We start from the raw sequence: 72,089 nt of genomic DNA, 5'->3' as shown, positions 1-72,089 counted from the left end.
TGCATACACAGATATATATTCATATATATTTGATATAATACACATGACATTGCTTCAGTACACTATGCTTTTGCCTTTGCCCTAAGAAGCCATTTCAACTGTCACAGAATTACATACTAATGTACTACGACAGAGGCAAGGGACTCCCTTGCCATCCTGTGATTTAGAGGGCCTCATGGATCACAAACCCACAGAAAATAAATGTATTAAAGACTATAGATTCCCTTTTTACTCAAGATCAAGCGGCCAGCACTGACATATAGCACAGCCTGGGATCTACATACCCCCTTAGGTGAGTAACAGTTTTCAAATTTTGAGGATACACTGCTCCACCTCTCTCCCCTATTTCCTCCACACAAAAGGTAACCATGTTTGCCTATAGTAAAGGGCTGTGGTTTATGTCCCTGCCCGATTTAGAGATGGACAATATTTCAGATGGCAGGAGAATTGAACTGCAGAGATGCTTAGGTAAGAAAAATTCAAATTAATTAACTTGTCAAATCCTTCTCTCAGGTATGATTGCAAGAGATTCTTGCATGACAAAGTATTGTTTCCCGGTAGTGCTGAGTATCCATTTTCTTGCTTCTGTTCACATTCCAATTCATGGTTCCAGAACACTAAAAACTTAGCGCATCATGCACATGGCAGCTGAAAACCTTTTGCAATGTTAAACAATTCTTATTCCTCCTGAATTTGTATGTATGTTGGTCTCAATTTAGCATGCATGAAATATGACACTAACTCCTGACAATGCCAACTAGAGAGACATGCGGGACTATGAATGGTTTTATTCGTGTAAACGTATTATATGCAACTTAGTTGATTTTATAAAAATTACAGTTCTACATGTGTTTGTGCAATTGTTATTTAATAATCATACATTATATTTGCATAGATTTGAATACTTAAGGGAAAGTTTACTTCTGAAAATGGGAAAAATCATTTTTGATTTCTTACATTTAATTTACATTCTCTTTCATTTACAATCTCAGAAGATTAAGAAGAAAATTTAATTGTATTCACAATGACACTATCATATTACTATCAATAGAATAAATATTCAGCAAAGTCTTTATTTTACCAAGAAGATTATTTTCCCAAAATAAGGGCAAGAAGGATACATTTTATGGGATAATATATAATAATTTATGAGATTATCCACATCTTTAACCATTCCCTATCTGAATGCTACCAACCCATTAATGGTACTTAGTCATGAACAATAACTCAGTTCAACTGTCTTTGTATTTGCTGCCATTCTATTATATAAATAACATAGCTGAATCAATTTTGTTCTGATATTATCATTAGGAAGGTGTATCATTCAAGGCAGAAGGATAAAACACTCTATTGTGATTCATAATTTTAAAATATTTAGACATAGGATGTGTATTCCTCTAATTGTTCTCTTCCCAAACTAATATTCTACATACAGTATGATACTTAAAAATGTTTTTAGAGCCATTTTGAAAACAAAGGCTCAACTTTATTTGAAAATTCTGACTTATTAGATGACATAAAACTATTCACCATACTTCTGGCAAGCTGCCATTTGGAGAGGCACGAAACAGTTCTATGACATCTGATGAGTGTTCCCAGTTAACCCACCCCAAACTCCTAAGCCTTTAGATTCTTTCAAAACACATAGATGAAACTGTAATTGATTTGAAGAAATCCTGAATTGCGGAAATCATCAAACTTCGATTCATTTCCAAGTGTCCGGAAACACTAGGCTGTGGAATCTGGTAGAGAATAGAGGGTGGAGTGGTTGGGAACATGTGGGCAGGTAAGGAAGAAGAAAGCAAGGACGCCGGCTGTCCTTTACTCCAAACTGGTAGGGTTGTTTTTGCGATCGTCTGCCAAGAGTAATTTCCTATTTCATCTGATTCTTTTATTTGTTTAATTTTGTGCTTTTGGCTGCTTTTATTGGTCTGTCTGCTGTCATATTGTTGGCAGACCTCCACAGGGTGGGAAGATCATGGGCCAGCAGGTGACTTGTTAGTACTGAAAGAAGAAAGACTCCTTGGAACTTTTGTCTAAATGTTGTGAGACAGAGACCCTGTAGACTATTGTTTTATTCCATTTTACCAAATGTTCAAGAGGCTATACTAAATGTCTTGAGGAATAGGCCTATTCAGTTAAATTTATGGTTATTTTTTATTGACATAGTTAGTTTGAAAAAATTCTTTCTAATCTTTATTTATTGTTGAGAGAGAGAGACAGCGTGTTAGCAGGGGAGGAGCAGAGAGAGAGACACAGAATCTGAGGCAGGCTCCAGGCTCTGAGCTGTCAGCGCAAAGCCTGATGCAGGGCTCGAACTCACGAACTGTGAGATCATGACCTGAGCTGAAGCCAGACGCTCAACCGACTGAGCCACCCAGGCTCCCCTGGCATAGTTAGTTTGCTTTTGAGGTATTTCACATATTCATCAGTTCAACATCAAATCATGTTAGGTTGAAACATCTAATAATGATCAGGTAATGAGAATAGTCAAATACACTATGATTCGTGTTTATTTAATGGAATAAATAACCTGGGGCCTTGCAATTTGCTTAGATTTTATTTTTTTGTCTTTAACGTGGAGAGCCATGTTTGAATAACAGTAACAGTATCTATGTAAGAAATCAACTACACTTCTGTATTACCTACAAGGTTTACTTTGTTTTTAAAAAGATGTGTTTAAATCTCAGATTTGGGTAACATTCTACGAAATCCTGAATATTTTTAGTACATAAATAAGAATGAATAAACTTGCATATTATTTTCCCGCAGAAAAACCTTAAAATTAAAGATATATTAAGGCATTGATCTTTATCTGATTGTATGCAATTAATTAGAGTCATAGACAAAAATTCAAGAGCTCTCAATAGTTATCAATATTTTGACTTTTTTCCTTTCCTGTCACTACAGTCATCTCTTTCTCTAAGAATAAGAGAACCTTATTCTCTTGGTGAAGCAAATATTGTGGTGCTTTACAAGGTTATTCTCAGAAGTGCAGTTTTCATTTAATATGATGTAAATTTATCTTCAAATTTATTTCTTCAAATAAAAAAAGGAATTACATTATCTTCAAGGTTAAGGAACTTAATTAGCAAGATGGGTGTGGCACAGTGAGCAGCAGAAAAAAAAAATAGGCAGATTAGGCAGAACTGTGAATTATATGATTCAGTGTTACCTAATCTATACCCTCCATAAAGATATTGTTAGGGGTCATATTGAGTAAGGCATACAGAAATAGGTTTCTGACTTTTCCATCCCTGGATGAATTTCAGCAATTTTCAAAACAAAAACAAAAACAAAAACAACCAGCAACAACAACAACAACAACCCCCTGTATTCTTTTATTATGAAGTCTTTCTTCCTGTAGGTCAACATTTATACTCTCAGACTAATATATATATATATATATATATATATATATATATATATCCATTTCAAATATTTAAATTCTTTTCTTCTTTATAAAGAAAACAATGTCTTGAAATAGGCTGAAATACCCACCTCATTATGGACATATTATTTAAATAATCCTGCTGTTGATTCTACTAAGTACGATTTTTTACTGGGCTACATCTTATTTTAAAGTATCATTATGTATTTGGTCTTGTTACAGCTAGTTGTGCATTGTTTCCATAATCAATGTTGGATTCTTCTACTGATACTTTAGCATTCCTTATAAATCCAAGAGTTGAAAGAAAGGAAGGAGGGAAGAAAGGAATACAGAAGGAAGGGAGGAAGGAAGGAAGGAAGGAAGGAAAGAAAGAAGAGAGGGAAGGAGAGAGAGAGAGGAAGAAAAAGAGAGGAAGGAAGACAGGAAGAAAGGCAAGAAGGGAAGAATGGAGAAAACCTGTAGATACTGTTATGTAAATGGATGTGAACCAGGAGGACCACAGTAGTATTTACAGTTGAGATTCTGATACTCAGAGTAGCAGATGTCGAAAATAATGTTGTACACAAAACACTTCCTGAACTGTGTTCACTTCACTGTCCTATTTCCACATGACATATATATATATATGTCTGTTTGACTATTTGACATTGGTCTAATTAGCACAACCACATAGGGTGGTATCTTGCTCAGCTTAAAATCTATCATAGTCCTTGTTCTTGAAAGCCAAAACATTACCTATTTTTCCAATTACCCTTACTTAGAAACAAGAAAACAAAAGCATCTCAGTTTAAAAACTGCACTTCCTGTTCTACTGTACTTTATTACTGTTATGCCAAAGGATAAAATAACCCTGTTATTGAATACAACTTTAGTGTTTGCAAAGTAATCTTCTTAAATGTTTGGAGCATCACTTGAAATTTTTAAAATAAATACATTGCAGTTTCTAAAGTGTATAAAAACCAAATTAAATGGGAATTCACATATCAGTTTTTCTAGTTATGATTCTTTTCTTTTTAAAATTTTTTAACATTTATTCATTTTTGAGGGACAGAGAGAAACAGCACGAGCAGGTGAGGGGCAGAAAGAGAGGGAGACACAGGATCTGAAGTAGGCTCCAGGCTCTGAGCTGTCAGCACAGAGCCCTACGTGGGGCTCAAACCCATGAACCACAAAATCATGACCTGAGCCGAAGTTGGACGCTTAACCGACTGAGCCACTCAGGTGCCCCCATCATGATTCTTTTCGGTCAAGTACATTACATTGTTTTTTGGTAGTTCATTCAACAATCCCAAGAATACTCAAGTGATCCAGGTTGGTATTATTAGAAATTATTAGTTTCTTAATAAAGAAAAGCATCCTGTCCAAGGTGATGCCATCAGTTTGTCAGTATTGGCATTAGAAACGGAGGGAAATCTGTTACTATAACTATAGCAATAGAAGAATTTGCACAATTATTCTAATCATAACTTTGGATCAAATATAACAATATAATTCCAGCCTCTGTCAATCTTTCAGATTGGTGGGTGTAGACAGATGGAGGATATTGGATTTATTGAAAAGTTGAGAATCAAAAGGCATGGGATGGTTTCTAACAATACATATAGATGTAATTTATATTTGTTAAACCACCATGCTGCTGAAATTGAAATTCACTATGATAATAGCATTTTTCACATATCTGACAATATAAATTACATCTGAAATTCAGTAACGATGTGTACTAACATGTTTTTATTTGCATTCGCACAATACTCTAAAATATGTCTAACTGTAACTTCTGAACATGCAGGAGTAATAGTTTGTAGTTGTTTCTTAGAAGTCTATCTTTCTGCTTAGCATAACATACTTTCTTAAGATCAGTTAGAAGTGTCTCACAAAACATGAACCACTTCTAGAGGAACAGTATCATTTCAGCAAATTTAACAACCACTTCAAATGTCATTTAAATCACAGTGGAAATATACTGTAATGACAATCCTTAGCATTTTATATGGTTTACAAACCAGTGTTAAGATCTTTGCAAAATCTTTAGTAAAGGAAATGAGGCAAGGCTTCTCAAAAATTAAAAGAAGATGCATTTCTCTAAGCAATTCAAAGTGAATTTGTATTTAATATTTGTCAACCCACAAAGTTTCAGAATATATTGAGTCTGATATCTAGTATGTTTAATAACTGAACTTTTTCTATCATTCTATTTTTCAAAAAACATCTTTAGTGGAACTATATTACCATATACTATTAGAGTTACTGTGGTCCAAACATGTAGGAGCCACTGTATTAAACCGTGGAAACTTTGAGACATTAATGAGAATTGAAGCCTCCCAAAGGTATTATGTTATGCAGCATATTCCAAACATTTTGATCTTGAAATGCTTTTTTCCATAAAAGCCATTTAGAAACACTTTTTCCACAGAATATTCTTAAGAGGATATGTAGAAATCAATCTCAAGGAATAATTATTGTTCAATTATTTATACACTCCCGTAAGTTACATTGTTGGTATTATTACATTTTAAAGTCATAGATTTTTCATCTTGATTTTATAACATCCACTGAGTAGCTTTATATTTTCAATAGAATATTAATATTTTTGACATTTCAATTTCCACAACAAAATTACTCTTAAAAAAGGTCGCTCAAATAGTAAATATACAAATAATAAAATAAAATCATGATTCAAATATAAGACTACATAACCTTGCCCAAATTAATCTGATTGATTTCCTGGGTTATTATTTATTTATTTATTTATTTATTTGTGTTGATTTATTTTTAGAGAGAGAACTCTTTCTCATGCACATGCACACATGAGCAGGGGAAAAGAGAGAGGGAGGGAGAGAATCGCAAGCAGGCTCCACGTGCTGTCCGCACAGAGCCCGGTGTGGTGCTCCCCACAAACCGTGAGATCATGACTTAGGCTGAAATCAAGAGTAAGACTTGTAACTGACTGAGCCACCCAGGTGCTCCTCCTGGGTTATTTAAAATCTACCAGATCAGTATGTATTTTCCAAGGCAGATTGATCGATAAGAAATACATCTGATGTGTTCTTAAACATGAGAACATTTAATATAAAATAATTAGTTGATATGCATATATGATACTATTTGTAATAAATGTACTTTAATGTTAACATTTTTTAAACATTTTTTAGCACTCGCATTTTTTTTCTTTGGAAAACATTTGTTGATTACCTATTATATGTCAGGAAATGATGACAATATAGCAAACCTGAAAGAACAGCTATTTTCATAGCTTTTTGGCATCTAGTAGTCAAGACAATTAAAACAATAAATTCTGAATTAGAATAATGCAGAGTTAGAAGAATTGTACATAAGAAAACAACTTTTATATAAATTTGTCTTCTACCTTTTTTCAACTTTACCAAGCAAACCAATTAATTATCATAAGTGTTAACGTTAATTGTTTTTCATGTAAACATTAAAGTTTAATTATCTAATTGAGTTAAATATATACTTTTTTAGTGATTTTTTTTTCTACTCTGTTGAAGATGCCATTTCTGTCTAGATTAGGAGAAAATGCTTCAGGGACAAGTTTAAGGGAAATTTTTAGGGGATGTTTTCTTAAAGGGTAGCAAAATTTTTGATAAGCATAGAGAAAGTCAGGTGAAATGGCATCCAACTATTTCATTAAGCTGTTTAATATCTTTAACAGTATTTCACTTATTACATGAGTTTTTATGGAAATTTACGTGAGACATTTTGCAAAACAAAGATTATTATGAAAGTAGCAGCTATTTTTAATTTTAGAGTTTCAACATATAAACATCTTGTTTGCAGGGCACCTGGGTGGCTCAGTCAGTTGAGCATCTGGCTTTGACTCAGGTCATGATCTCACGGTCCGTGAGTTCGAGCCCCGCGTCGGGCTCTGTGCTGACGGCTCAGAGCCTGGAGCCTGTGTCAGATTCTGTGTCCCCCTCTCTCTGCCCCACCCCTGCTTGTGCTCTGTCTCTCTCTGTCTTTCAAAAATGAATAAATATAAAAAAAAAATTTAAACATCTTGTTTGCAGGAATAAAGATGATGAAAAGGGCATGGTAAGAAGTTAGATATTAAGAATCTAATTTATAAATATTCATATGGAGAACCTTTAAATTCCCACACTCTCTTAGGTATACGGTAGGCTGCCAAATGACGCAATTCTTTGTAATTTCCTCTTATCAAGAGATAGAGCCGAATCTCCCCTCCTTGGATCTGAGGCAGACTTACTGTATATCATTTTGGTGAGAATGAGGTACAGGTTCTGAACCTGGTCACCAAGAGGCTAGTATTCTATTTCGACCTAACCCCGCCATGAGGACAAGCCCGAATTAGGCTGCTGGATGAAGGGAGACCACCTGGAGGAGGACTGAGGCATCCCAGCCCGTTCAGCCAGATCTCTGCTAATAGGGCAGCTACCCCAATACACTGAGGTATATGCTTATCAAGATCACCAGAACCACCCAGTTGAGTACAGCTCAGATTGCTAATGTATACAACCATGAACTAAAAATTGTTGTTTTTAAGTCACTAAGTATCAGTGTGGTAGTTGCCATTCAGCAAGTGTCAGCTGATACAGACATGTGTGTGCGTGCGCACGCGCACACACACACACACACACACACACACACACAATGTATTCATTTTACAAAACCTAGATGTTTCTACCCATAGCTCACTAGGAACCATCCCACTGGGAAAAAAAAAAGGCCTATGTCTTTTTTCCTGCAAGATTTATGAAAGTAAATCATGTGTAATTGGAAAGTTTTTAAGAGTGTTTATAAATAACTTAGACACTAATGAAGCATGGAACATAATATGTGCTTTTAAGTTTCTGACTGGTTGGAAACATCATCGTTAACACTCCGTCCCTTGCCTTATGGCCTAATAATGTCAGCATCCGCAGTATAAAGGAGACATAGGTGGCATAAAGTGTATCAACAAGGGAGTGCAGAGAGAAGGCTTTAAGTGATGAAAGCTTATGCTCCGTAAGCTAGTCTAAGGGAAATGTAAATAATAAACTACCCGATACTTTTATTCTACTCGCTGGTCATCTGTTTGCTAAACAACCTTACAAATTGCCTTAGACACCATTCGAGATTTGATTATTTAACTTCATTGCCAAATCTCAAATATTTTTTTTTCTTCCAACTCCCCGCGTTTATCAAAAGACACAAAAAGAGATTAACAGCAAATGTAATTGGTAGTTAATTAACCTGTATTTCCTCTACGTCAGAGGTGAAGTTTCAGCCTCAGTAAAGTCCGTTGACTTGGAGCTAAATGTATTAGCATGTCTGGGCTGAAGCCTCAGAAAATTGCATGGAAATAACTGGGTGAAGCAATAAGTATTTATGGTCACAAAGGTCATAATAGCTAAAACAACAAGGAATGTTTTGAAGAGTAGCTGTCATGCCTACGGATAAAATATATCAAGCAAGAGCTCCTTATTACAATTGAAGAAATATATTCATGTCTTGCCAACCCTTATTCAAGTGTCAGGACAGCTCTAAAAAGCTACGTGTAGACAAAAGTGTGGAGAGTGACTTCCCACCCATATTTTCTTACTTTACACATCATAAAATGTTCACCTTCAGGACGACAGACATAGGTGATAAAAAATTAATGCAAAGGCTGAATGGTGAGATCAGGAAGTCAAAAGATGCAGGTTTTTGTGGATAAGATGCTTTCATCCTCAAATCAAGTCTCCCAGGCATGTCAAGAATTTCTGATATCAGCATCAAAATTTTGCATTTTTGAGTAAACTGACTTTGTAGCTATAATGCCCCTCACACATTTTCCGAAGAAGAAAACGAAGACCCTTCAAATGGCGCGATACTTCTTAAAAAGGCAAAATCCTATGATTACAACTGAGTGTTGAATAGCTATAGGTAATAAATGCTTGAGTACTTATTTACTTGTTCAGTAGTTTTCTATAGAAACGCACATGTCGACTGTATTATGGGGAAACCTCACAGGAAGGATCCCACGGGTCTTTTGATGTTAGCGTTCTTACACAGAAATTTAGATTCATATTTTTTTCTCTTGGTTAAAACTAATTTCCCACAGAATCTAAATCATATATATTTTCCCAAGTAAAATACTGACTGGCTTTTCAATTTTTTCCCTTATAATTTATATTTCAGCAGATGGAGCAATTGGTGTGGTAACTGTTCAATGCAGTCCCCTGCTGGGGTGAGGTTCATACGGAGATTGCTGAGCAGAGCACCAAACCCTCACTTCACCCACGATACCTCGTTAGAAAAATTATAACCACAAATCAATGAAAAACCGCAAGAGCTGCTGATGTGTGTTTTTTTTTCCAAAACAAGAAAACGAATCTCAAGATGCAAGAGAGCTATTTTAAGATAAGATTATTCCACTAATATGTGAGAGAATAAAAACACAAATAACATTTTAAAACCGCTTTAAAAATAGCCTACTCACATAAAGCGTCGAATCCCTCGCCATAAATACAAAAACAAAACAAAAACAAAACACTTTTTGGTATAAGCTACAGAGTGAGAGGGGTTAATTTTTTTTTTTTTTTAAGTGAGGGCAATGAGGAAAAAAGTAGGTACTCAGAATTATTCAATAGATTTTCCCCATGAAATAATTGTTAAAAATATATTTTTATAATAGGAAAATTAGAAAATCACACCTTAGCCAAATGTTCAAACTTAGCGTAACTAATAGTAGGACAACTTGAAATTATGCAGTTCATAAAGGAATACAATATGATGTATACACAATGATGTTTAATCTGAATCTAATTAAGTCTTAGACTTAACTTCTGGTTAACAAGACACATAAAAGATGAAGAAACAAACAACATAATGAGAAAATAATCAGACAAAGTTCAAACATGGAACATTCTACAAAACCACAGGCTTAAACTCTTCAAAAGATAGTATTATGGAAACAAAAGACAGTTGGGGAGAAGAAATTAAAAAGGATTTAGGGGACATGGTAATTAAATGCAATATGTAAACTTATCCACACTCAGGAAAAAAAATGCTATAAAAATATATGGGCCAAATGGAATATTTATATATGATTTGGATGTTAGATGACATTGGGGAATCAACATTAATTTTTCTGAAAATGATAGTGGCATTTTGGTTATGCAGAAAAATGCCCTTTCTCTTAGGAGATGCAGCTGATATATACAGAAGTATCAGAATTCTACAGCATACATATGTACAGTATGGGGGGGTAGTGGGGTGATTATGCATATATATTTCCCCAAATGTTAACTATTGATATACCTAGTTGAAGAATCTATAGGTATCTGTTATGTTATTTTTTCCCATTTTGTTTTCTGTTTAAAGATTTTTTATAAGACATATTTAATGGGCACCTGGGTAGCTCAGTCAGTTAAATGTCTGACTCTTGATTTCAGCTCAAGTCATGATCTCATGGTTCGTGAATTCAAGCCCCAGGTCAGGCTCCACACTGCCAGCCCAGAGTCTGCTTGGGATTCTCTCTGTCTCTCTGAACTTCCCACCTCTCTCTCTCTCTCTCTCTCTCTATCTAACTAAATAAATAAACTTAAAAAAAAAAGACAAACTTAAAACAAGCATTTTGCATATATATATATATATATATACATGAAGTAAAAATTTATTTCAAAAACATCAGTAAATTAAACAAATAATATAGCTTCTATTTAAAAAAATAAAGAGATTGTACCACAAACTATGAGATTTTACCTTGAATATACAGCCATGTTGTTAAGTATCCGAATTCCACTGGCTCTTTCTTACCTCTGGAATCGAATTGATGTTCCTTATGCTGAGATGTTCTCACTCACTTTTGACATGACATGAGGGTAGGATAGTTAATCAATACTTCCTAGAGTGCCATGAAACAAATTATCTTTCAGAATCATTTGAGTCCATGCTTATCTCAAGAATCTTCTGATCTCTAAGTTTCTTTCTAAAAGGAAACGATGGCTTAAGGATTAAATACAGGTGCTCTATTAAATACTCTAAATAAATAGAGTTTGTTAATACTAACAAACTTTTTATAGGACTATTCATGAGTTTGAGTACCTTTAGTCCTTAGAACTCATTCAAGTCTGGATTACTTAATTTAATTGATTCTCTAGATTTTAATAATATGAATGCCTGCCTTACAACTCTGGTGGTAAACACCCTTCCTTTCCTCTTTTCTTTATGCTACAAGCATTTGTTGAGCTCCACAGGGTCCCAGGCATGGTACTAGGAGCTGGAGATAAAAACCAAAAGATTGATTGATTGATTATTTTCTCACGCTTCTCCTCCTTCTCTGCTTCATTCAACAGACCATACATACCTGGCCAGAGTAACATGTCTCTCCACATTTTAAACCTCCTTCTTCCTTTATCACTGTTTAGAAATGGAGTATTTTAAGAAAGTATAAATACTTTAAGAAAAAAATCCCTGTGTTGTATTTAACAATACAGTTATTATAAGAAAGCAGGACACTTGCTGCTCCCATGGAGAATAGCAGCCTGTGCCCTACTCCGCAGGCTATGAACGAGGCCCAAAAGGGAAGGGTCAGTAGGGCAACATGGAGTGGTGTCAAACAATAGCCATGTGTCAAATAGAGCCAGCCCTGGAGTGCATGCACCGTGCCTGTGAGGCCGGACAGTAAGCAAGCAAAGCTCTAATTTCTGCTCTGTAATATGCATGGATAACAAATGTGGCCAATGGACTTGGCAGCCTATTCAACAGACACAACTCCCCTTCCTTCTGAGTAACAAGTTTCATTCTTTATTGGACTTCTATGGGCTTTTGGAGAGGCTGGGCTCCTTCTTAGACACACCGACTAGATTATGATTGATCAAGACAATCATGGTACCATTTCCCTTACCCATATCAGACTTAGGCATGGTATAAGAAGCAATTCTAACCAATGACTCAATAATAGTAAGCTTCTGAGAGGCTGCTGGGAATGATTTTCCTTGTGAATGAAAATATAATCAATGGAATTAGCATTCATATCTTTCTGCCAGTGGTATCAGTATGATACCTAAAACTGAGACTGGCAGCTCGTAATTGTGAAAGGAACCAACTCATGAAGACATGATATAGAAAGCAGAACAGAAAGAGGGAAAGTATGTGGGTTCTTGATGACACCACTGAACTACTGAATAAAACAAACCTGGCATGACCCTACCTCCAGACTCATATTCTGTGAAATAATACATTTTCCTTACTTAAGCCAGCTGAGTCAAGGTTTATTGTTTACTGAAGAAAGCATCCTAACTGATCCAACTGTAAGTGGAAGGAGTGATAAACATTTTGCAGCTCAAAAGTCCATCGGGATTTGGGCATGGTAGCCTAAGAACAAGACACACAAATTCAGTCAAAGAGGGACTCAATGGACTGGTCAATTACTTAGCATTTCTACATGGGGAGGTAGAGCTGAGCAGCAAATCACAGTTTCAAGAAAGAACATCTCTGGACTATTCTTCTTGAAGTCTGTCAAACTTTGGCCCATGATTAGCACCAGGGATGTCAAGGTGAGATAATGAGATATCAAAAAGTAAGAAAATCACAAGAATATGCTTACGTGCAGGTAATAGTAGCAAGGGAGAGCTCAGTATCTCACCTGAGAAGTTCATCATCTGAGACCTCGCTTTGACAAGAAACAAGGTCTCAGGCAGTCCTTCCGTCCACTAGGGAAGGAAACACTAGCGTTAGAGTAACCAGGTGAGACTTCTGGGTTGGAACCAAGACCCGTATACTCAATCGGCATGGAATTGCAGAAGGATATGAATTATGATTTGGAGAAAAACAAGTTGTTATGCATCTTTAAAAAGGGGTAAGAAAGATGAGCAGAAAATCATAAGTGTAATACAATAGTCCCCCCCTCCCCGATCTGCAGTTTTACTTTCCATGGTTTCAGCTAGGGTGATCAAGCATAGTCCTCAAAAAAGATGATCCTCCTTCGGAGGAATCATCAGAAAGTCAAGGTAGCCTAAACCTATATGCCAATGCCTACGTCATTCATCTCATTACCTAGGCATTCGATCATCTCACATCATCATAAGAAGTGTGAGTAGAGTGCAATAAGATATTTTGAGATAGAGGGAGGGACCACATTCACATAATGTTTATTACAGTGTATGTTATAATTGTTCTATTTTATTATTAGTTATTGTTGCTAATCTTTTAGTGTGTTTAATTTATAAATTAAAGTTCATCAAAGTGTCTGCACAGGAAAAACATAGTATGTATAGGGTTGGGTACTATTGGCAGTTTTAGGCATCCACTTGGGCCATGGAATATACCCCACAAATGGGGGGAGGTATTATGGTATGTTAAAGATAAGTAATGCCTACTATCACACACATTTTAAAGGAGGGATTAGGATCAATACACAAGGTGAGTGAGAAGATACCATTTACCTGTGCTGTGACTGGGTGCCATGCTGTGCTGGAGATAAGAGATACAGTATCCCAAAAGTGAGACCAGAAGGGTAGTGGGGCTTAATGTGGTCTGTCCCAACACACTGGAAGGTGGATGGAGGTGGGATGTATGAAGAGACTGAACGAAAGAAACTGGCCCAGGACTTGGGAGCCCATAACTGGCTGCAAATGAGTCCACCTTTATTGCTACAACAAAGCAAAATCTTACTCGCGCCCCATCCATTATGCTCTTTCAGGTCCAGAGGCTGAGGCCAATTGCTGCTACCGGAGCCTCCACAGTGTCTCAAGCGCCCATATTCTTTACTGACAACAGTAGGTCTCACCTCTAGTTGACAAGAAAGAGGATAGAGGAAACAATGCGGGAGCCCCACAAACATCCCTGAGTCACTGAGTGACTCAATATTCAGCATCAGAGGCTGTGGGAAACATGAGGATGACGGTATGTGGAGGTAGAATAACCATCCCCCTTTATGTAAACTCGGAGCTCAGCGGGGAGGAGAGAAAAAGACCCTGTGGTTGGAGACCGGGAAGTGGCTCAGTCCCTGGAGGTAGGGGGAGGAGCTAGGAGAGACAAAGGCTGGGGGCAAGTGAGCTGGAGCCATGCCCTGTGCACTTTTCATTGTAAATTCCTGTGCAGATTGCCTGGCACACAGCAGGTGCTCAATAAATAATTGTTGGATGAATGATTCAATTAATCGAGGATGTTTGGTAGCACGTTATGATCTAAGGGTAACACTTCACAGTGAGATGTGTATGTTTATTGCTGCATTCCACAAGCTGACCTGAAGTTTCTTGGCCACTGTATCTGCAACATTTTAAACTGGCCATATTTCTTAGTTTATAAAATGAAATAAATGCTAATGTGCTAGCAAGGGAATGTAAACAAGTGTTGTTAGACAAATTCAATGTGACTAAAAAGAAACAGTAGCAGGTGGATGAAAGTGGGCCCAATTAAGATATATTTGCTTTTGTGCCACAGATTCTATGCTTTTCCAAATAGAACTGTTTGATGCTAAGGGAATGGAGACTATTTTTGACTCACAATTTTTTTTTTGTTTTTTTTTTTTAACTGTGAGAAATATATTTTCTCATCGATATTTTATGCTGTTCTCTTTTCATACTTTGCTTTTGTGATGCTTCCTCTAAAGATGTTTTGTTCCTTTTTATTTTGTGCCATTGTTTATGCTGAATTTGTTGTTATTTTTGCATTTACATTCCACAGAGAAATGATACTTAGCATAAAATCCCAGAACCGCATCAGGATAAAAGAGGTGATTTATAAACACATAATAGTCGTTTTTGATACTTTTCATCATTAGTCAAGCTGAGAGAACAAATTGGAATTTGAGCTTCTGGTGGGCTTTCTGAAGGGATCCTCAGATAAATGTAGCCAAAGATAAAAGATAATTCCAATTAAAAGATAATGGATATTATACACAATTACGGCTGTGGCCAAGTCAAAGCACTTTGAAATTAAATGTCTTTGTGTGAGAAACCACAGTGTTAAATAAAATAATCAACAGGAATTTATTTCTACTCTGTTCAAATCTACTTACACCCTCATTCCTTATGTTTGGTAGGAAGTTACAATTCTGTTTAAATAAAAAGAAGTGAAAACCTTCCAACCTGGATTAAAGGCTAGCATTTAAATTAGTATAGTATTAAGATTATTTAAAGCCTTTAAAAAAAATTTTTTTTTCAACGTTTATTTATTTTTGGGACAGAGAGAGACAGAGCATGAACGGGGGAGGGGCAGAGAGAGAGGGAGACACAGAATCGGAAACAGGCTCCAGGCTCTGAGCCATCAGCCCAGAGCCTGACGCGGGGCTCGAACCCACGGACCGCGAGATCATGACCTGGCTGAAGTCGGACGCTTAACCAACTGCACCACCCAGGCGCCCCTTTAAAGCCTTTTTAAAATATAGCATCCAGTTGTATTTATGTCCACTCAATTTTGCTTATTTAGAGCCCCAAACTGGAAAGCTTCTGGATGGCACATAATATCTCACCCTGATGCTGGCTTCTCTGTAAATTTTCCATGTGCAATTACTTTAGCAGAATATCACATTTATGAGGAACTGTGACAAAATACACAATAGAAGAAATGATGCGATCATCGCTTTAAATAATATGGTTACCACATACCACTTAGAGGCTATACCTGAGACATACAGAATTACAGCAGAGAGAGGAGAGCAAAATTAGAACGACAAAATGAACGAAACAAGTGTACCACTTAATTCTAACAAAATCACTGGACTCTAATGACACTTATATGAATGTGTCAGGTGCAGATCTTAAAAAAAGTTTTTAAACTGTCTTTCTGCCTTGATAGCATGTTGACTCACAGATGATAAATTGGGGCTCTGCCAGTGTCATGTGAAATTTTTTATTTTTGTGTATAATTCACCAGTGGGGGGAACATAGCAAAGGCAGAGGTATGTAGATGAAATACAGAGTTGCGATCATCATGATTTATCACTTCATGCCTGATTCAGTTCAAAAATCCCGCAATCTTCTCCATCCCCAAAACCGCTTCCTCCTTTGTCCCATGGATCTTCTCTATGTGCCATGTAAAAGCTCACCCCTGAAGCTCTGTGGCCTGGTAGCTGTGGTTTATCAAAGTTGTCACCACAGAAAAACAAAGCAGATCACTGGATTCATCTTATTTTGTTTTATTAGGGCTCTGATGGGTCAGAAATAATAGGAGCTGCTGCAGCTCTCCAAGAACTGGCTATGTGGAGATATGCTTATTAATTTAATTCTTTTTTCTTTTTTGGTCCAGTTCCTCAATTTCAACACATGGAATAGGAGGGAGGATTTGAAATTATAACTGGCTATCAAGACACTCCCCAAATTGGGCTTGGGGGACATTTTGGGAAAGGGTACAATAGGGCCCCTAATGTTTATTGCTCCCACTGCAAAGAATACAATTAAGGCCCCTTAATGTTTATTACTCCAGCTCTGAAAGAATACCATTAAGTCAGAAACATCACCTGATGGCATCCTCATCAAGCTACACTCCGTGAGCACAGATGGGACATTATGTAACACAAAGAGAGAGGGGCTGCTCACCCGGCTGCATTTGGCGAACCGTGTCAGAAACCTTTCTTTAAACAAATCCAATAACATGATAATGTGGCAGCCCCCCTCCCCCTCCATCACCATCCTGGAAATTCTGTGGCAACCCGAACAGAACTGCATTAATATTCATCATTCATGGTCTTAAAAAAAAAAAAAAAAAAAAAAAAACAGAAAGGGGAGAAAAATACCACCACTGTATGCTCTGCTGTATTAGTGTGTCTAATGAGAATAAATTAAAACCCAGCTGAGACATGACCCCTGAACCTTTTGCTTCCTCTTAACTGTCAATCTGACTTTCCTTAGCACTGTGATCAACTGCATTCTGAGTGGAAGTTGACACTGGCTCAACTTTCCGCGAATGCAGGTAAAATGGAATGGGAACTGCCTGAAACTCGATGCTGATGTAACCTGGTTCTGCACCATTACCCGTAATCTGTGTCTTCAGCTCTGTGTAGCTCCAATTTCATTTCTTTAATAGCATGGCTTTTGATAAGAATCTTCTCTTCTCTCCCCCTCCCATTGCCAAGTACCCTTTGTGGTGTCATTGCTAACTTCTTATACAATGCAACTTCATTTTTCTAAGAAATTCCCATCAGTGGCCTTTAATAGCAGGTTAATGGGCTGTTAAATCTCAAATTTTCCAGAATGATTTTGTTACTAGAAGTAGTCTTCCTCCTATTTCCATTGTGGTCAATAAGAGCCTTGTTTTAAGGCACTTAATGCTTTACACAGTATGGGGATTGTGCCTTGAATCAGACCAAACAAGAGATACTTTTTATTCCCTTATGATATCAACACCATTTTAGGAGAATGTCTGCCATGGGTCCTATTTGTTATACCTACTTAAATCAATAAAGGCTCTGAAAAATACAGGAAGCTTTGCCAGCTATGTGCTTACAAATATTAGATGAGAGGTTCATAGACAGCAGATCATCCATAAGCTGGTTCTCAAACCTGTGTTGTCACATGCTTCATGACTTGTTTCATTATCTGCCACTGCTACTTTATGTTGGCTATTTCTTTCTGAAGCCCTCATAAACAAAACCCTTAATGATACATAGCCCAAGATAATTCATTTACCGAAAAAAAGAAATAGAATACAAGATTATATATAAACCAGAAACCAGGTACCTTACTGCAGGATTTCTGTAAAGTAAAATAGCCTGCTAGAGTTTTCTCACAATTTCTAATTGGATCAGTGCTAGAGAGTCAGAAACCTAGCCGATGTGGGTAACAGATTCTTTCTAATGATTTTTAGAAATAGTAGGTAAGTAAGCTATTAAGGCCGTGATAATTAGAATAAGTAGCAAAGAGTAAAAAACACAATAAAACACTTTCCAGGTGTATGGTTCTTGGATCTGATACTTTCATGGATACTACCTTAGGCTAAAATAATTTATCATACACTTTTCATTTGATGTGTTAAGATTAAGATTGTCATGTGCCAGTTCTTAACAAATAATCTTAAGGGATTTTATATAATTTTTATAGAACATAATATTCTTTCTTTCTTTCTTTCTTTCTTTCTTTCTTTCTTTCTTTCTTTCCTTCTTTCTTCTTTCTTTCTTTCTTTCTTTCTTTCTTTCTTATAGAATAGTATAGATGTATCATCATTTATTAGGGGATGAAAAGGGTACAGTCCATGGAGTAAGTTTTTTTTTTTCCAACGTTTATTTGATGGAGTAAGTTTTTACCAAGAAACTTAAAATATAGTAGGAGAAAGTTTCACAAGTACACAAATTACTGAAGTATGAAATGAAAATTTTAAAAAGATTGAGACATTCTTTTATTTTTGTTGATGTGTCAGTGATAAATGCGGTATTATTTAGGGTATTGCTAGTAGTCAGAATAAAGGCAGAAAAGTATTATAAAGGTAAAAAAACAAAAGATCATTTCTCATACACATAACAATTCAAAACAGGTGACTGTCTTACATGAAGAGGTTCAGGGATGCAGTATCTTCGCATCTAATGGATCCACCATTCCTTAAGGCCTCACTGTCATTCGTATCTGTCTTCAGGAGGAGAAAGAAAATGTGTGGGGTCCATATGCATGTAGGGGAGGGAAAATAGTTTTCTCTCTACCTTTCAAGGTTCTTGGCTGGTCTGATAATTAAATTGACATAAGACAGATTAACAGGAAAGAAAAAACAGATCGAACTTTGTCCATATGAAAACTGCATAAAAATATGGGACTCAAAGACAACCATGTAATTGGGGCTGAGCTGAGGAAGGGGGCCAGAGCTTCAAAGAGAAACAAGACAATTCACAGGAAGATAAGAAAAGCAAATGTTTGATAAATAAATGTTTGCCTTGCCATGCAGATAAGTCTTTCAGATGAAAAATTTATCTCTGGTAATAGCAGTCTTCCTGGTACAGGATCCCTCTCTAAATTACTTTAGGCAATTAAGGGGGAGATTAAAAGCTTTTCCTGAGTCCTATGGGTCTTGATTGCCTTCAGATCCATGCCAAGGTGGCACACATGTTGGGGTGGCAGATTCTGTTCCCCTTCACCTGCTTCTTAAAAGCCTTGGAACAGAAATAGCACATGTTGCTTATGCTCGTATTCATTGGCTAGAGCTCAATAACAAGGACAATTCTAACTGCAAAAGAAAGTAGGAAATAGATCCTAATTGTGGCCTGGAAAGAGAAGAAAATGAATTTTAGTGAAGAGATAGCTAATGCTTCCATTTATGCTTGAAGTATTATGAAATTGAAAAATGCTACTGTTATCAAGTGTTATTATCCTCTGAATAGGAATCTTTGAAATAGGAATCTAAGAGTAATTTAAAAGTGAGAAGACAAGAGAGGTGCCTGGGTGACTCAGTAGATTAAGTGTCTGACTTCGGCTCCGATCATGAATCTCAGGGTTTGTGAGTTCAAGCCTCAGGGTCTGTGCTGAGAGCTCAGAGCCTGGATTCTGCTTCGGATTCTGTGTCTCCCTCTCTCTACGCCTCCCTGACTCATGCTCCCATCTCTTTTTCTCTCCCCAAAATAAACATTTGTTTTTTTAAGTGGGAAGAGAAACTCCATAAAGAGCATACCTAAAGCTAAAATTAGAATTTTATAGTAATACAAATAAAGTATGACACATAATTGTGCTAAACACACTTGGAAAGTATTGGGAAACAAAAGGAAATGGATGGTGGGGGGAATACCCAAAGTTGGGCTTTCTGTCTTTGAGTGTCAAAGGATAAAAGAGTGATTCAGTCCTTCTTGGCCATTAGGAAATAACTAATATGAGTGAGAGATGGTTCAGACCAGAAAGGAAGGGGCATGAAATCAAGTTGGGTATGGATAAAGTAAGAAAGTGGTGAAAAAATGAAAGTCAAAGACCTTCTAAGCCAAAGATTCAGCCAATGGTAAGTAGCTGAAGAGTATAAAAAGAGAAATCCACAGAAAATTAATTTCAAGACAAGATATTGGAAAAGAAGTAATTTTTATCGATGAAGTTGTGATATGGGATTTTGCCAATGTGTAAGTGAGTGGAGGTAGAGATCACTGGAAGAGATGACACTAAGAACTTGGGAAGGCAGGATGATGTTCAGAGGCATTGTTCTCAACATGGAATATTCTAATGGTGATGGAAGGAATGGATCCACCAGGTGAAACTGGTACCCACAATCATGACTGAGGGGAGCAAAAAAAATTCAACCCACTTTTGGATTTTTGAGTTGAAAAGAAATATACTGTAATGAAGATAGTCATGAGAAATGAAGATATGTTAGGGACAATGTTTTGCCACCTTACTGAAAATAGAGTTTAGAGATGGAATTTAGAACCTTTGACATTAGGTCTTTGGACTTGTGTCATATTTCTATTCAACAAGGTAGAAATTAGAGTGGGAAAAAAAATACACATTAAAAAATACCATCCATTAAGATGGAATCTTAATTGGATGGTATTACATTCACATGTGTTACATTTAGAATTAAGGATGGCAAGGAAGAATAAAATGTAAATATATAAACAGTGTTTTGTCTTTAAATCTATTCAAACTTCATAACCTTAGTTACTACTGCAAAGTAAAAAATGTTTATTGAATATAATTACTTACTGCCAAATAATGATGGGCAAAATATAAGCTTATTTTTTATTTACTAAAGGCATAATAAAAATAGCTGTTAGTTATTTTTACCTGCCTTTAAGATTATGAATGTGTGGAACACTATAATAAATTATTTGGCTAATTAAACTTCATTTACATAAACTTTAGATGTATAATTATGGTCTATAGTGATAGCATATGGAAGGTTCAGAGAAGCTTTCTTAGATAAACATACACTCTGATGGGAGTAGAACAGTGGGTGTTAGAAGTTGGAAGATCTGGATCTACCATATTCTTTAAGTATTATGGGTATGATTTATATCTATGATTTTATTTATATTTATATGTGTATATATTTATGTGTATATATATGTTTATATATTATATAAATGATTTATATATATTTATATATACATATATATTATATACATATTATATATACATATATATACATATTATATATACATATATATGTACATATATACATATATATACATATTATACATGTACATATATATGTACATATTATACATGTACATATTATACATGTACATATATATACACATATATATACATGTACATATATACATATATACATATTATATATACATATATATATAAATATATATATGTAAAATTAGAGTTCAAATACGTACCACATAAGGAGAATAGAGAAACTGTTAATAAATATTTTCTGGTATCTACATGCAAGAAAGATCATTAAAGTTTCCAAGGAATAAAAGAGAAAGAGAGAGGGAGGGAGGGAAGGAGAGAACAAAGAAAGGTATTAACTTTATAAGAAACATGAACTTTGTCTCATTTTAGAAAACATTACACACACACAATTGTATGTGAGAGCCTTTCTAAGTTGGGTGGATGGTAATTTGATTTTCTAAAAGAAGTTAAATTTTAGAGTGCACAACAGTTACTTTATGGCTTTTTGTAGTGTATAATAAATGTTTATTATAAATAACTTACAAATTACCCACACTTCACTCCTTATTGAATAGGCACTCAATAAATATTTATTGAAGGAATGAATGATAGGTGGGATGGATTTGATTTCAAAGAGGATAAGTAAAATAGTAAGAAGACGATGAGATCCGTTTTACACGTTGTTAATAGTGATGTCCTTACTTATTTTTCAGAAAATATTTCACTAATCTTTCTATGGGGAAGCAGACATTAGATTATTTAGTTTTTTATTATTTTTGCAGTAAAAATTACTGTAAAAAAACTAAGAATAGGTATGGATTCCAAGTAATATCATGTCAGTTACTTAATAATAAAAGAAACTACCATATTCAACTGACGTATGAAAACACAGGCTCAAGAATATGAAAGCAGCACATGGAATCCACAGAGACACAGTGAAAAGTTGAATGCACTTTCTTTCTGTCCGTGAAGTTAGGGAAAGGCGGACTTGAAGACAGCATGGAGTTGGGTAGAAAGAAGAAAGCCATGTCACAAGCAGACAGGCAGTCCCAGGGCAATGCGTTGGTGTACGAAGGTCAACAGAAGCTAGACTGGACAATGGCACTTCAATAACATTTTCATGACGATTCTTGGGAGACCATACAGGAATTCATTTTCTTTCTCATGAAAGAGTGTAATTTGATATATTTTTATCGCTCTTTTATTATTTCTGCTTCCTTCTGTCTTTCTTTATCTGAGTTTATTTCTTTTTCCCCTTTCTATGTACGAACTGTCAATTGCTGGAAATGCCATAGCTGTCCCATTTCCACAATGCTGCATGCGGGGCTGTCTTGCTCATTACTTATTCATTTCTGAGGTCCTCAGGAGGCAAAGTAAGCAGACTTTCATATACCAGTGTTAAGGTTTTGCTGCATTCAAACATTTACTAATGTTACATTTGGAAATGTGTGTTTGTTAGCTGCTGGTAGTCCTTGGCGGTCTTATTACAAGTGTCATTAAAGCATCATAATATTTGGAGAAATAGCTCTGCTTCGAGATATTCAGGTTCATTAATGAACATTATCCATCTGACACATTTGGTAAACACCAGAGCTTCAGAGAAGAGCTCATCAGGGATAAGCTTGGCCCTCTAGGCTCGCTTGGAGAAGCTCATGAACTCACTACTGTTCACCCTCATTAGGCTGGAGATGCACAGGAAAAAAAACAAAAAAAGGAAAAAAAAAAAACCTCTGAAAACTGCCAATATTTGTACTTTAGAATTTAGAGTCTAATGTCTTCTTTCGTTGCTGTTGTTACAGGGATTGGTGGGCAAGAGAAAAAAGAAATGCTGTATGAAAGTTCTGTTTGTTTCTCTTTGGAAAACATCGGTGTTACCTTTAAATTATATGCAGAAAATAAAAGCAAGGTTGAAAAAAAATTTTTTTTAAAACAACTTTCTATCTAGTCCCAAGGTTTTGGAAAAAATCAGGAGCATCGTTCAGGTCACAAGTATTGTTAAGAAAAAGCCCTAGAAAAAGATAGACATTATTTTTCTTCAAAATGCCATTTCCCCTGCTATGACTCACATACTATAACCCACAGAAATATTCAATAAAACTGAATTAAGACAAAGTTCCCCAAAGTAACACAATCCCAAGTATATACACCTTTGGACACTTCAAATAAAACAGCCTTTCCAGAAAGCACAAAATATGTTTTTCTTATCACCGTGTAATATAGAGACTAAAAATATTTGAGTAGATGTGTAATTTTTGTACATGAAGAATATGTAACCATATCTTACAATCGTTACCTAGGAATCAGAGGATTTTTCAAGTCCGATCATTGAAAATATCTTTCCCATTGTAATTACTCATATTTTATCATTTCAAAATTGTCACGCTTATTTGTTCTAGAACTTAACAAAGGCATTACTAATTTCTCCTTGAAATCATAAAACTTCTCTATTAAACAAGTAAATTCAGTAATTTCACTCATTTTAAACAGATAGGAAAAGTCAGCTTCCTGAATCCCCTGAAATCCTCCCATTCCAAAGGAGTCCACTGAGGCCATTCAGACTTAGTTCAGACAGAAAAAATAAAAATCCATTTATATGTCTCAAAAGAATTTTTAACTAAAAATGGAAAAACAATGTAGTTACTGAAAAAAAAAAAAGTTAGAATCTATTTAGTATGCAGAACTATATCCAAGACAACTTTGATTCTTGTTTGGGTCAATAATCTTCATTTGTCAAATACTTACATTCTTTATCTTCTCTTATTTTTAATTTGGCATTTGTTTTTTTTTTAATTTTTTAATGTTTATTTATTTTTGAGAGAGAAAGAGACAGACTGCAAGCGGGGGAGGGGCAGAAAGAGGGGGAGATGTAGAATCGGAAGCAGGCTCAAGGCTCCTAGCTGTCAGCACGGAGCCCTACACTGGGCTCAAACCCACAGACCAAGAGATCATGGCCTGAGCTGAAGTCAAACGCTGAGCCACCCAGGTGGTTGAGCCACCCAGGCGCCCCTAATTTGGCATTTGTAATAAAATCAAAGTAATTATAAATGGATGGGCAAAATAGGTTATTGAATTAAAAAACAAAGATAATTTGATCATTTTCCAAAAACTTAAAGGGAGGCACAGTTGATCATCATTTTTCATGGACTCTGTATTTGCAAATTTGCCTACTTGCTAAAATTTATTTGTGAGCCCAAAGTTAGTACTCATAGGGCCTTCATGGTCATTCTCATTCGTGCATAGAGCAACAAAATATTGAAGTTGCCTGACATGCGTGTTCCCAGCTGAGGTCGAACAAGGCGACACTCTGCCACGTTTCAGCTTTCACAGTGTAAACAAGTATCCTTCCCAAGGCCTATATTGTGCCCGTTTCTCACGTTTTTGTGTTTTTTGTTGGTGATTTTGTTGTTTCAAATGGTCTCCAAGCATAGTACTAATGTGCTGCCTACTCTTCCTAGGCACGAGGTTGTGACGTGCCTTTCAGAGAAAATGTTATTATAGGTAAGCTTTGTTCAGACAAGTTCTAGTGCTATTGGCTCTGAGTTCATTGGTAATGAGTCAACAATACATATTAAGCAAGGAAGGTGTCTTCAAACAGAAATGTAGATAAACAAGGGTATGTATTGATTAGTTGATGAGAATATTGTGACCAGAGGCTCACAGGAACCTAACCCTGTATTTGCCCTAGAAGCAATGGTTCTGTATTCACTAATTGAATTTTGGTGGCAATGTATAAAACACAGTGACCATGAATAATAAGAATTGACTCTAGATGTTTTGATCAGGCCTCATAGGTGAGACTGGAACTGTTTGTATTACTCTTCCTTGGTTATGTACAAATTCTGTATTTATCAGAACCCCAGAGTCCTTGTATTCTACATTATGATGCATTTCTTGTAAGAAACAAATGCTATACTATAAACATTCCCTGAACTTTTCCTTGGTCATTTGAGCATTCCAAGAACATACAAGCAAATTAATGAGGGCTATCATCTTATAAGAATAATTCCCTTCCAAATACTTTGATTGGGTTTTGTTTTGGTATACCACATTAAAGTATTATTGTCATAGCATCTTAGCTTAGTAGGGGTTTTTCCACATTTTCATGTGCATAGTATAAGATCAATTATCTCTTATATATAACTATACAAATTAGCACTTTACATATGTATACATATTTGTGTTTTATGTTTGCCTTTGCAGAAACAAAATAATCATACATGTATATATACATAAGCATATGACTATTTTATATGTAGTGAAATAACCTCAGATAAATTTGATATTTTTGTTATAGAAGTAATCTAAAGAAAACAACAATTTCAGTGCTGTTAACTAGTACCCTGGACTGAGTTAAAAAAGGGAATGGATAAAAAACAATTTATTTATGCTATTTTATAACAATCCAAAATTTACCAGTGCTCCTGACTAACATAACTTTGTTTACAAGAGGCAAATAAATTACTGTGTCAAAACTCTGAGACTAGTTGTAAGAGACTTCTGAAATTTTAAAAATCGAGCCAGCAGTTGTTTCAGAATTATTATGCACTTGGATTTGATAATGGCATCAATGGTCAGGAAGATAGATACAGCATCAACTGTTAAAAGAAACAAATACATACATAATAATAACGCTGCGTTTAATCTGAATATATTTGTAAACAAAAGCCCAGTGAAGGGCATAACAGGAAAGGCCCTGGGTTAGAAAAGTAGACTAGAAGATCTTCTAGGTGAGGCTTAGACTGGGCGACCCGCTTGGATGCTGAGAAGGATGGGTGCAGAGTGTGTTGGTAGGGTTGGTGACTTGAGCACTGAATTTTCATCTTGGCTAGCTGGAAATTTCATGCCTGTATGCATTGTTTTCCTTTGAGAGGGACCTTTGATTATCTCAGACACTCTTGTCTAGGACTCTTACTGTAATTTGTCATCCATAGTTGGCCACTCAGCAAGGAACGGAGCTTAAGAAGCAGCATTTGTTGTTCCAGAAAGGTTTCTGGGTAGTTACACCATCAGACCTGTCACAAAAACCAAGAGCACTGATTTAAATTCTTCGGTGTGTTACTTAATTACCTTTTTAATTAGGATAAAATGTCTTTTCACCCTCTCCTATTTGAATACCGCCATCCCTGCTTTCGGGGCCAAGTTATAAATACACTGCAATGAATAGCTCTCCCCCCTCCCCTTCCTCTCCCCACTGAGCCAGCTGCTCCTGTGTGTTCCACTGTCAGTATCCTTGCTGCAGAGACACGCCGAGTGCTCCCTAATAACTGGGGGAATCGGTGCCGCTCATCGCTGAGGCTGACAGCTGAACACAGCTCAGGGGAACTGAATGTGCAAGAGGAGCAGAAAGAAGAGGGTAGATTGATTCTTTGAGATGCAAGGATAAAATGCCTACGAAGATAGCGATGATCGTGCTGGGTGGGTGATGAGGGTGAGGGCTGGGAAATGTGGTAGTCACAGCTGGAAAGGGAAACTAAAACTCGAATTTGGAAGTCGAAGAAAACGTAATTTGCTAGTCACACCTTATTTCTTTTTGCTCAAGGAAAGCCGTAATCAGAGTGGGGAGAATTAGAAAAATTCTCTTTTATCTTCTGGGACCAGAACCGCGAGACATACACGACTGAAGTCGAGGACCATTTGCCCAGGCTTGCTATAGAACTAGGTTTTCTTTCCGGGAAGAGATTCTCTGAGAAAGCATCTGCAAGTAACTCTTTGTATAGTCTCTGTGAGAGCTTCCAGAATTGTAAAACATTCTAACGAGAAGAATCCTGAGGTACAATTTTTAAAATTATTTCGAATTGTGGTAAAATACACACGGTACAGAATTTGTCACCTTAACCACATTTCAGTGGACAGTTCAATGGTATTAAGTACACTGACATTGTTGTGCAACCTCCATTACCATCCATCTCCACGATTCTTTTCACTTCCAAAAACTAAAACTCTGAACCTATTAAAAACAATTCCACATCCTCCCTTACCCCACCCCCCCACCAGGGACTGGCAAACACCATTCTACTTTCTGTCTCCATGAATTTGACTACTCTAGACACCTCATATAAGTAGAATCATACGGTATGTTTCTCTTTGTGTGACCAGCTTATTTCACTCAGGATAACGTCCACATTAGAATGTGCCAGAATTTCCTCCATTTTATTTTTTTTTATTTTATTTTTATTTTTTTTTAACGTTTATTCATTTTTGAGACAGAGAGAGACAGAGCATGAATGGGGGAGGGTCAGAGAGATAGAGGGAGACACAGAATCTGAAATAGGCTCCAGGCTCTGAGCAGTCAGTACAGAGCCCGACACAGGGCTTGAACTCACGGACTGCAAGATCATGACCTGAGCTGAAGTCGGACGCTTAACCGACTGAGCCACCCAGGTGCCCCGAATTTCCTCCATTTTAAAGGAAGAATTGGTTATCTATCCATCCATCCATATGGGCACTTGGGTGCTCCCACCTTTTGGCTATTGTGAGTAATGCTGCTATGAACATGGGTACACCAATACCTGAGTTCCATTCTCTTGAATATATAGTCCAAAGTAGAATTGTTGGATCATGTGATAATTCGATTTTTAATGTTTTGTGGGACCTCTACCCTGTTTTCCATAGTGGTTACATCACTTTACATTCTTATCAGCAGTACACAAATATTTCAATTTCTCTACATCCTTGCCACTATTTGTTATTTTCTGGTGTATTTGATAATAATCATCTTAATGGAAGTGGACTGTCTCAGATGCAATTTAACTTCTTTGTTTTGAATATGAAAAAAAATGCTGGACCAGAAAGGATGTTTTAATCTGCATAGTTGGTAGCAGCGTTGGAACAAAAACCCAGGCGTCTTGGTCAACAACTTGTGCTCAGGTCTCCAAAAGTAGTCCAGGTTGTGTTTTGTTTTGTAAATGATAGTCAACAGTATGTCCAACAGACTACAACTATTCCTTAACTTATTCTAAGTAGAGTAAGCCACATATCATGACCATGGTCTGGCTCCCTGAAGAATACCCACCTAATAGAGAAGTGCAAGCACTAGAAAAAGGCTCAGGGGAGCTACAGTTTATTTACTTTTTAACGTTTTTAATGTTTATTTATTTTTGAGAGGCAGAGAGACAGAGCGTGAGCAGGGAGGGGCAAAGAGAGAGGGAGACACAGAATCTGAAGCGGGCTCCAGGCTCTGAGCTGTCAGCACAGAGCCCGATGCAGTGTTCGAACACACGAGCCCAGCCATGAGATTATGACCTGAGCCCAAGTCAGACAGTCAACCAACTGAGCCACCCAGGTGCCTCAGGAGAGCTACAGTTTAAACACGAGCCAATGGACAATGTTCACGGTGCATGTAAGTGCTGAAAACCTGTAGAGTGATGAGTGTAGAGAGCTATTAACATTTTCTGGGAATTCTCTATGGCGGCTGCAACCCTCATATCGTAGATTATACAATGTAGAAGACTGTACAGTAACATTGGATAACAAATTGTAGTTGATAAATTGTGAGAAATCAAGTGCCAGAAAAATGTGCACTGTAAAAAAAATCATATTGTTATTGTTCTGGTTAACATTTCTAAGAAAAAAAAGAATGTGTAGACACTAAAGTGTTAGTTTTGGGTTTTGAGATTCATTTGTTCAACCAATTTTAATTGAATACCTGCAGCAAGCCAGGCACTGAACAAATAGCACAGAACAAGACAAATAAGGCCGCTGTTCTCTTGAACATCTTTTCCAACGGGAGATAATTTTAAAGAAGAAGCAAATAACCAAGATAGGTATAGCTGCAAGTTACCAATGGGCCAAGTATGGCTAGCATTTGGGTAATTTTGTTTGGTCTGCAAGTATTTGTTTTTAAGTGTACATTAGATGATATTAGGTAACATTTAAAGAGGGAATCTTCCCATAAATACCAAATTGCTGGCTTTCCTTGAGAAATTTGTGAAAACATCAAATAGTATAGTCAAATAAGATAGAAAAGCCATGCTAAGGAAATAACTTTATAACTAAAATTTTAAATACGAGAATTAATCAGGATTATGCAGTTCTGGGGAAAGAACATTCAAAGCAGAAGGAGCAGGAGGCCCCAAGTCCTGGACAATGGAAAAAGTTATGACCAGGTGAGCTAAAACGGTGGCAGGTCATGTGAAAGGAGTGCCCCAAGACTTGACAAAAAATTCAATTTGACTATAAGAGTGAAAGATATTGAGCCAAAGAGAGACATAGGGTAATTTCTATATTTTCCCCTGTATTTCCAAATATGTCAATATAAAGATTCATCTCACCTGTGTAAAGATGAGAAATATTTTTTAATACCAAAAAAATCTTCTTAGTAAATTTGTGTTTTGAATAAAATACAGAATGAGGGGGAAAGCAAATCATTGGAAAACAAGATTACTATACTGTCTATATTTGAGTGTAATTTTACACCTAACTTGAAAGTCATTTTCCATCTGTAGATGAGCCCCTTGCAGAGGAGATGAAGGAAATGAGACTGGATGAGTCACCGGGGTTATGAAGGAAATGAGATTGGATGAGTCACCGGGGTTATGTAGGTAGGAAAGTAGCAGGAGTCAGTCACATACTAGAGGTCATTGTCTCCAGGTATGACCAACTTATCTGGTCCATAAAGGTAAAACCATGTACTGACCTCAACCACAAAATGTGAATGCCCTGACTCGTTTTTTTGGAGGTATGAACTTTTGATTTAAAAAAAAATCGAGTTTTTTATTCACCAAAGAAGAAAAATTTTTGAGTCAGTGTAAAGAATAAAAAAAAAGGAAGGAAAACATAATATAAATGATAGGACTTTAAAGGAGTCATGGTAATAAGCTCATTGGATATTCAGATAAGACCAGCTGCTGTTCAGGTCCAAGTTGTTCAACCAGAGTCCGTGTAACTGATGGCTGGTTGAACTCAAACAAAGCCCCCAGGCTTGCATCTAAAATCTCTTTTGTTGTAGAACGATTCTGCAATGATCTAGAAGAACTACACTTCCCTGCCTCCAAGACACAACTATGAAGGCAGCCTGCAGTTATCTCTAAAACAAAACCTGTGAACCAAGAAGGGGGGCATGACAACTAGGTTTGTGTTGCTTTTTAAATCTGGGATTTTCTCTCATAAATTTTTGGTTTATTTGTTTTGTGTTTGATTATTTTGCTTCTGTGTTTTCTTATAGTTTTGGGAAAGGAGTAATTAGATAAAGGGTTAAAATGTGAGCAATAAGTATCATAAAATTTGTAAAATATTTCTGATATAGTAGATTCCATTGTATGTAGAGCATTCTGTAGACATTGACCTTGGTAATGAATTATTGAAATAGTTCTTCCTTAAAGGGAAATAATAGAGTATTAAATTAATGCAAAGTTATAAATATGAACTGTGTCCCATGCTCAGTTTGTGGGATTGTTTGTAATGATATTGTGATATTAGAGCAATTTGTAAATGCACACACACACCACATATATGTGTGTAATATACATATATGTATGAATATATATGTGAATATTTACTTTTAAAATCAGCTTAAAGCTGGCATTCAATAAAGTATGAAAAGCTTATATCTGTATGAGTGAAGAAATATGACTATCTTTTTAAAGATATGACCCATCACTAGAGCTTAATTTTTAAATCAATTATGGGAATAAATAGCACTCTATAAATAACCAACAATTCAGGATCAAAAATTATTTTCCAATAGCCTCTTATCTCCTTATTCGAAGACATTGCCAAGTCCATTATCAAGTCTTCATTTTTTAAATGTCTAGTTCCATTACATCTGCTTTATCTACCTTACCACTACCCCATCCAAGCATAAGTCACATACCTGAGATACTATATAAATCTGACTGTGCTATTCATCTGTTCAAAGTCCATCAACTTCTATTCCTTTTAGAAAAAGAAAGAGGAAGGTACATCTTTGGCCTGGTATGTAGAATAAAACCTGCTATGACCTAGTTCTTGTTTGTCCTTAGTCTTATCTTTTGCCATTCCCTCTCATATTTACTCACATTCCAGGTGTCTGTAGTTAATCAATAACTATTCTGTTGAGTGCCTGCTATGTGCTACGCTGCGGATGTGGTGGTTCTTGCTCTCAGATGCACTGTTCTAGAGAATGTAGGAAAGTAAATAAATTATATTTTCAGAGTAACTATACAGCAAAAATAAATGACAATATCATATATAAAACATAACCATAACCCTTGAATAGAAGGTCATGGAAGTTCTCCTAGAATGAGTGGTATTTGAGCCAAGGACAATTTGGGAAGGACCAGCCATTAGAAGCAGAGAACAGAGGACAGATCATTTTCCACTTACAGGAAACAGGCAGAACCAAGGTCCTAAGAGAAGGAAAGAGGTGGCTACAAGTGGGATGGTCAAGGTGTCCCATGCTGGAGATGCTCTTTGAGACATAGGTAATTGCCAGGCCATGTAAAGGATATTAGGTCATGATACAGAATTGGGATTTTAGAGTAAGTGGAGACAGATTTAAGCAAGGTACTGATATTAGCTAACTTTTAAAACAATCTCACTGTAGCCACATGGTGGAGAACATGATGGCTCCTGAATGGTAGCAACAACACCAGCTTCTGATCCATGTACTTTCTTGCCAGGGCAATACAAAGAATATTTACAACCAAGAGACTTCAGTTCTGTTTTTTAAGTCCCAAATTATTCATTTATCCAAGTGGATGATTCAGGACCTGCAAATTTGGAGGAGAGAGAAGAACCCCAAGAGATGAGTTCTGGCATATCTCACAGATGGGCTCCGTAACTTAGAACCTCCTGGGGTGTAATGATGACCTGACCTGCTCCGTCCAGGATTGGCACCATGACTTGTGGCTTTGCGTTTCATAAAACTCTAATCCAGCAGCCTTCTTATTGGGTCCATGTAGAAAATGACAAGAGTAGTAATAGGTAAGTAATAGTAGCCATAATTAACTAAATCAGTGCTGTCCATGGCTAGGTATTTGTGATCGAGGCCTTATAATCTCTCAAGCTTTTATCAACTCTGCAAGGTAAATAGCTTCCCCCATTTTAGAAATAATAAGCTTTGGGGTCTAAGATATTGACTCTTGAGTGGCAGAGGCACCATTCAAACCTCAGTCTTGCCTGACTTTCAAGCCCACATTCTTTCCATTTCATTGAGTCAAAAAGCAAAGGTTAGAGTTTGTGTTTGATTATTTTTTAGAAGAGAAAATAATATAATATTTTTTCATCTCTTTAACCTCTATAGCATTTTAAAAACAAAACCTCGTCAAAAAAGTCCAAGTCAGAAAAAAAAAAGGAAATAAAGTTATGGAAAGAAATATGGAAAAAAAAATAAGAAACCTTAAAAAAAGATGTTAACTAAGTGGAATTGAAATAAAAATTTGAGGGGCGCCTGGGTGGCTCAGTGGGTTAAGCGTCTGACTTCAGCTCAGGTCATGATCTCACGGTCCATGAGTTCGAGCCCGGCGATGGCTCTGTGCTGGCAGCTCTGTGCCTGGAACCTGCTTTAATTCTGTGTCTAGCTCTCTCTCTGCCTCTCCCTTGTTCACACTCTGTCTGTCTCTCTCTCTATCAAAAATAACCACATACACACACACAAAAAAAAAGAAATAAAATTTTGAAAAAAAAAAAGAAGCTTGGAAAAGAAAAGAAAAATCTTCTCTTACATTAAAAAGAAAGAAAGAAAGAAAGAAAGAAAGAAAGAAAGAAAGAAAGAAAGAAAAAGAAAGAAAGGAGATCAAGAAGTGGTTTGGCCTAATTCGGCTCTCCCTGGGTGGGCAGCTCTGGCTGGCAAGAAAATGCCTGTTAAAGTAGGTGAGGGTCATGCTTCTCTCCCTGAAGTTAGGAAGGGCCCTGTCAGGGCCATCACACGAATGGCTGCCAAATGGGCCTCAAGGGCAACATGAAGAGCAAAGACCAAATCCCTTACTGTGCGAAGCCAAAGGCCAATTTGTGCTCTCAAACCGGTCATGGCATTTCTGGTCTTGAGCGCGGTCCCGGCAAGGATGAAGGCTGTGCGTTGTGATGAGACGTGCTGATAGCTTCCGTGACCTCTAATTTCATTCAGCACCCAGTGTGGGCGGTGTAACTCTAGTGCTGGAGAAGGCAGCCTTTAGATGAAGCACCAGTCCCACAAAGAGTCCATTGACATTTGTAATCTCTCCAATTCTATCCCTAGCTTCCACCTTTTATATTTCATCATCACAGAGTCAGAGCAGGAGAGTCAAATATCACAGCAGCTATTTCTTTTGCCGAATGTTGATGGCTGCCTCAGGAGAAGAAAGGAAAGAATAACTTATTAACATATACAAGTGACTGGTGATGAAGGTTGTTGGGTTGTTTTTTTTTTTTTTTTTTTTTTGGCAAGAGAAAATTTGAATCAATGGAACAGGCATGGACTTCGGAGTCAGACATCGCTAGATTTTAATGTGGCGTTCCCAGCTATCCCGTGACCTTGGGCAAGCACATTGAATTACACTGAATCACAGCATCAATGCTTATCAAATGAGATTAATAGCAGCTTATAAACTATATGAAAATATGCTGAACATATAGTTGGCACACAATAAGTATTTGTGGATTTCCTCCCTTGTTTGAATAGTTTCTTAGAGCAAAAAAGGGTTTGTCATGAAAGACTACTTATTTAAAAGTAGCATGTGGAAAAAAAAAAAACCACTAAGGAACTGTGTCTTACCAATTCATTTAGCATCTCTGAGCCTTAGTTTCGACATCTTTCAGAGAAAATTATATCCCCCAAAAGCAATTATGGAACAAAGATAAGAATAATTATGATTCTCATAATCTTTATTCAGAGATCTTTACTCATAGAGTTTGAGGGAAAAAAGTTGAAATAGCCAGGTACTTTGATTATTATAGTCGTATTTCTTATTGGTGTTAATAAATATGAAAAATAAACACTAAAGATAAGAGCTATTTTAAAAGCATTGTTATTCATTTAGAAATTGTTCCTTTCCAAAATTTAAGATAATTTTGATATTCTCTTAAACTGATTTTTGTTAGAATTGTTTTTATATAGATATGTATCTATCCAATCCTCAGCTATTAATACTAAAATGTATCTTCTGTCTGAGATATAAATGATGTTCAAAGGCCAATCACTCTGTACAAATGTCACCATCCTCATGATTGATTTAGCATTTCTCCACTTTCAACAGATTCTTGAATCAGTAATACTCGGAGACACCATGCACATCAAATGTACTAGTGTAATGCTTACAAAATCAATAAATGGTGGTCTTGTGAGTCTTGTTATGTCTACTTTATTGATTGAGTTTTTATTATATCTGTAATTATGGTTCAAAAATACAATTTGATGGTCCTAAAAAAAGTGTTAACTCTTACATCTCACATCCATAGGGCCTTGACTTTTTCTTTTTTTCTTTTTTTCCCATCATTCTAGAGTTTAGCCTATCCCGCATCCAAATAAAGTCTCATTACGACAGCTTTCTCTGAGGTACAGGGGCTGACGTGGAGACCCTTGGCTGTAGTAGTCAGATAGTTCATCCCATCTACACAGAGAAGGAATAAGAAGGGCTTCTTTAACTCAGACGTGTATGGAGATAATCAAAGAATTTGTTGAGATTTATTCATCCTATAGTATCTAATAAGAATCGTACTTACAATAACCCTAGATAATGGGTGATGATTTTTGATGATCTTCATTTTTTTTTTTCTCATCAACAAAACGATGATAGCTATTAGTGGCATGACCAGGTAAATGCTTGTGATTTCGTTTAGCTCTTCTGGCTCTTTCACTTCCCATTTCTCTTACAAAAACAAACAAAACTTTCTCTGTGTTCCAGTGTCCTTATTACCACTTCATGTAAGTGATAATCACTTTCATATCACTTCATATGATGAGTAGGATTCATTTGAAAATGACTCAGCTTAGTTCATGTATGTGAGCACTATTTTAGAGTTAGTCAGGTGCCCTAATGATAAATGTACTCCAAAGGGCAGTGAATGTCTAATTGGAAAGGACAGGACCAGATGCATTTTTGTTGATCGAATGTAGTTGAATATTGTCAGTTTCCTATGATTCAAGTTAATGTAATCGCTTCATCAGTTCTTAGTAATTTTGATCAACTTAGATGTTTAGCTGTTTAGTTTGATACGTTTCTTGAAGATGGGTTTTACTGGTAAAATTAGTGATGTATATTAATATATTTCATCAATCATTTTTCTCTAGTAAAAGCAATGCTCTTTGGATATGTGGATTGACTTAATTATTTCACAATCTCTACTTTCTCATTTACAGGGGATAAAACTCTAGCAAGCCCTCTAGAGATGGTGCCTGACACTTTCTCTCTCTCTAGATGCTGTTGCATCCCGGCATTGGTCTCTAGAATATTGTCATACCTGCTTCAAGTAACCCTCACATGCAAAGCATGATTGTAGGACCTGCAAATACGGATGACTGAGCTTTCATTCATCTTATAAGAGTAAGTTGTTTGCAATATTCTATGCCAGCTTGCTAGCAAACCATTGCTTAATATTTACCTGTGCAGGAGGTAGAATTTGATCTGACACTTGCTTTCATTATTGTTTGGTTGGGAAGAAGGGGAAGTGGCAGCCACGTTGCTTCCTAAAACATCATAAAAGATGTGCATAACTAGGTTTTCTTAGCTCACTTTGTGATACACAATCTTAATTTCCTAAACAGTGTCCTTCATCAGGGTACAGTCTTTGTGAGGTAATTACTCATTGGTCTCTGTGGAAGACTTTCCTTCCTCCCGTAAGCACTGCCCTGTGCTGAATAACCCTGTGGTGCTATGGTTCACTGACTCTAGACCAAGTGCTCTGTGTTAAAATAATGTGATTTTTGTCCGTGTGCACTGGGATCAGCATGCTCTCTGAGAGGATTTAAACCCTTTTCAGCTGGAAGAGTCACTTCTTGCTTAGGGCTAGAACTTCAAACAGACATCTTATCAATTTGAACAGTGATGAAATGGTAGCACTCAGTGTTGACACTATTTTACTTCTTGACCTGAAGTATGGGGCATTACTGCTTTCTGGTTTCCTGTCCAATGCCTCGGAGGAAAGGCAGTATGTCTGTTCATTCTCCACATTCTATTATGCAAATTATGTGGAGATGATGCATCACATGTTGTTATATATTAACATAACATATTATCCCATATTAATTTTGGAACATACATCCAGAGTCGAGGCTCCCTGGACATAAGATTCTGAGACACTGAGCTTTGCATCAACTGGTCATTGAATATGACCTGCTCCCATAAAAGAACCATAATAATGAGCAAGGCAGCTTCTTTCTGCCAAGGACAGTTCCTGGAGAGGGACCTGACTGTAAGCTGTCAGCAGCCAATACCTCTCAAAAACGTGAAGAATAAGATCACAATCCTAAAGGGAAGTAAAGTTGGTACATCACAGCATCATTTTTAATTCAGTCCCAGGTTTGGACCATTCCAGTGAGTATGAGGTTCCTTTCTGTTCCTGAGAGTGTGTTCCTTGTCTGGCCTTGATTCAATTGCAATTTTGTTCTTGATTTCTCCAGTGCTTACTTGCTTATCTGAGCTCCCCGACCTCTTCTGATAAATATCATTAACACCGGGGAACAATATTCATCAAGAGAATAGCAGAGTCTACCTTTCCTGTTCAATATCAACCCAACCTGCTTCCAGTACTTGCTAATAAGGGTAATTTAGAGACAAAGCATCACTGAAGAGAAAGTTGGTAAAAAAATTTTTGGCTCATAGTCATCTCTGCCCACCCCGGCAAGGTGAAGAGAATTCCAACATGGAGCCAAGTGCCCTTGAGGGGCAGGAGAGTCTAAACAAGAGAGAACAAGGGTAAGTTAGTATATTACATGACTTGGTGAGTTCAAGGATGGCGTAATGACTGAGAAGAAGTGGTCAAAGATGAGTTCACAACTGGAAAATTAGAATTGTACCAAAGTGAAGAAAGGAAACTATGATGAGAAAAAGAAGTTCAAGAAAATGTTAAGTAATTTTAAAAGGACGTTTCTGAGCAACCAGACAGAGTGAGAAAGAGAGAACTAGCCTTAGACTGATCAAAGGGTAGGTGCAGGGACTTTTGTTACACTTAGGACTCATAAGTGTTCTCAGATAGGATTCACCTTGGAGACTGGCCTCAGGCCTCCTAACTTTTACAGAATTCCACATTAATGCAACTCATACTCAGAGATAGCAAGAGTGTGATTAAGTACAGTACTAATGCCTACAGTAAAAATGTAATGCTTTTTCCAAAATTCCTTGATAACATTTCTAATTTTGACCTTTTACTTAAATCACTGGCAGAGTATCTTTCCAACTTTCAACTCATCAATTTTCCTTTTATTCAAATTGTTATTGAAATGCAACTTCCACCGTGAAGTCTTCCCTCATAAGAATTTTTCTTTGCAGTTCTCTCTAATCTGAATATGCAGATTCAACAGCACTCTTACTTATCCCTGCCCTGATTTCATATACCCTGAATATGTGACCTATCGAATTATGCAGCCATGCTTACGTAGAAATCTATTCCCTAGTTCTCCTCATCCAGCTTACCAGTGCCAGAACTTTGCAGGCAGCTTCCATGCCAGTGAACGATTGCAGAATAAGGAAATGGTAATAATGACACAGTTTACTACTCAAAATAGTAATAAATAGTAATCTATTTTAAGTGTCATTATGGCCATATCCCATGCAAAAGAGGACACACTTCACAAGAGTCAGAAATCTCTGTGAGGGGCCACTATACATCTCTCAGACTTTTCCACTGAATTTATTCATAGCTGGATCTGTATCAATCAGTAAGAACTATCTCCAGCTCTATACTGTGTCCACCTATATGTACACATAGAGAAATGAAGATATAAAAGGAGCAGGGGCTACCCCAAAATTTTAAATACGAAAGAGCAGTGAGCTTCACAGACTGTCTCAGTGCACAAGAAAGTCCCCTTGGAGAGGTCTATAAACATGACAGAGCAGTCCTGATATTTGATTCAGAGACATCAGTGTTTATTTTTAAACAGGAAGGAAAGCTCCCAAGACCCATTACTTTTCTCTTAAACACAGACCTCTTTAGCCACCCCCTCTGGAAGCTGTGATGATTTTCATAGGACTACAGATCATTTCAAAAAGAATAAAATATAATGAAGGGCTGCTCCTACAAACGCAAATTTTGTAGAATCCTTTGGACTGGCAGCTTTGGAAATTCTTCTCTCGGGGGAGGTAAATTTAAGTGGAGCTGCACTTGAGTTCAGTTTGTATTCCCCTCTCAATTACCATCAATGCAGCTGAATCAGGAGCTACACCAAAATTCCTGAGATAGCTTTTTAAAAATCTAAAACAAAAGAAGAGAGTGTTATTGCAGACAGAGGTGAAAGAAACCTTGATACAAGAGGGACAAAATCCCCGGAGGGAGGGAGCTGAGGGCATGGAATAATGAAACAAAAACTTGAAACACCCAAAGCAGAATACACACATTGTGATCCTTGTTCTTTCTTTAATTTTTCAGGCCTGCAAATATTTGATGTATTTTTGCCAGACTTAGGATGCAGAGTATTTTATTAGCAGATAGATAATAAGCCACACAGATAATTATCATATTGTGGGAAAGGAACAGCCAGTCAGTGTCATACGTTTGGGAGTCGCTCCTTCCTGCGTGATCAGAAAACTCCCCGAAAGTGTACCCCAGGCAGCGTGCAGTTAGGAGAGTCCCTGTCATGGCTTATTGCTTAAGCATGCTCTAGGCGACTACTGTATCAGCATCTAATAGCTCAAAACAATAAGGTATGTTTATAAGACACAGAACATTATTCAGCAGTGCTTCTCTACCACCAATAGATAGATCATTGCTTGGGCTTCAAGTTTTCAAGAAGTCAAAGGCATTTTTACTAATTAAAATGTGAAAGTAAGCTTCAGAGCTAGTTTCATGATTCAAGCAATTGTAGGAAAACAGCTCTCTTGAAGATAATAGTACAATCTGATATTTATAAAATGCTACTGGAATTCAAGAATCAACATGGAGTAATTAGAAGCGGAGCGATTTTTCTCTTATTTACCTTCAAGCCTTCACAGAGGCCCACAATTGCAGCCATATCAAACATTAAAACTATTTCTGAAGACTATTAAGTGCTATCGTGAAGGAATTTTAACGTAGCACCAAGAACACCCGTGGGAGCATCATTAAAGTTGCCGAGAACATGCATCTTGGTGCATGATGTCTAGGGTGACAGCTCCACTCTGCAGAACACGTTCCGGTTCACACAGGCATGTCAGTACCACCGCACACTTTCCTCTATTGACTCACGGTGCCATTGGGCAGATCTAAACTGTGTCTACACAGCAAGGATCTGAGTCGGTGAGATAATACAACCAGGTTTGTCTGATTACAGGCAGATTTTTGAGGGTGCTTCAACAACAAAGAATTTCGTCCGCATTTTATAAGTTGACCAAATAGGTGTAAGATTTGTGATGATAAATGTAAAATTTGCGTTTTGATTCTCCATCATTCTATCACAATATAGATGTACTAGTTTTACTTGTTTCCATAGTGGGCAATGCACTAAATACTGTGAATATAGGGATGGGATAGATCAGGGTTCTGAGAACTGCATTAACCTATAAAGACGCCCCAAATTTGTAAAGTTAAGAATTGGATGGAGTTAAGATTTCAGTGGATTTAGGACTTTGGTGTGAGTCACATTGGAGGTTGAGACCTGCTTCTGTCTGTTACTAGTTCTATTACCCAGGCAGACTACATTACCACCATAAACCTCCGTCTCTTCGTCTGTCAAATGGAATTAACACCAAAACCTGCCTCACTGGGATGTTTTGAGATGAGGTGAAGTAATTATGTACCTCTTTTAACATAGTGCCTTGCTGATAAGTGCTCAAGTAGTGTTAGCTAAAAGGTATTTGAACCAATGATTACAAAAAAAAAAAAAAAAAAAAAAAAAAAAGACTCTGGGCTTGAACTTCCGAATAGGCAACAATCATAGAGGTCCTAGTGCAAGTGAGAGATACGGAGAGAAGTGATGGTTAATGTGCGTTCCTCTGCAAGCTGGTCCCTTTAAGTTCCACATCATAGGGCTGTTCAAGAACATAATAACGGGCCACAAACACAACCGCCCTTCAATAACATGAAGGTGAGCCGTACGCAGAAGGTGGGCGGAAGGACTACAAAAGGTGCAGTGAAGCACAATGGGAGGAAACATAAAATAGCTGTTGATCACTGGGAAGTAGTAACAGCAAACAGGCAGTGCTGGCGGGGACCAGTCAGAGAAGAGGTGGCTCAGAGGAAGGGAGACAACTGAGCTTCCCATGAGGCACATTCGCCGAGCTCCAAACAGTGGGCGGCCAGGCAAGTCAACCAAAGGATTTCCCCTTGTGCTCTGGCCTGGGCTACTGCGCAGGTCAGCCGGCCTTCTCTCTCCCCGCAGGTTGGTATAGAGATCCAGACAACAACTCCTAGACACAGCCTGGGAGAGTAAAAAGAGCAGAGCCTGTGTGTTTTTCTCAGGGCTCCGCCACCTACCAGCTCGGTGAACTTGGGCAAGTCACTGGACCTCTGTAGAGTTCAGTAGCGCAGCGTACAAAGTGCGATGATAATGTCAACCCGGCAAGCAATCGGTGCGTGTTCATAACCTCCTCTGATTTCCTTCTCACACCCACGCAATCTAACATGTGGCTCCTTTCTACATGGTTTTATTTTACTACAGGAGCCAGTGCTTAAAGCGCCTGGGAATTACCGAGGTAAATCCGTGGCTTCTTTGGCGTGGGGACCGAGCAGATTTCCTTTCTCCGTAACAATGGGGAAATCATCGGCACCGATCATCCCTCTGCAATCATTTTAGCTGCAGCAGAAATCGTTCCCATTCTTTATCTCGGGATTACTTTTGCTCTGTGTAGCTCTCCAGAGCTTCACAATTCTTGGTGCATTTGACGAATTTTGCTTTCAATCCAGATCTCAGATGCAGACCTTTAAAAAAGAAAACAACTTTATTTATTTTTTAAGTCCCTGGCAACCAAACTTCACATCTTTTAAAACCTCAAGGAAAGCCTGCTGTCATTGGTTTTGCCCTTATCCAAATCTGCATGTACTTCCTGACCACAAATTAGGTCACAGATAAGTTTGGAGCTGCCAATCAGCCTTGGATTCATCAAGCATTTGAAACGGCTGGTGCTGCAGTACAAGCGCCAGTGTGTGCCACAGATAACGGTATCATTTGCATAGTTACAATCAGTTAGTGATAGAATGCCTGAGAGGCAGAGGGGATGCGTGGCAAATGCAAAGTCACTTTCAGATTTGCATTCATTTCGGTTTTAAATGGGAAACAGAGGACCTGACGGGAAGGGGCATCGCCTCCTGTTCAGCTTGATTCTGTGGACCCTGTGCCTATGGAGCGTTTCAACTCTTTGAAAGTGCTTTGTGATCTTCCTGTGAGCTATTCTTCTCAACAATGTATGACATACCTAGTAGGCATTATTATCCATAATTTAGTGAAAGGGAAGTGAATCAAAAACAGGTTGAATGACTTGTTCAACACCGCAGGAAGTCACAGCACAGGCGGAGGAAGAACCCACAGCTTTGTACCGGCTCCCCATCTGTTGCTAAGCCCCATTAGCCGTGTTTCCTACCTGTACCCAGTAATTAGCCAAACCGAGTGCTGCCAAATAAAGACATGGCGTTGATTTTTTTTTTTTTCAGCATCTGCCTCTTTTGAACTGACTCATTTGACTTGCAAAGCATTGTAAAAACACCACCACCAACCCCCCCCCCCCCAAAGAAGGCAGGAACAATAAAAAGGACAGCAAGCTAGAGTCCCTTTATTCTGAGGTTTGAGAGCGCAAGGAGTTAATGTTTCTAAATGCTGTGGCTGGTGCTCAGAGAGGCTGGTAAACCTTGAGAGAATTGTGCTCTACTTAAATGACAAGTACCAGGATCTGATTGATATTCTCTGTAAAGTTTTCCCCAGTTACATGGTTTTTCCTTGGCACCTATGATTTATGGAATATCCCTGTATTAATTAGGCATATGCTAGTATTTTGGAGGGAGAGGTAATAAGACAATTCTCTAGCATTTCATTGCATAATATATACAATTTATTGAAAAGACATGATTTTTAGAAACTGGGAGAAAAGGTTAAACACCTTCTTCAGGTACCATAATGGAAAATGCTGTCATGAATAGATAGCAATCCCCTAAATATAAAAAACCAAAAAGTAAGTAACTTCTTTAGTAGGAAAAAAAAGTTAAAAACCATAGCAATCCCTGACTCAGCAAACAAAAGCGGTTGATAAATGCACCTGCTACCCTGTCTGAAGCTGATCTAGCCTTTTCAGGGTGGCCTTATCAAGTTAAGATCTTGTTGGGAGAGTAATGAACACGAGGAAAGACGCTGCTTCTCAATTGCTCATCATTAGAGCTCCGTACACGGCTTGAGGGGGAGCGGGAACTGGGATAAATCAGTGCTTTGAACCTCCTGATAATTGGTGCTCAAATCTCAGAATCTGGGTATTATTCTTGGTTAAACTATCTGCCACATGGCTAGATTGCTATATACATTAATATGTTGAAGACAAAGTGGGGCAGGCGTTCATCCTTGCAAAGGGAATTAACAGAATCGGACTGCGTATGAGCCTGACCTAGCATGTCACACTGAGCAGTCTCTTTGTACCTCAGTTTCTCCCACATCGAATAAGAATGACAGTCACTTCTGGAGAGGGCAAGTGAGAGCATACAAGAGGGGAGTTTACTTTTAATTAAAGTGCCACATAAATGTGAAAGCAAACCTACGTTTTGCAGAATTTAGCAAAGCAAATGAAACATTTGTTGAATACCTACTTGCGTGTAAACTCTAGGCACTTTTCAGAGGATATTACTAAACATCACAAAAACAGAACAGGTGGCTCACAATGGCCTGCGTGTGTAACTCCAGACGAGAGCAGAGATATCTCTAGGTCTGGAGTCAGATGACATTGCTTCAGAAGCCCTGTTTGAAGTCTTTGGGAAGTTCACAGGAAATCCAAAAATGAGCTCCTCTATCTGTTATCTGTCATCTCTTAGTCTTGCTCTGTCCTCAATCGATTTTTATTTATTATTTTCATTTGTTGAAAGTTATTTAGTTACTCATTTGATCCCGGTATAATTAATACACAGTGTTATCTCAACCAATTTTTATTACTACAGCTGCCTCCAGGGATCCTGAATCTTCCTTGTGTGTGTTATTTTTCTGTCAGACTCAAGGGTTGCATCATTGGGCAACCTCAGCCATCTGACCACAGGTTGACGGGCACCTTAAGTGGGAGCATATTCTCCCCTCCATCCCTTCTCCACTCCATCAGCTAGGTTCCTTTTCTTACTGTAGGGGTAAGAATGGAATTCTAAGAGTCTGGAGCCATGGGCTTAATGTTTATTTCATGTTCATATCGGATAGATCCTAAGAATTCTGCCATTTTAGAGTGAATCACTTAATGGTTTGTGGTAGTCACAGAAGTGCAGGTTCAGAATTTTCTAGTGTCTAAGGTGGTACAAAAATGTTAGTGGTAATGATTACTATCTGACTTAGTAAGTAGTCTGCCGCCCCCTCCGGGGGCAGGGTAAGAGGTGGTGGCTCAAATCATCCTCTAGGCTGTGAGTGGCAGAGGAATGAGTATATCAAAGTGGTCACTTTGTCCATCATAGATTTATTTTTATCTAGTTTGCTTAAGACAAACCCTTGAAATTTCTTTGTTCCCATCTTATATATATTCCTCCTGCATAAGATGGATAGAATACTCTGCAAAATAGACAACCAGTTTCTTATTAAATCTGTTCAGGACATAGACATATGTAAAATATATTATTCAACAAAAATAGCAAATCTGGGCTGCAGTATGACTAGGTGATTAAGAGTATAGGCTCTGGAGTCAGTTGCCAGGATCCTTGGCTGTAAGTTTTGGGGAAACTTCCTTCATTTCTACAAGTCTTTGGCTTCCTTCTGTGTAAAACAAAATAAAAATAGAACCTACATTATAGGATTGTTTTGAGGATTGAATGTAATAATATACATAAAGTACATGGCACAGCTCCCAACACATACTAAATACTTGGTAATTGTTTTTGTAATTATGTCTGTAGATATGCATACAAAATGCACACACAAGGCAAGCAGTGTGTCTCATCAGTAGGATGGACATTTCCTATGATGACTTTCCTGTTATGGTAGATATTACTGTTTTCCCATGAGGGGAAAGCACAGATAGATTAAGATGGTTTTCCTTAAGCTCACACGGCTGGTTATTGATCAAGTCAGAAATAATTCAGGATTCCCATCCCAGTGTATATCTTCACGTTGGCTCTTTAAACCTCCATGCTCTGCCCCTAAAACAGAGCTTTCTCTGCTATAGGAAAATCAGCATGAACAAAAAGCAAAGAAATAAAAAAACAATTCGTGAAAACTGCTTTCAACTCCATCCCACTTCCTCCTTCCACAATTCCTCCTAACTATTCATCCCCTGATTATTCTGGAGAATGATACTCAAGGCTAGTTCCTTCCACCTGGTTTTTACTCCAGGGAAGTTCCTGTTCCCATAGTTCTAAATGGATAAGGTGTTCAGAGAGTGCCACACCCCATGGGAACTGGTCATTTTAAAGAAGATTCTTAAAGACCTAAATGTATAATATCCAAATGAATGAGTCCATAATGGCAGAATTTAAGCATCAGAACAAGGAGGCAAGGAAAACCAGATATGAGAAAGGGAATAATCAGTTATAGCTAAGGATACTTCTAAGATGCTCAAATCCCTTTCAAGAAACCACTCCACGTAATGCTTCCTTTTTCAAAATTTATTATACTTTGTTTAAAAATATATAGTCAAGTAGTTCAAGTCTTATAATCATATACGAAGAAATCAGTCACCCCCATGACTGGTCTTTTAAAATATGAACTAGAGGGGCGCCTGGGTGGCGCAGTCGGTTAAGCGTCGACTTCAGCCAGGTCACGATCTCGCGGTCCGGGAGTTCGAGCCCCGCGTCGGGCTCTGGGCTGATGGCTCAGAGCCTGGAGCCTGTTTCCGATTCTGTGTCTCCCTCTCTCTCTGCCCCTCCCCCGTTCATGCTCTGTCTCTCTCTGTCCCAAAAATAAATAAATGTTGAAAAAAAAATTAAAAAAAATAAAAATAAAAAAATAAAATAAAATATGAACTAGATAAATAATTTGGCTTTTTAAAACAATAAGCATGCATGATTCTAGCATGCTCTCATGAAACTGCGATATTCAATGAAAATATTCCACCATATAAATCAAAATCAGCATAAGGTAACCCTTAGAAAGATTCTTTTATAAGTAAAATTAAATAAATATAAAGTGATACTTGATAAATATAATTTAATAATATGCAACATGGTTCATATAAAACTATCAATCAACAATAGAGCCTTTAACAATGTCATAGACTTACAAATCTGCTACTGAGTAAAAAAGTTAACAATACAGCAACTGATATCCATGTTCTAATGGATGAGATGCCCTGTTAAACATCAGTGTATGTTTTCAAGTCTCAGTTCTACCACTTGTGTCTATTTGAATTTCGGCATGTTTATATCTCTCTGTGCCTCATTGGCTCATTTGAATGCAAAGTTAAGGATAATTTCTACTTCCTGGAGTTGAAGTAAGGTTTAAATGAGAGAGTTCATGCAACATGCTTAAAAAATATCTGTCATACAGCACCTGGCTGGCTTGGTCAATAGAGCACGGGACTCTTGATCTCAGGGTCATGAGTTCGAGCCATATGTTGGGCATAGAGTTTGCTTGATAAAAATATACTTTAAAAAATTTGTCATAGTAAACGTTTGATATAGTTTGCACTACTATTACTAGTACTACTATGAATAGGCATATGGTAGTCATGCACTGATCTCAGGGTAACCAAATCTGTGAAAAGAAGTGGCCATTTTTAATGGTGTTTTCTGTAACAAGGTTTTTATTTTTTAAATTTTTTTAAATTTTTTAAAAAATTTATTCTTGAGAGAGAGAGAGACAGAGTGTGAGTGGGGGAGAGGCAGGAAGAGGGAGACACAGAATCCAAAGCAGGCTCCAAGCTCTGAGCTGTCAGCACAGAGCCCAACGCGGGGCTCGAACTCATGAACCGTGAGATCATGACCCGAGCTGAAGTCGGATGCTTTACCAACTGAACCACTCAGATGCCCCTGTAACAAGGTTTTTAGAGCAGTTACCATAAAATGATGTGTGTGTTAGCTAGGTGAGTGTTTAATATGTACTTTACTGAAAATTCTTATTTGCAATGAACAACTTACTCAAAGAAGCTTAAATAAGGGGTATTATTATGTTTCACACAGGTATCTAAGCTCAAGATCCACAATCTAGGTGGACTTTCAGCTTACCAAATACCAGTCCTTCAGCACCCAACAGTCTTCATTATTTTGGTTTCCTCTTATGTCTGCTTCATTCCATTCCATATGCCAACCAACCTCCCTCTCCTTCCTGACCTTGCACATGGCCCAACATCTCCACCACATATGATTCTTTACTCAAAATTTCAAATCCAAAATGCCACCTCATATCTCAATATTCTTATTAACCAAAGACTCTGTTGGTTTGGGGTCATCCAATGGACTGAGGTCCATCTGGGTCTAATCAGCCCAGATAAAGCAAGGGTGTAAGCATACTGCTTCTAGAGGCTGTGGGAAAAAACAAGTAATAGAACTTTCTAAAGAGAAATGAATAAAATGAGAAATGCTTTAACGTTGAAGATATTTTTTAAAGTTCTATTTATATCTAGCCATTTTGATGAGGTAGTTTCACATAAATCTTGTTTATATGTATTGTAAGTTTCACTAGAATGTGCAGCAGCTCTTATTTTCCCTTTTTATATAGATCTGTATCATCTTTATTGACTTTACTTAATGAAAAATTGGCTTCCTAGTATCATCAGTATTGATCTTGATGAGGGTGAAAGTGACTGTTAACTGTCAAAATCATCTGTAAATATTTAGTCATTCCCATTGATACTATGAGAAATAGATCAAGTGCTCATTTCCTTTCCTATAGTAATAACACTTGACTCTGTAAATGAAGGAAATATGTATCCCCACTGTTAAAACAAGACCAAACTGGACTTAGAGAAGACACTTCTTAGATTTCAATAAAAGAATGAGGGCATAAGCATCTAAAATAAATCTTTGTCTTAAGGTATTATTTTGCCTCACTGCTAACAATAGACATCCAAAAATACCTGTGAGAAACTGTGGTCAACATTATGGCTGCTTGCCAATATTTCTAGGACTCCTTTCCTTCTGGACACACACTAGATTGCTCTGCAAGGCCCCTTGTAATCAGGCGTGGCTAAGGACTTTCTTTGGTTACTGAAATGGTAGCATAAGTGAAGTATTTCAATCTAAAGTATCTAATTACCAGTGTTGAATCTCTAGCTCTTTATTGCCCTGTGAGGTTGATTGTGGTAGTGACCTTGTGTTAAGATGTTAAGGGCACCCCGGGTGGCACAGTTAGTTAAGCATCCGACTTTGGCTCAGGTCATGATCTCACGCTTTGTGAGTTTGAGCCCCGTATCAGGCTCTGTGCTGACAGCTCAGAACTTGGAGCCTGCTTCTGATTCTGTGTTTACCTGTCTCTCTCTGCCCCTCCCCCACTCATGCCCTGTCTCTCTCTGCCTCTCTCTCTCTCTCTCTCTTAAAATAAATAAACATTAAAAGAAAAAAAAAAAAAAAGATGTTAAAGGAACCCAAGTCACCCATTGGGGGTGGCGTCACTGGAGTCACAGAGGGCTTCCAATAATTGAAACTTACACTTTTAATTTGTTAATCTACAGAGATTTCAGAGGTTGTTTCTTATCACAAGTTAACCAAGCCCATCCCAGCTTATTGGTATAGCTATAAAATATTGATGTCTGTTCTCTCTTTTACTAAATGCAAAGGTTTTAAAAAAAACATACTGAAACACCTTCTCTGTGTCAAAATGTGGCCCACAGTTTTGTCCATACATGTGATTAAAAATGACGGACAGGGGCGCCTGGGTGGCGCAGTCGGTTGAGCATCCGACTTCAGCCAGGTCGCGATCTCGCGGTCTGTGAGTTCGAGCCCCGCGTCAGGCTCTGGGCTGATGGCTCGGAGCCTGGAGCCTGTTTCCGATTCTGTGTCTCCCTCTCTCTCTGCCCCTCCCCCGTTCATGCTCTGTCTCTCTCTGTCCCAAAAATAAATAAAAAACGTTGAAAAAAAATTAAAAAAAAAAATGACGGACAAGAAGAATTAATGAGAAACCACAAGAGACTCTTAACTATACAGAACAAACTAAGGGTTCGTGGAGGTGGGGGGGGGGGGGTTGGGGGAATGGGTCAGATGGGTGATGGGTGTTAAGGGAGGCACTTGTTGTGATGAGCACTGGGTGTTGTATATAAGTGATGAATCACTGAATTCTACTCCTGAAACCATTATTGCACTGTATGTTAACTAAAATTTAAATTAAAAAAAGAAGAATTAATGACATAAAATTTAGACAATAATTTTACCTCCTCTCTAAATTAACCTGTTTTCAAGGTTAAGGGTCAGTGGAATGGACAATTACTGTTAAGCCTTCGCAACCCATACCTTTAATAGCTTCTAGTGAACAAAAGAAAATGGCTGATAAGAAAATCAATAATGTAAATTTATTCAATATTATGCTTAAATAATTTTTAAAGGATATTTAAGAAAAAGAGGATTGAAAAGAAATATAGAAGTCTCAAAAAAGAAATTCTATTAGAGCAGAAGAATGGACAACTATTTTTGTCATTCTTCTACTTAATGTATATTTTTATAATTTGGTCACATTAGTTTTTTTTCTTTTCTTTTTCGGCTTAAAACAACACACATTCATTAATTCACAGTTTTTGTGTGTTAGAAGTCTGGATCCAGCCTAGCTGGATCCTCTGCTTCAGGATCTCACAATGGTTTAATCGTGATGTCAGCAAGGAATACCTTTTCACCTGAGGCTTGATTGGGAAAGAATCTGCTTCTAAGCTCGTGTGGTTGTTGGCACATTTAATTTCTTGTGGGCTGTTAGAATGAGGGCCTCCACTTCTTGCTGGCTATTGGTCAGAGGCCACCCTCAGTTCTTAGAAGCCTCTCTCAATCCTTCCCTGATATGTCTCATTAGTCCCTAGAGATCCAATTTCCACCAGCTCTGTGCCTGAGGGGACTGACTTTTATGGAATACATCAGTTGAGCTCCTGTGCCTTCCAACTTCTGGTGAAGTTTGACCAATGAGAGGTCTACAACAGAAAATGTAGAGAAATAAAAGTGTATTTTTCTATTCCCCTGACTCCTTTCCTGACGGGCCTTCATTTAGCTATTTTTTTTTTTTTTTTTTTTTTCCTAAACAGATCACAGCATTTTTAATCCAGGTGACTGGTTTCAACTATTGTCTCTGGATCCTGGTAACTCCTTCCTCTTCTTGCCACTCAAAGGATGATAATGGCTTTCCCAGTTTATTGGTCCTGGGTGGCTACATCATTTCTGTCAATTTCCCCTAACCTATTCACACCTTGGAAGACGTTCTCCTTATTAACATTCTCTATATCCCTCATTTGAGTGTGCCATCTGTCCAGGACCTTGATAGAATGTCCTTTGCACTGTTCAGCATCGATCACTTTCTTCTCCAAACTAATAGTTTACCCCATTTTTTATTGTAGTAATACATATATATATATAACATAAATATAATATAATAAATAATTATATAAATATAATATATATAACATAAAGTTTACTAACTTAACTATTTTTAAGTGTAAAATTCAGTGGTATTAACTACTTTTATATCATTTTGTAACTATCACCACCATCTGTCCTCAATTTTGCAGCATCCCCTCAGTCTGACACCAGAGTGAGGTAGCCATTAGAAAGGGTGTTATGGTGGATAATTTTTACTCTTTATGATATAGCTGGATACTCTTTCATGTTTGAGAAATTTCATACCTTATGTGTTGTGAAAGAGGCTGAAGTAATCGGAATCTCACTTCTTCAGCTTCCCTTGTAGCTAAGATACATGCAAGTGACTTGGGGACAAATCCTACGAGGGACTAGACAGAGTTTTGGTGGAATCAGAGGAGCAAGGAGTAGTGTTTGAATCCAGCAACAGTAGAGTTTTCACAGGATTGTGAGGTGAGAGTTATTAAACAAATTCCTGTTTCTCTAGTCCATGCCTTCCCCCTCTGAGAGATTCTGAATCATCCAACATGCTGTAGTCATTTTTTTCCTACTTAAATTAGCCCAGGAGCACCTGGGTGGCTCAGTTGGTTAAGCGTCAGACTCTTGATCTCAGCTCAGGTCATGATCTCACAGTTTATGAGTTTGAGCCCCACTTTGGGTTCTTTGCTGACAGTATGGAGTCTGTTCGGTATTCTCTCTCTCCCTCTCTCTCTCTCTGGTCGTCCTTTGCTCTCTTGCTCTCTCTCAAAATAAATAAACTTAAAAAAATAAATTATCCCAGATCTAGTTTCTCTGCTTGAAGTTAAGGGCTCAGTCTCAAGTTATAAAATCCATCTGAAAGACAGGGCACCAGGGTGGCTCAGTCAGTTAAGCATCTGACTCGATCTCAGCTCAGGTCATATCTCACAGTTTATGAGTTTGAGCCCCACATTGGGCTCTGTACTGGCAGCATGGAGTCTACTTGGAATTCTCTCTCTCCCTCTCTTTCTCTGCCCCTCCCTCACTCTCTTCCTCTCTTTCTCAAAATAAATAAACTTAAAAAAAAGAAATAAAATCCATCTGAAAGACAAATTTCAGTATTCTCATAGTAAAAACTAAGTAATAAATTGTGACCCAATACTGCAGAGGGCTCCAGAGAATGTAACATGAACTAATAGGAATAGCCTAATGGATAAATGGTGATTAATGGTGGGACTTTCAGAGCAGATATATAAGTATCCAGGCCTGCAACTTTAATAACAACAGCTATTAAGTGATAAGAACTGCATTGATGTATGTACCTCGGTTCTGTGTTTCACCAGCTGTCTCAGGCCATTTCCTAAAACTACAAATGCCCAGGCTTCAATTCAGACCCTATGTATCAGAATTTGAAAGATGTTATTGAAATGTATGTACTTTTTATGATCATCCTAGGTAATTTCAATATTCAGGAAGGTTTTAGGAATAGTTTATTATTTATTTGATATTACAAAGCTGCAAATATTATCAAAGCTCCATTTTATTTTAAAATCTTTTAAAATCTTTATTTATTTTTGAGAGAGAGAGAGAGAGAGAGAGACAGAGAGCAGGGGAGGAGCAGAGAGAAAGGGAAACACAGAATCCGAAGCAGGCTCCAGGCTCTGAGCTGTCAGCACAGAGCCGGACGTGGGGCTCAAACCCACGAACCGTGAGATCACGACCTGAGCCGAAGTGGGACGCTCAACCGACTAAGCCACCCAGGAGCCCCCAAAGCTCCATTTTAGAGTTGAGGACACAGCTTGAGAGGTTACTAATTCAGAAACACAAGCAAATGAGTGGCAAAAGCACATTCATTATAGATTCACATGGACTTGTCTGAATCTGATCTCTGATCCTCATTATGTTATATAAAAAAAAAAAAAACTCACTAAAGACTTCTGGTACGTTGTTGAGAAACATACATTTGAGTTCAGCCTGAGCTCTGACAAGTACTACCTATATAAAGTTTAACCTATATAGTTTTCTAGACTATAGTCTTACCATTTGGGGAGTGAGGGATTATATCTACCTTAACACATGTCTCTTCCTTCTTTCTTCCATTCTATAGTTATCTGGGCATTCCATAATTTCAAGAGAAAATGTGTTAGTCATTTACTACACCAATATCCCTTTCTCTTTTGCAACTAATAGACAACATTGCTTCGCTTCCATGTGCTATAGACAGAAATATGAAATATCCTTTTCCCCAATGTCATATTTGGGCTCTGGTTCCAACCACCAGCTGACATCTGACTGATTTCTGTCCTGGCCCAATGGTACTGATCCCTTCTTCTTGGTCCCCACCCAGTCTTGCTTGAATGTAGAGAAAAGTGAAGGCAAATCTGGAAATAGCCAGGTCGCTGGATGTGGCTGCATGGAGTCATGGTTGAATAAGATATAAGACACTATTTTGCTTAACTGTGGAGGCTTATGCATTTTCACAGCCCAGCAGCTGATAACCATGATTAATACAGAGGGAAAAATGAAAGCACACATAAGCTTTGTAAAGTTTTAAAATTTTTCTTGGTTAAATGTGGTTCAGATTGCAATTTGATCAACCACGAAGAGATTATGGTCATAAGTGACTCGGTATCCCTCCAGGATGGCCAAAGCCATTATCTTATAGCTTCAGTTCTACCCATGATGAGGGGTCACCCCAACCTGAGACTCAGGTAACTTGAGAAGCTATAGATTAATCTGCATGGACTTAGAATCAGGCTCATTTTTATTCCTGTAATGACCTACCACTCCACTTTTTGGGTCTTAGTTCTCCTCTCCTCTTCTCATTACATTACTGAGCCCTTGACTACTTTCTGTCAGTTTCTTCTAGGGTTGAAATATTTGTTCATCACAACCCAAGCTTTTAAATTGATCTTTGCTAGCTACTGTAGGACCTCTTTATCACAATCTTTCCCTGGACCCCAGAACTGTGACTGACTTTGCCCTAAGATATCAGAGCTAGCCTGCTGTTTACCAAGGTCAATGAAATCCAGATACAGCTTGCTTTTTGTTGTTGTTGTTGTTTATTTATTTGAGAAAGAGACAGGGAGAGAGCACACAGAGGAGGGACAGAGAAAGAGGGAGAGAGAGAATCCCAAGCAGGCTCCATACTGTCAGTGTGGAGCCCACCAGGGGGCTGGATCCCACACACTGTGAGATCATGACTTGAGCCAAAATCAAGAGTCAGATGCTTAACCAACTGAGACACTCAGGTGCCCCCAGACAGAGCTTTTTAATATATTGTTAATTATTCACATGTCCTATAAACCTCTTTTTTCTTTTCGTCTCTTTCTTTCTTTCTTTCTCCTTTCTTTCTTTCTTTCTTTCTTTCTTCCTTTCTTTCTTTCTTTCTTCCTTTCCTTTCCTTTCCTTTCCTTTCTTTCTTTTTTTGAATATCCCTTTGTCCAGAAACATGACCTCTGGAATCAGGGCTCTGATTCCATCCATCTGCTTCAAATGCCTGAAGTTCCAAAAAAGACACTAAGCTCCCTTTCTATAAGCATGAGCCAGTGGAATAAGTTGCTTATCTGATGACCTGACAAACTGAGGAATGTGTCCCTGGTCCCAAGATCCATGTTCCTGTGGTAACTTAGGGTCTCCAATTCCCGTGTGTGGGACTTTGTATCACTCTGTGCTCTAGATTTTTTAGAAACTAAAGTCATGCTCCTGACCTTCAGTCTTGGAGGCTGGATTTATTTATTTATCTTCATTGATTTCCCTGATCATTAGGCCTCCTTTTTTGCTTGCCTGAACATATTTTGAGAGCTGGTAATGACTTTCTGGGCCCAGGTGGGAACTTTGAGGATCGAAAAGTAGAAGATTCTGACTCTGTCCTCTTGAATACTCTAGTTGAGGAGGGGGGGAGGGTATAAAAATATTATAAATACACAAACCAACTGGAGATGGGTAGTGATATGAAGTTAATCATAAAGTATTTGACAAGATAGAGCAAACCTTCTGGATGGGTCTAATAAGCAATGGGTAGTCATTGAAAGTACATTCTGCCAGGGCCAAGGAATATGTGAGACAATGTCATTTATGTATGCTGAATGAAACTGGCCCTGAATGATTTGTTTTGTAAAATATGCCTGATTTTCAGCGGATTACACGAATTACATGATACAATTGCTGAAGACCATCTAAACGATCTGGTCAGAATATTTCCCTACTTGCTGGCACTGCTCCTTTCCACCTCTTAACCTGCTCACGGCTGAGTTCCTAAGAGGTGGGAAGTAGGGCTTCTTTCCAAACCTCAAGGCCCTAGCACACACAGATTCTCCACCATGACTACTGATTTTCACCTTACCTGTGTTCCTAAAGTCACTCTATCTGCTTGAGAAGCAGAAGATTGTGAATAGTATTAGACACTCAGACTTTCATGGGAACATTTCTAGATAAACAGAAGGGGAACATAAGGTATCTGGAATATCAGCTTGGCTATCAGAAGGAATTAGAAAAGCTGGTCTAGCAGGAAGGCCTGTTTTAAAAACCTGCTGAAGCTCAGGTAGAGACTAAATATCTGAAGGCAACACAGCAAGCCTTCCTATTATAGCAGGTACCGGCGTCAGCTATTTATGAATCTTGATCTTTTCCACTTGACAGAAGACTGTTTTCCTTTTTATCTAGTATCCTAATCCTCATTGTTGTGCATGCAAGTTGATCTGTTTTGCATTATTTAAAAACCATACATTAGATGCACATTAACACATCGCACGGTGCAGACTCTGCCCCATCAGGTAAGTCATGTTTCCTATCTGCAACACCCATATGGGATCCAATTATACTGGTCCACGGGGTTGTCTTTCAAAGAGCTCTTATTAACTCTCCTTTCATTCAGTGGCCTCTTCCCTATCTCAGACTCTTGGAATAATGGTACATGCTCGATGATTCACCGTGCATCACAGGCAGACCCTGGGAATGAAGAGTCAAAAGAAACCCCAGACTTCAGCTCGAACTGTCTTAACCTCTGTCACTCAAACCACTCTTAGTGACAACTTCTGTGATCTGCCCCTCATAATCTCAAACCATTCCTCTCTCTCCTGATAGGAGTTTCGGATTTTCTACCTTCAGCTCCGTCAGAATTTGTTCTATCTTTCTCACTCTGCCCTCTATGAAAATCACTTACCATCAGGGATCAAATTCTTGGGCCATCCTCAGCCACATGAAATTCAAATCACCATGGAGCTCTTGTTTCTTCTGACATAAACCCTAGCATAAGCACCCTTTGCTCAACAATTTAATTAGAGATCAAAACCTATTTCCTGATGTAAATGATCTTTGAAAGACTTTTTTTTTTTGGTCATAGTCTCGTTCTATTTATTAAGTGTTGAAATCCACAGCACCCCCCAATACCCTCAAAAATTAAAGTTAAATATCACCGCAGTTATGTAAGATTTGCAAGTAATAGAAGTCATCTTTCTGCTTAATACTATGCAAATCTGCCTCAGATAAGTCTGGAATGTCCCCAGAATACAGGAGATATAACAAGAATTGAGGAGAACTCTGTAACCTTAACTTTAGTGGTGGGGAAAAGTACTTAAATGTTCAGATGTGTAAAACCGCCCCAAAATAACCTTTTATGTTCCCACTCTCTGCAGAAATATTTCCTAAAGCTTAGTAGAGCTAGGTAGAAATGGGCTCTGGATTAATTTTGACCTTCTGTGGCAATGCATTTTCAAGACCAAGAATTTATGTGTGCAGAATATTAAATGTCAAATGCAAATATGAAAATGGAGCTACATGGTTGCAGATAGTCCCTAATTGATATTGAGCAGACTATTCCCTTTAAATGTTAATGAAACTGTTGTAATTACTAAATGACCAAAACAGCTCAGAAGCCAGGGTTCACAGCTGTAAACCATTACTTGTAAATTACTGGCACAGCCCCGCATTAGCAGATGGCTCGGCCCATGGAAGAAAACTTCCTCAAGATGCTTTTCTTCCAGGCCTGGGCTCAGGAGCAAATTAGATGAGCATATTAGAGAAGGCCAGAGTGCCTGTTTGGACATGTCGCTGGCGATAAGCACCTTCTTTGATCTTCTTATTTTTTTCATTACATTCTTTGCAGAAAGTGCTGAATATCACAGAACACAAAGAAAAGAGAAGGCGAAACTGACAGAGCTTATAAACATAGCAGGAAAGTTCAGATATGCACATTTCTGCTGGAGTTTTAAGGAGCAGTGTGTTTCCTACATCCTGAAGCAGATGAACTTGATGGGATGGAGGTAAATACTGTAGTGGGGGAAGGGAGTGTGTGTGTATGTGCATGTGCATGTGTGTGTGTGTGTGTGTGTGTGTGTGTGTGTGTGATGGTGAGACTTGCTAACAAGCCAGTGGCAGAAAAGCAATTAGAAGAAAAATAGGGCATTTGAATGGGCTTAGTACCCTCAAGACAGAGAGAACGTCTATAAAGCTGTGTAAGCAAAACCATACAGTAGAAACAAGCGATGTCTTTATTAGAGAAGGCCTGTGGCTCTTCACAGCTTTGTTCTGTAAATTCCATAGTAGCTTTGCAAACTCTCTAAGGTTATTAACTTTACTGAAGATTTTTTTTAAGAGTTGGGGAAGTCCTGCAGTTGAGGCTTTCATTAATATGAAAGAAAGATTAATTAAGACATCTGCCAATAACAGGAGGAAGGAGGAATTTGCCTTGTGATGTATACTACCAATTATGCTAAGAATGAAATGATGGATTTTTTCTCACCATGAGCTACTCTGAAAGAAAAATGTTTACAGGATAAGGTGTTTACAGTCAAATCCGAGAGTACAGGCAAATCCTACCTTTGGAACAGTTTGAATCTCCAAGCAATATAGAAAGCGATAGGATTTCAAAATGCATCATCACAGAAAAGGGATGTTAAAACTATCTTTATGTTTAGTTTAAATACCAAATTAATCAAAATAATCTGACCTTATGATGGCCGAAGGGACAAAGCATGGAAGCGTTTGGTCTGGACCAGGACATGGGTGACAGTTGCCATGAAATAATCCCATATGAAAAATTGAGACATAATTTGACAATTTTGTCAAGCTAATACATAATACGGAAATTTTCAGGATATTTATGTTTTATGTCTAGAACCTATGAGGCCGGAATAATCAGAGTTAGAATTGACCCATAAAATCTGGAATGAAAGATTAATGTGCTTGTAAAGTGTCTTGAGTCCGGATCCAGGAGGGACTGTATTGCAAGGATATGATGAAAAGACTTGAATTCTTCTTGGATTCAGAACGTGTTTGGGGCAGTACTTTGAGATATCTGATGTTATCCTTCAGTTTCCTACCACTTTTCTGTCTTCCTAGGTGAACCTTACATATAGGTGCCTTGGAAACAACCTGCCTCCCTTTCTTTCCTTTGCTTTTCCCTCCTGGCCTTCCACCCACTGGGGTGTGGTAAAACATAATCTTCCTTTTTTTCTTTCTTTCCTGATTTTCCTCTCTTACTCAAGCGACATAGATCTTAGATCTGTTTTAGAAGAATGCAAGCAAGCATATAGGCAGTTTAATCTAATTCATAATGAGAGATGGTCAATTAATCTTTAACTCTTCCAAAGACAGAAAGCGTTTTTGGAAGCAGATCATCATTCACGTGTGGTGCTTTAGTCCCGCAGGCTTTGAAGTCAGGCAGAACTACATTCCTAAGCCTGGCCCTCATACTCACTGCCTGTGTGACCTTAACACGTTGCTCAACCTCTCTGTGCTTTAGTTTCATCAGATATCTATATACTGGGGAATATTAATATCTACTCCATGGGATTCATTTTCGGAATTTGAAATACTTAATATAGTCTCTGATACACGTGAAAATGCTCAATAAATACAATGCAAATGATTACTGAATTAATAAAATTTTAGATAGTTTCACATAGTAAAAATAAGAGATTCAGTTATGAAACAGAATATTTTCTATTGAGAAAATTAATAAAAAGTAACTCATATTGGTTTTGATAATACAGTATAGTTATGTGAAATGTTACCACTGGGAGAAGCTGGGTGATGAGCAAATGGAACCTCTCTGTACTATTTTTGCAACTTCTTGTGAGTCTATTGCAAAAAATAAATCAAACAAACAAAAAGTTTAAAACCCAAGTAAACCAACCCAATCTTGATTTTGTCCCTGAACCAAATCCACTGAACTATTTTTGATTTTCATAACTTTTTTTCCTCTTGTGCTTTTGAACCATAGTTTCTTGAAAGCCTTCGAAGTTTTCATGACAATTCCCTTGTTCATTGCTACAAAAGGTATTTCCAAAAAGTGTATTGTGTGTTTGTGTGTGTGTCCATCCATGTGTGCATGTCCATGTGTGTTAAGGAAGTGATATTTGTATATTTTTCAGTATTGAAGTAAAGGAATAATGATCTGTGGTTATTTGAATTGGCCATTTGTACAGATATATGGAGGAAAGGTTATTTTTATATACTCTGTTAGAATTTTGAAAGGCTGTATCTTACGATGTTATAACAGTTAGCATACTGCAGGCATGCAAGGATGCTTTTTTTTTTTTAACATTTAATTATTTTTTGGGAGACAGATACAGAGCATGGGCAGGGGAGGAGCAGAGAAAGAGGGAGACACGGAAGCCAAAGCAAGCTCCAAGCTCTGAGCTGTCAGCAGCACAGAGCCCCATGCAGGGCTCAAACCTACACACTGTGAGATCATGACCTGGACCAAAGTCAGCACTTAACCAATTGAGCCACCCAGTCACCTCATCATTGTTTTGAAGCCATGGACTTTTCTGAGAAGTTAGTAAAAGCTATGAACTCTTCCCAAGAAAGTGTGTTAAAACAAACTCAAGCAAAAGGATGTGCACAATTTATTCCTATTTTATGTCATTGTTGAACTTCTACTATGTGCTACTAATAGACGTGGGGGTAGCAGAGTATAGAGCATACAGAATAGGTAAGATAAACTTTGTCTCCTCCAGTGACAGGAGGAACAGTAAAGAGATATTATAATGCAATATGACTGGCGCTATTTACTGTGAAGGCAGCACACTCTTTCACATAGGAGGAGCATCGAGCCCAGGCTTGAAAGAATTAAGAATGATTTTTGTGGAATCTGCCTCTAAGTTGAAACCTGAAGAAGTAGTCATTAGCCACTTGATGAGGAGGAGGAGTTTGCTTTTAGCATAGGAAAGAGATTATTTGAAGTTGTATTTTAAGAGAGAGCAGTTGCAGAACTCCAAGAGGCTCACGTAGCTAGAATATGACATATGAAGAATGCAGGAACAAGAGATAACATTGGAAAAGTGATCAAGGGCCAGATTATGCAGGACCTTGTAAGCCCTACTAAGAAAGCTTGACTCTTTTCAAGAACTTTGGAGAGTCTTTGCACAATTTTGAGTTCGATTTGCCTTGTAGAAATCTTACTTTAAGCACTGTGGAGAATGAACTAGAGAGGGACAAGACTGTAATGAGGGAAAGCGGTAAGAGGCCAGTTGTAGCAACACAAGGAAGATATAATAGTGTTCTATATTCTTGACAAGGGATGTACAGAGAACTGGTTTGTTTTATGAGACTTTTGGAAGTAGATATAATTTTACTATTTGTATGTGAGTGGTATGAGAAAGAGAAAAGTTGAAGGTTAATCTAAGATTTCTATCCTAAGCCACTGGGTTCCTGATGGCACCCCCCATTCAGAAGGACTACAGTGGAGAAAGAAAAGTTTGAGTTAAAAGAGATCAATTAAGGTTTGGACTTATTGAATTTTAATTTCTATGGGTTATCCAAGTATCCAATGGGGCATTTAGATATGCAGCTCTGGGCTGTGGAGATTGATACCAGAATTGGTAACATTTGAAAATAAGCGAAGCCACTGCAATACATGAGATCATACAGAAAGTGACAGAACCTTAGTGAATTAATTAGAGTAAAAGCTAAATTACTGTAACAAAAGAACTCTATAATACCATGACTTGAAGGAAAAAGAAATTTAGTTTTCTCTCCCATATCAGTCCCAATTTGAAGAGATCACACTGGTAGGATAACTCAACTCTACCCAGGCTCTTAGGAACACTGATATCTGGATGATCTGCCATCTCGTAAGTGTTATCATTAGCTTGGTCGAAGTTAGAGCACTGTCCCCTCTGGATTCCAGCCATTTGTACCAAAAGTCACAATAAATGCAGAGAAAGGAGGAAGAGTGGATTTACAGATGCATATTAGTTTACAGGTTTGGTGATAGGAGTTGAAGAAACTTCTCTGTGAAGAAATCAACGTCATCCACCGAGAGGAAAAGGGCATGACAGGGTTATAAATCCAATGTGTGAAGAAGTTCAGATTGCCTCCCTGGAGACCTAGAAACAAAGCTTTCTGGAGAAAGTGAGTGGTCCAGGTTGCTGTTCATTTGCCTACTTAAGTTTGGGAACTGTAACTTAGTAACTGTTTTATGTGACTATTCAATCACAAAACTGTGGAGACAAAACATGAAAGTAATCTTCAAAGATTTCTTTCTTGGTTCCATGTGTTTATAAATATAATTAATGGACACTTACTAAAAATTTTAAGTCATCCAAAATTTAAGATCCAAATTTTGCAAATATAACAAATAAATTCTAGGGGCATCTGGGTGGCTCAGTCAGTTAAGTGTCCACCTTTTTCTTAGGTCATGATCTCACGACTTGTGAGTTCAAGCCCCATGTTGGGCTGTGTGCTGACAGTTCAGAGCCTGGAGCCTGTTTCAGATGCTGCCTCCCTCTCTCTCTGCCCCTCCCTTGCTCGTGCTCCTAGTCTCTCTCTCTCTCTCTCTCTTTGTCTCTGACTCTCTCTTTCAAAAACAAATAAACATTAAAAAAAATTAAAAGTAAAAAATTCTGCCCCAAGGAAAATGTCAATAAGACTATATCATTCAGCTTTAAAAAATATGGAATTGTCCTTAATTGGGAGGCATTCATGTTGTCCTTGGCATCTAAGTTTGATATTTTCAGTAGTTTGTTTAAGTGACTCCATATGCTAATAACCTCATTTACAAAGACATATGAGTAGAATCAATGTTTTCATATATGGCTTTTGCAGGTGAGGGTGTGTTGTCAAGTAACAACTGAATTCTCTGGGACTTCCTGATTTGAAATCCTGGCATAGCACGTTCTTTGTCCTGAAGTCATAGAGGTCAAAGTCTGCCACAGCAATGCTCTCTGTCGACAAGAAGAGGATTGTTGATGCAGATTTCAATATTTGAGTCTGTTTGAGAAAAGTAACCTTGAGAGGACTCTCTAATTTTTCCAGGGATCTGTTGATTTCTTTACATGGAGAATTTGCCAGGACTCTACCACACTCAGTACAGACTAAAAACATGATTTTCCCAGCATTTATAAATTTAGGCTAGTTGCCTAATTCTAGTCTTTGGTTCAGGATGGGTGGCCTGGATGCAATAGTTTGTATTTGTTGCAGTGGTGGTTTGAAGGAGGGATGGGGATTGTATATTTGTTTTGTTTTGTGTTGTTGTTAGCAGCATCCATAGGTCAAGGCTCTGTCTGGAATGAATTACCTCATTCATATTGTCACATATATCTTTTCCTTAGCCAAGATATGGATCAACTCCTCCTTGTCAAGTAGTTCTGAGTAGGTTTTCCTTTATAGCACTTTATCTTTTGTCTGTCCCCCTCCATAAAATATGATAAATAAATCAATAAAAGAGAAGTAGAGAAAACAAAACAAACAAGCAAAAAGGATAAAACTCTTTCCCAAAGTACAATCAAGCACTTAAAAGTTTTGCTTTTGGAACATGTAGCAAAGACGCGCACATTCTTCTTTCATCCCTTGACAAAACATGCTGAAATGAGTGATTTTGAATTCTGGGCTCTGATAAAGTTGATCTTTCTGTGGCAGTGGGCGAAGTTTCTTCCAGAATTGCTGGCAGAGGCTCTTAGACATCGCATGCCGGTATAGAAGGCAGTGAGTCATTATGACATGTGGAGCCCCTTTCTTCAAGGAAGCAGCCAAGCCAGATGTGTTGCCAAGCATCACAGGTGCTCCACCTGTGCCTAGAAGACCAAGATTTGTCTTCCAGTGGAAGCTTTCCCTGGCAAAAAAGCTTTTTCCATTTTGAAGACACTGACATTCTCTCCAGGTTCCAAAAGGGGGCTCATACAATGCAAATTCTTTTTTGATGGCAACAATGTGCACACAAATAGATGAAAGCTAGGACCTGGCGTCACTGAGGGACACCTATATTTTTGTCCAGTTTCATGCAGAATGCAAGTGACATAGCTGCCAATTCCTTCAAGATTTGCTTTAAAATAATGGAAAATATATCAGTACTTCAAAAGTGAATGAAATATATTGACAGAGGTAATTTTCTTTGACAGCTCAAAGATAAAAAATACCTAAGCATGGTTCCACTAAAGTCCCTCTAATATGGTGACTTATTTTGTTTGGGAATGAAATAAGTAACCTTATGTGATGCTCCAATATATGACTTCTCTGTTGGGAAATCTAAATTCTTGTAAATATCCAATCTTAAAAACTAAGGCGTTTTCTCATAGAATAGATCCATAGCATCTGATGTTTTTGCATGATGGCCAGGTATGAGATTTTCAAGATGACAGCAAAGAGATTAAAGAAAGAATTTTTTGCTTTCTTTGTTAATTATTTTATTATTTTTGTAGCTAGTTCCCAACTTGCAGAAACCTCCATCTGTATCCCTGGGGCCTCATAGATCTAGCTCACAAAATACAGGCACAAAAGGAAAATGCTAATTGTTGAACAGTAAACAGCCACCATATATTCAAACTAGGAAAGAAAAAGATCTGTGTATTTAAAGGATTGAAAGATAATATTTTCTGAACCTTTCCTCAGTGTAATATAGTTACTTATATTACTATACTTATTTTTGTTACATTGTATCATAGAATTTCTCTTTAAGCTACTATATTTTTTTTAACATTTTTTAGCATACAAAAAAACTCCTGACAGTAAAATTTTCATATTATTTTTCCATGATATCAGTTTAGTTATCATCTGTCTCAGTCAGCTTGGGTTGCTATCACAAAATACCATAAACCAGGTGGCTTATCAACAACGGAAACATTTGCTCACACCTCTCAAGGTGGGAAATAGGAGATTCTGGTGCCAGCATGGTCAGATTATATGGTGAGAGCCCTCTCCTGGGTTGCAGACCACTGACTTCAGTGTCCTTACAAGATGGAAAAAAAAAAAATCAAGATAGCTCTCTGGTCTCTTCTTTAAAAGGGCACTAATCTCAGGCATAAGGGCTCCACCCTCATGACATAATTACCTTCCAAGGGCCCTACCTCTAAATACCATCACTTTGGGCGTTACACTTCAACATATGAATTTGGGGTCGGGGAGGGCCACAGACATTCAGCCTATGACATCACCACAAAGTTAGTTGTCTCGGAAGTATTTTTAAGTCCCTTAAGGAGATTCAAGTGAACAGTGTTCCTTTGAAATTAACCTGAGATTTCCTCTCTGTGTAACTTTGACAATATCTATGAGTTAAACTATTCTGTTTGCTGCCTTAAAATTGTGGAAGCCCTTTTATTGTGCTGGAAAAAAAAAAGAAAGAAAAACAAAAAAAAAAAAAAAGAAGAAAGAAAAAGAAAAAAGAAAGATAAGTGCAATTATGCTTCTAGGACAATGGTCGCCAATTAGAAAGTAGGAAGACAAAACAAATAGTTGTTAAAAACCATCTGTTGTTTTGTCTGCCTGTGCAGCAATTCGCCACATGTGCACCACATTCCCACCAACTCATTCTAGCCATTTTCTTGCCCCAGTATTAACTAGATGATTCCAAAGGAAGTTGCCATCTTCTTACAGATTATGATACTCTGTTCATGGTGATTATCGTTATTGGAGTCAGCATCTGACTCAGACGAGACCAGTAAGGATCTTTCCCTTGAGATTTGTGAACGTGGGACAATAGGGAAGAACTCTTATCTCCCCTTTAACTTCAGATGTGAGGTACTTTAACGGTGGAGACTACCACTAATGCTGTGTCTAGCAATTATGGGAGAAGTCAACATTAAGAGAGGAGCAGACTAAAAAGGATACTACTTTTACTCCTGAGCTCTCATTACAACTCTGTCCTTACCTTGGTTACGTTAGCCAATAAATTACTCTTGTTTGCTAGAGGTAGTTCAAGGTGCATTTATGCCACATGCAGTAAAATTATCCTGATCATATAATGGTTCATTAATTTTTCAGTTTGTAAAGTTGATTAGTTACCTCATCACTAATAGATTAATTATATCAATGAAATAAGTCTATTTCATCATTTACATGGTACTTTTATCTCTAATAGATGATAAATCTATTTTAGAAGATTAAATGCCACTATCTTTTAAAATGTCACTTTACATTATTTATATTGGTAATAATAATAATTAATGTCTTAATGAATTATGTGGAATTAGAAAAAAAAGGACATTTAAACAAAAATCATCAAAGAAATTTGATGGTGGAGAGAAGGAAATACAATTTTTTAAATACAAAAAATGGATTCTTCTCCTAAGAATAGAAATGACACAATTGGGGTTTAAATCCTTTTTTTATATGTAATTATAATTATATGTATTTTCTCAATTAGATTATAAAGTAGTGAAATCCCTAGGGCCTGCACACCTAAAGAGTTTCAATGTCCTTTTTAAACACATCAATGTCAAAAGAATATTGATCTTACAGATACATTTCATGACATGAACCATTCATCATCATCTTGAGACTGTACAAGCTGAGAAAATAATTTCTATACATTATTCAGAAAATTATGAAACTTTAAATTGGTACATCTGTTTTTCCTCCATGTATAGTCGAGGAAAAGTCATTACTTTCAAGACTGACCACAGAATTCCTTTTGGGAGAATAGTGATGATAGGATACAACTTAATGGGTAGTTTTAGTCACCAGATGAAATCCTCTGAGCAGTGCCTATTAATCTGGGGTGAGAATAGTATCACTTTAAGTGTATCCAAGTCATAGTGCATTGCTAATTGTATTCAACTACATTCAATGAAATAACAGAAAGAAACCGCAGACTACAGTGTCTGGACTAAGAAGTTCATACACGTGAGTTTGCTTTTCTTTATTGAACGTATTAATTTACTTTCATTGTTGGTGTTGCTGAAGTCGAATTTGTCAAAGTGCCCCTTGTTGGTATATCACTAAACCAGTTCAAGTGTCCTTTCTATTAGGAGAGTATCCTGTCTGCCTTGACCCACGTATCAGTTTTAGAAGCCCTGTTTCTGTGCTCCCCTTGGATGACATCTTCCCCTTTGCCATGATCTTTATATGTGCACTCCTCTTCTAGGAGGAATAAAGATTCCTGCCAAAGGACAATGGTCTCATTTCTTCATCTCCTCACCAAAAACCAGAGAGCCCAGCTCACAGGTGCAAGATATACTTTGAATGAGTATATGTGAATGGAATTTGAATCCAAGATGAGAGCGTTTCATGGTTCATTCTTCTTACAGTTAAGAGGTAAAGTTTCATTCATTTTATTTAATGCTAATCATTGTTGCTAAAATATCATTTGTGCTTCACCTGTTTGAATATCTGGGATGTTTTGTCTTGTTTTGGTTTATTGTCTGTGTCTGCTGCAAAGGTCTTCTTTCAAGCTTTTCCCAGGCCTGGGACTATCCTGTGGTCCATTTCAGTGCCACTCTGCTACTCTACATCAGCTCTTTCATTTTGTTTTATTTCAGTATGAGGACCTGCCGCCAGCTCCTGCTTAATTTCTTCCTCTCAACTTTTCCTATCGAAAAGTCTCAAGCATCTTGACCCCACACAGCGCATTCTTCACAACAGTTGTTTTCATTCTCTGCCCCTTTCGACTTAGGAATTCTCAGAGTTGCCCCACAGGTCAGTATCAAGGGAAACCATCAAATATAGGAGCACCTCTTATAACTATTTTATGTATTGGGAATGTAAGACATTTTTCTTTTAAGAAAGAGCAATGGTAAGAGAACATTTGAAAACTATTTCTTCACTGTTTTTTCAATGCTACATAATATATACTCATGCTTTCAGGACATTTATTATTAAAGTTTAAATATGTGAGATACTGATATTAAAACACAGATAATATGTCCCGCTTCCCATCTGCATTACTTCTTAAAACTACATAATTTCCAGGCAATGGCATCATGGGTCTTTATAATTTAAACACAACTTTGAGCTATTTAGCAGGGTGTTTATATATTTTGCTTTTATCCGTCACTATTTCTTTTGTATTTTTTTATTTATGTTTTTTGAGAGCTCAGCTTTAGTTTTATTTTTGTTAGGGAAGCATTTTTTTTTCAAATTCTTATTTAAATTCTAGTTAGTTAACATATAATGTAATATTGGTTTCAGGAATAGAATTTAGTGATTTTCACTTACATGTAACACCCAGTGATCATCATAACATGTGCCTTCCTTAATGTCCATCACCTATTTAGCCCATCCCCCCCACTCAGCTCCTCTCCAGCAATCCTCTGTTCTCTATAGCTAAGACTCTGTTTTATGGTTTCCCTATCACTTCCTCCCACCATATTTATCTGTTTCATTTCTTAAATTCCACGTATGAGTGAAATCATATGGTATTTGTCTTTCTCACTTATATCACTTAGCATAATACACTCTAGCTCCATTCATGTCATTGCAAATGGCAAGATTTCAGTTTTTTGATGGATGAGTAATATTCCATTATATATATACACATATATACATATATACATACATATACATACATACAAATATATACATGTATACATATACACATACATATATACATATGTATACATATATACATATACATATATACATGTATATACATATATATTCATATATATACATACATACACACACACACACACACACACACAACACATCTTCATTATCCATTCATCAGTTGAACATTTGGGTTCTTTCCATAATTTGGCTATTGTTGACAGTGTTGCATTGTGCATGTGTTCATCCAAATCAAAGTTTTTGTATCCTTTGGGTAAATACCTAGTAGTGTAATTGCTGGGTCATAGGGTAGTTCTATTTTTAACTTTTGAGGCCCCTCCACACTGTTTTCCAGAGAGGCTGCACCAGTTTGCATTCCCACCAACAGCATAGTTGGTCAGTGATGATGGGCAGGGGTAAGATGGCATCACCCCCCTCTGTCATCCCCAAATGGGGAGTTCGTGCTTGCAGCTGTTCAGGAAATCCTCACAGAAGAGCAAACAATCTCCCCTCTTGTGTCCCCAGCTTCTGTGAGATCCCTGTCTTCATCCTGTCTGTGTCTAAGCCATCTGCCTTCCTGGCAGCACGGTGTTCCTGTATTTTATCTCAGGCATGCAACTAGGTTTCAGAATTCCAAATTATAGGGACCCCATGGAGCATAGACCCACACTGATCCTCTGAGGAACGGTCTCACCACTCTGTGGCTTGTGCTGGTTTGTTCCACAAAAGCAGTCGCACGATTGCACAGGAGCTTAGAGTTTATGGTAAAGCCCAGCAAAAAGCCAGCACCAAGATTTGCTGCCTTCAGCCAGGTGTTTCTGTTCCTATGCTAATGAACAGGGCAGCACATTGGTGCCTTCCAACTCTTTTGTCCCCTGAGAGGCAGTGCCACCTCTCCCAAATGCACTCCAAGAAGGAGAATTGTCTCTCTCAGTGCGACCCAGGGGATCCTCAGACCATGCTGTCCACTTCCAGGCCTCTGACCTTCTTCTTCGTAGGAACACCACTATGCCTGCAAGGCTCAACCTTGGCAATGGTGTGAACTTCTAAAATTTGGGACTCTGAGCTCTGCTGCTTATAAAAACTTGTGATAGTAAGCCACTCTAGTTTTCCCAGTCATGGTTTTGGGGAAATGTTTTTCTTGTCTAATCCCCTGTGTACTTCTTTCTCTTTCTTTATCTCTCTCCTCTATCCAAGATCAAGGCTCCCTCCTTTCTCAGCACTCACTAGTCTTTTCTCCCCAGAATCATGTCTCTATACCTCCTACCTTCTACAACATGGCCTCTGTTCTCCCTCTAGTCCTGCAGTTTGTTCTCCCAGTCTTCAGATCAATTTCTTGGGTGTTCAGAATGATTTGATATTTATCTGTGTTCAAGGTACAAGGCAAGCATAGGGTCCCCCTGTTGCTCCGCCGACTTAACTCCTCTTATCACTATTTTAAATATAATTAAACATCATATATATGTATTTGTATATATACATGCATATATGAAAAACATATGCATAAATAATTTATATGTATTCTGAATCCACATAAGAGCTGCTATCTGACTGGGGAAGGTATTTAATACAGAAATTATAAACATAGCAGGTAAGTTGAATTAGAAGGGGCTTTTATTTATTTTTTATTTTTTTAAGACGACATCACACAAAACTTATCTGGAAAAGTAACTGTAGATGTAGATTTAAAGTTTTTGTTAAAGCTAATTTAAAGTCTCATCAATTAAGTTCTATAGAAAACTTTACCATCTTAAGTTTTAAAACACGTTGAGACATCATAAGTCGAGGCAATTTATTGCTCTAGATACAGTCATAGTCCCCTTCCTGTATGTCACTCAACCATCTAAAAGATGTGAGGAATTCATACTAAAGTAAAGTTTCAGAATGTGGTCAGTGGTTTCCATGTCACTTACCTACCCTAAAGTTTATAATGGCTGTGACCACTCCCTCTGCTAAAATTCTTTCCTCCCTTGATATCTTTGACATTCTCTCTCCTAGTCTTCCTCCTACTTATCCGGCCATTGATGTTCAGTTCATTTTTCATGGTCTTTTCCTATGTATCTGTAAAACGCTGATGTTTTCTTGAGGTTTTTATTTTTTTCAATATACTTGATCGTACTTGCAGATTCCACTCACTTCCATGATTTAAAATGGTTTAAACTACCACTGTTTTATGTTCAAGACTCATAAATATATTAATAGACTTCAAACCTAGCTGTCTACTTTTATTTCTACTTGCAGACTGAAACGTGGTCACCAAAATCGTTTTCCTTTCCCTACAAGGCATCCATGCTGACTAAATCCCCCAGTCTCCCATAGAGTCAGGTATGACGTGTGACTTACTGACTTATAACCAATGAAATGTATGCTGATATGATACATGTTCCTTTCAGGTCTGGCCTATAAAATAATTTTACCTAGATCTTCCCACTCTTTTTTCTCATCCATAAGCTCCATGGAGATGATTCTAAGGATCTAGAAAAGGGTGGACAAAAGAATGGAAAGAGTCTTGGTACTTGACTGGCTGCTTTGAGCATAGACTCTTGCCATACCCCCATAATTGTGACATTGATGAAATAGAAACTTTTATTAGGTTAAGCTACTTAAATCATTATTTGTTACTGTAGTTACCCTACTAACACATATCTCTAACTCAGTGTGTTGGATGTTGAACTGATAGCCCATTCTTCAAACTATCTCTTCTTCCTATTTTTCTCTTATTCCAATTCCTCACCATGACATTGAGACATATTGTCCCTACCTGAATAGTCATCATCATGGTTCATTATTCTCTCTTCTCTCCCCCTTCCATCATTTAACCATTTTGCCAATGTTATTCAAAGATCTCCTAAAGTCCAATCCCTGCTCACACAGCATCATTCTCATGTCCTCGATACCACCAGCTGTATACTACCCCTGCTCAACAAACGTAATTAACTCCTATCCAACATCAACATTTGGCTTCTATGTCATCACCTATGAGAAGATGACAGTTGGGTGATACATCCCTCTTCTGTGATTCCATATCATCCTGTGCTTACTTGTATCATAGTGACTGTTATCTTACATATATTCCTGTCTTTGTCTAGATTCAACATTTTGAATATGAAAATATTATTTTTAAATCTTTTTTACCCTAGTAAAAGTCACAGGGTCTGGCCCATAGCATACATTCAGTAAATGTATGCTGAAAAAGATGTATGATATAATGAAAGTTGCAGCATGGATATGTCAGTTCAGTTCAGTAAACATGTATTGGCCATATGCATACTACAAGGTGCTTTGGATACTAAAAATGGATAACATGTGCTTTGACCTACAGTTTACATTTAATAGCCTAATACAGAAAAAAAATTCTATAAAACTCAATTTTAATTGCAGTTCTATTTAAAGGTTAGAAGTTGTACCTGCAGAATTACATACCTTTAACAGCTCTGGATCTGGTGCTTAGTGAGAGCAATGAATTTTTCTAATGTTAAATCAACTTGGCACTAGTCTTACTGAATCTAACTTCAATGTGTATTTTAATTCTGTCCCATTTTCACCATCCTCTCTGCTACTGCCTTTGCTCATACCCTTTTCATTTCTCGTTTGCATTGTTACCCAGTATTTCTACTCTAGACTTCTCTCTACTATATCATCAAACTGACTTGTTACTTGAACATCTGTACCTGAGTTTTCCATTTGTACTGTAAACTTAACATGGCTCTGAACTCATTCTTTACCCTCTCCCCCATTCCCTTATGTCTGTTCTTTCTTCCCTTTGAAGCCCTAATGTTGGTAAGTATCAATTACTGCTGATCTTTCCAGCCAGAAACATAGGAGTCTTTGTTACTCTTTCCCTAAATGGCCCTCAAATCTGTTTCTTGCTCTCTAGTCTCTCCATCACATCCCTGTACCAACACACCATCTACACTTTCTTAGAGTGACCATATTTAAAGCTAACTGTACTGTCTCAGCATAAATTCTTTCCCCATAGGATAAAGCCCCAGTTCTTCAGCTCCACATCACCCAGATCCCTAGCATCTCATCGTGCCATCTTCTCACTTTCCTAAATGAATATGAATCGCATTTTTGTGTTTGCACACCCTCTTCTGATTATAATAACCTCCCTTTTCTTCTTTGGATTCTAACTTATCTTTCCAAAAGCTTAAAATATGCGCAGTCCAAAATGGAAAAGACTGTGACCAAAAACAATATGTTCTCTTTCACTTGAACTATTTTAGTAGTTGGTGGAAGATCAAGCTACATAAGATATATCCTTGATTTTACCAATTGGCAGAATTTATTAAGCTTTCAATACACACTAACTGTAACAATAATAATTATTAAATTATGAATATTTACTAAGAATCTTGTCTGAGTCCAGAATTCAGTTTTATCATTTAGCTGAGATTCATTTCAGTCAATAAATAGGGTAGTTGGTATTTGAGGGCTATATAAACTGATAAAAAGAATGATGACTAAAATATGTACATATCTATATATGACCTTAATCTCCATCAGCCTGGACAGATATAGGTAAAAAAAAATTTTCCCAGTGTAGCCAATAAACATTGATTCTGCTCAAAGCCCCCAAATAGATTTATTCTAGATCAAAAACAAGATAAGAAGATGAAAAAGACAAAATATTTTAAAAGATAAACACTAGTAGAATGAAGTGATCAGTCTTCTTCAATTATCCCAAGATCTTATATACATGTATAAAATCAGTTGAACTCAATAAACATGTACTGTCCACTAGCAAGATAAAATACGTAAAAATATCCAGAGTCAGAAGTTGGTAAATTTGTCAGGTAGATAAAATTGTATATTCTTTGAGAATAATGTCATTGGTTGTCCTGTCTCAGAATGCCTGGGGTAAGTTGGGCAAAGGGTTATTTGATCCCTACACATAGGAGGGTAACCAGCCCACTTGCTTATGCAAAGAAAAGAATGGTGCCCAAAGTATACTGAATATATCACATTAAATGTCAATCAAAGCAATTTTATACTGCTTATACTTTATTCTTAATATCTATGCCCCAAGGTATTCAGTATTTATACGAATATTTTTACTTTTTTCCCTGATATTTTTAAACATTATAACTCAGCATATACAATGACTATATTTCTGGCAAATCAACATATATAAATCAAGCCACATTTTCACTTAGATTTCCACCATAAGTATATGACGCTTGATACTGATTTCTAATAGATTTTAGTATGAAGTGACTCAATGCATGTCACTTCTGTTTCTCTGTTAACTTTCTTCTAACCATGACTTTTATTATTTAAAAAAATGAATCGTTTACAACTATCATTTTATATTGCAAATAATTGGTGGCATTGACATCAAAACTCAAACCATGCCAGGGACGCCTGGGAAGCTCAGTCAGTTAAGCATC

General features: G+C 37.5%; 1 long non-coding RNA gene across 2 annotated transcripts; it reads left to right on the top strand.

Annotated features, from left to right (window-relative positions):
- The first annotated feature begins 35,675 nt into the window (after positions 1 to 35,675).
- Positions 35,676 to 66,242, top strand: LOC121029791 (uncharacterized). Of its 2 annotated transcripts, XR_005789896.1 has the most exons (6): positions 35,676 to 35,804; positions 56,102 to 56,258; positions 58,220 to 58,275; positions 60,199 to 60,367; positions 65,300 to 65,469; positions 65,694 to 66,242. It is a non-coding gene; the product is annotated as an uncharacterized LOC121029791 (long non-coding RNA). The 2 variants fall into 2 exon arrangements; XR_005789897.1 differs by lacking the exon at positions 58,220 to 58,275.
- Positions 66,243 to 72,089: the final 5,847 nt, after the last annotated feature.

Source organism: Herpailurus yagouaroundi, unplaced genomic scaffold (genome assembly GCF_014898765.1).
Source record: "Herpailurus yagouaroundi ecotype Mexico unplaced genomic scaffold, PumYag 139, whole genome shotgun sequence".
Taxonomy (NCBI): domain Eukaryota; kingdom Metazoa; phylum Chordata; class Mammalia; order Carnivora; family Felidae; genus Herpailurus; species Herpailurus yagouaroundi.
The sequence above is the reverse complement of the archived record's forward strand: the minus strand, read 5'-3'. Positions and strand labels throughout refer to the sequence as shown.